A 56,062-nucleotide genomic window follows, 5' to 3' on the forward strand; every position below is an offset into this window, starting at 1 on the left:
ATTTTTTGCTTATCGTGGGTATTCCCACCCTTCAACCGAGACTAATCCCACAGTCACGCACTGCCCCCTTAGAAAATCCTACTTGAAACTGATTGAGTCGAGGGTCAATCAAACCCTGGAGGGTGACCCCAAAGAATTCATAACTTCGTGAGGGTACTTTCAAACACTTGACCAACCCTTCCTGAAGAGCTTATCAAGGTTCGGCTTGCCACTAGGCCAACCCCTTGAGGTTGCCCCCGGATTGCATATATGCGCCAAAAATCAAATAAAATCTTAATGGTAATCATTGAAAATCTAATCTAAATCCTACAAACCAAACTTGGGGTTTTCTTAAAGTATAGGATTCATTGAACCCTCAAGGTTAAAATTTGTAAATTCTTTTTTTTTTTTTTTTTGATGTGAGTTGTTCAAATCTTACACAATTGAGTACAACATGTTCTTCAAGTCTTTGCTATCTTCAAATCATCACACGATTCCACCGCAAGTTCAGAATAATTACGAAACAAAGCTACTCGTTGGAAGAGATCTTCTTCCTAATAACACTTTACAGGAGCACGTACATAAGAAAGTGGGACATTTTAGACCAATTTATGTATAATCCAAAGTGGCCTTTTTTTTTTTTTCTCCTCTTTTGTGTTTATTGGAATATAATTGTTGCCCAATATGCTAATCACGACTCAAAAAATTGTAAGTAAAGAGGTCAAAAAAATCACTTTGTGAGTTGGTCTCGTTCAGCTCTGATACCGAATTAACTCGGGCGATACGTCTCGGTCTCGGACGAGTTTAAAAACCATGGGTCAAACTCCTCGTATTACAATTGTTTGGTTGTTTATGGAAATTGAGAATTTTCCTTATCTTGTTTTTTTCAAATATGGAAAGTTTTATGACCAGACCCTACATTGCCGTCCAAACAGATGAGGGTGTTTTAGTAATTTACTTCATAGATTTCCAACAATGGCAGTGTTTTGGTGCCTATAATTGTTAAAATCTTCTATTCATAATCTTAAGAGCTAATTTAATCAGGGTTTTAGTATTAATAATCGATTCTTCTCTCTCTTACTATTCCCCCTTTTTTTTTTTTATTACTTTTTCCGGCATGACACAAGTAGGAAAAGAGCGTGATGTGGGTCAGATTCCGGCAACAGAAAGCAGTGAGAAAGATAAGTTTCCCGACGGAATGCGAGTTTTGGCCGTCGACGATAATACTGTTTGCCTGAGAATGCTTGAGGCTTTTCTTCTACACTGTCGTTATAAAGGTTCTTTTTTTTTTTTTTTTTGATTTTTGTGCAAAAAAACATTTTTTTTTTTAATGGAGATTTTCCAAACAGACCAAAACTCATAGTTGTACGAATAGCAATCTAAAGTCCAAATCATGGTTTTCAAACCCGGTATTTGTTATGAGTTGACTCGTCATATTCATCAAGTCTCGGATGAGTTAAGCCATTAAAATCGATTTATGTTTTTTTCTTTTAAATTTGCTCTTATATTTAAAATATAAATTATATATTTTTTTTCTATTATAAGGTGGATTAGCAGATGTTCAGTTACACAAATTTTTTTTTTTTTAGATCACAAACATTTAAATCATTAAGAATTGAATATTATACCTTATAAAACAGTTGACTCAGCCTAGATTTTTAAAATATCGGTAAAGTAATCTTGGATCTTGGAAAAGTAAATGTGATGGTCGATTTCACCATTACAAGGAAAACCCACCCGAATCATTTCGATTTGGACAAGTTTTAAAACCATGATTCAGACATTCTCTTAATGTGTTATTAAGTGAGTAATGTCCCGTTCTTATAGCAACATACAATGTTTTTTAATTGTAAATTAAACGCATAGTGCGTGTCATGTATAAATCAATGTATTTTAAACTCCAAACAAAATGTGGCACGTAGAAACCTTTCCTATTCTATAAGAATGGGACACTTTACTTGGTCCTAATTTTTTATTAGAGTTCTGAAACAGTGTTCCATTCCTATAGTTACAAATAGTGTCTATGTGACATATTTTGGTTGGACTTAAAACACAAAGGGCTACGTGGGCAGTTTGTTTAGGAGACCAATGTGTTTTAAGCAATAAGCAAAACTAGTCACATAGACACTGTTGATATTGTATAGGAACAGTGTCCCATTCATATTCTATACGAATGGGACAGTATGGCTTTGGATCCTGATTCTTTTTATTAAGCTCATAATTGACTATGAGAGGTGATAATGGAATTTGGTAAATTCTTTCATAATATATTATTTTAGAATGAAAATGAAGAAAATATAGTACTTTGGAAACAAAAACAAGTTGTCTTGGTACGTTAGGAATCATCATAAAATGTCATAATTACACCTTTTTATATATTATAGTTTGCTATTTGTGAGTGCTTAGTTGTCATACCATAAATTGAACGTGCACATAAATCATAAAATGTTCATCTCGTTCTTCCGAGTCTTTTAACTTTGTAAATAATCTTTCTTTAGTTGTAAGACGGGCTTTTATTGGAGACTGATTGAGTCTTCCAAATACCCGAGTTTTGTAATCCTTTTTTTAATATTATTGTTTGATTAGCAAATATATATATATATATATATATATCATAAAGTGAACCTACATGTAAATCATCAGAGTCTCGCAAGGAGATAGTAGGAAACTGATGAAATTCTGTGTGGGCAAAAAAAGGACCACTAGAGGTTGTGAAAAGGTCTCATTAACAAGAAGGAACCAAGAAAATGTTTAAAAGTTATCAACTAAAAATCAAAATATTTAGTTATTAAAATTAATTAATTTAGATAAAATTTAATTAATTAATAGTAGACATGCAATATCATAAATCTCAAAAAATTGGTGAGTGAGTGACCAAGAAAATGAATGATAAATTTCAAGCACGAAAATATTTAACTAATGAAACATTGAAGATAGTTTTTAGAAAAATGAAGCTGAAAGGTTCTTGATTATTTTCTCTCAATCAAAATTATGTTGAATTACAAATTAAAGTTTCATGGAGGGAAGAATTTATTTTCCTTTCTGTCTTTAATGGTTTGCAGTTACAGTAACCACAGAAGCAATCAATGCTCTAAAGTTATTGAGAGAGAACAAAAACTTTGATATCGTGATCACTGATGTTCACATGCCAGACATGGACGGTTTCAGACTTTTGGAGATCATTGGTCTTGAAATGGACGTACCCGTAATCAGTAAGTTAAACCTTTGTGCAATTTTAATTATTTTCTTGACTTCTCAATGTACTTAAACTAATTATATTGCTATTTAAATTGGAATATAGTGATGTCTTCGAATGATGATCGAAGTACAGTGATGAAAGGCATCAAACATGGAGCTTGCGACTACCTATTGAAACCCATTCGCTTGGAGGAGATTAAGAACATATGGCAACATGTGATTAGGAAAAATAAAATTGATACCAACGATTTAAATGTTGCTAAAAGAGCAAAAGATTTGACATTGAAGCCAAACAAAAGACACAAGATTCAAAGTAAGGAGAACGAAAATGAGACCGAACTTCACTCCGATGAACACTCTTCAGCTCAAAAGAAGCCAAGGGTTGCTTGGTCACTTGACTTGCATACGAAGTTTATTGCCGCTTTTAATGAATTAGGACCTGATCGTAAGTATCAATCATTGATATAGCTTAGTATTGCCAATTGTTTACATTAATAGCTTACAACTTACTTTGCTTTCGATCTTTAAACAGAGGCAGTTCCGTCAAAGATACTTAAACGAATGAACGTCCCAGGGCTAACTCGTGAAAAAATTGCTAGTCATTTACAGGTGATGTACGGTCTTACTTTGTTGACATTGTATTTTAGAAGTCAGTATATCATGAGTAGGCAGTATGGGATCTTCCATATTTACTCTCATTTTTTTTGTAACCGATAGTTTCTCCTTGAATATCTGAGTCGATTCTTTCGTCCAGTGATATTTTACTAAACATATTAATCCCATTATTTTGAATGTATTGTTTGAAATTTGTCCAATTTGAAAATTTTGTTCTATGCTCGTCTATTGAAGGACTCACATTGATGAGACGCCTCACTGATTAGATGATGAAGCATATATAGCTGTATTATTGTGAAATATAGTCTATTTTCATAGTTCAGTTCCTTATATTGAATTTTAACTAAACAATTTAAATCATTAATATTAACATAAATTAGTACTTGTTATGCTTGATAGATCATTAACAGTTATTTCATGAATTAACGATGATTGTATGAATTAAACTGACTAGCCATTTTTCTTTCTTTCTCCCTTTCCCTTCATGGTAGAAGTATAGAAATGCTCTGAGAAAGAACAGAAATCAAGAAAGCGACATTGGCATGGCTTCTAATGGAAGAGACGATACCATCATTCATCAACATCTACCAAATAACACCATTTTATCTTTTGAAGATCAAGGTCATAGTGGGGTAAATTGCTTTGATGGTTTTGCAAACAATAGTTATTGTGGCTCGGGAATGACTCAATTCAGCCATCATGTTCAGACTCCCCACAACTTCGGCATTTGTCGTGTTAACCCATCATCGATCTCACTCCCTCCTAACCAGCACGAAATTTTACCTCAACCATATCCGCCACAAGTTCTTGATATGGTGGATCAAACTCGTCAAAGGATACAAGTTGGTGGCCTTGGAAGCGTTTTCTCGAATTCAATAAATATGAATAATTTACATAATCAATTGTACCTTAATGGGCAAAAATATCAACCTTTTTCTTCGAGGAGCAGATTATGCAGCAGTTTTTATATTGCAAGCAGTGAACCCAATTCGAGTGCCTCTACATTACTTGAATTTGCACCCCATTCGCATCCTACTGGCGTCTCACAAGATTTGATCAGTCCTCAATGTCAGATGCCCAATGATGCTATTTCAACTATGTTGAGGTCAAATGTTCAAAATGATTCAGTATTCAGAGAGGTTCAAAATTTGCTTCCTGGTAATTTACTTATTGCCCTGAAACATTTACTGTACATATATTTTTTATTGTGCAATTAGTGTCGGGAAGGTGGACAGGAAGACCTACCTGCCTTGCTTGTGTTTTTCATTTGGAACGCGTATTGGATTGTTTGGATTCATAATTGTTGCATAAGAAATCTCATCGGCAGTCCCATTGAATACGTGTTACATGTGCCGCATAAGCATGAAGGACAAAGTCGTCCTGTCAACCTTGTTGCATAATCACAACTTATTAGACTTCAAATTGTTTTAATAAATAAATAAAAAATCATGGTAGATGTCGGTATTTTGGTACCATAGCATGATTGTTTCTATTATCACTAGCACAACATTTGGGGAGAAATCTTGCTCATTCAGACATGCAAAGTTCCAATGGGGAGCATTTTATGGGAACAGGAAGCAAAGGAAATCACTTGGAGACCGATAGCATTTTCCACCATAGCAGTTGTACCTCTACTGATGATGATCTTAATGCAGCAATCAATCAGGTATGACATCTCTTGATTTTATTTGTACTTCTCTTCTTATGTAGTAATCGTTCTCAGATTGATAAGCAGTCTTATTTCGGTCATGCAGTATTTGCTAGAGCTTAAGTGCTCGATCTCGACATATTCATTTGGAGCTTGAAATATATAAATTACTATGTTATGGAACTATTTAATATAATGTACATCATTTTACTACAATATTTGTATTATAAATATGGTGAAGGAAGATGTCTCCTATTTAACTCATTTTGTTGCTCTTTTAACTTGGTGGTCACTAATTTTGCAGTTTCAAGAATAATGGATCTAAAGCCATTATCGAGCCCTCATGTTTTACCTTGAAGCCAATTGTAAATGATTTCTCGAACTTGGCACAAAGCTCAAATAGAAGATAAATCCATCTATGTGCCATGCAAGTACTATAAACCCCTTAACCACAATTCATTTTTCTATCATTCTCCTCATGTCTTGTCACTTGCGTGATATTATAGCTTACCTCGACATTCGATTAATATCACTTAGTTGTTCCTGTTTTTTTTTTTTTTTTTTCTGCTCATAGGTAAGTGACGAACATATTTATTCATGGGTAGCTGATATTAATCTCATGGGACATAAAATGCAGCACTCGTTCCTATTATGGCATATGTTTTCCAGAAGCATTCAGTAGAATTTTTTTTAGTACCCACACCCTGTCTTAAGATTCTAAGTTTTCACAACTTTCTCTTTAGGATTTGTATGTATTTGAGTTATAAATGACCCGAGGAAGTGTTTTTTTCTAGCTCGATTTTGGACATATTCTTGGATTGCGTGACGATTCTTTTATTCTCAACATTGTGCAGATTAATCCCAAGTCTTAAGAGATGTCAATCCTTATGCTATGATGCTATTTCAATGACATTTTAGCCTGATGTATCTTCATCTTTTGTATCTGGTTCAAGGTATCTGATTTAGGACCTTTGTTTTGCATGAGATAACCCCCTGGGATCAGACTGGATGTGTTTAAAATTTTCATGTGGCTTCAGAATGTCTCGGCAGCAGAACTTTCTAGTTCCAGCCGATACCAGAAAAAAAAAAAAAAAATTTATTATGAAATATTGAATGTTTTTGATTGTATAAAAATATTTTAATTGATTTACTTCTATCAAAGTAAGATTTTAAAACTTGGGAGCCAACACCATGAAGCAAAAAATTTGTACCCCGAAAGGCTCCTACCAACCTCAAACTCAAATTGCACTAATTTCACAATATCTTCGAATGGGGCACATCGGGTGCGGATGTAAAGATACTTCTATCAGTCTCAGAGATTTGACCAAGAGAAAAGCAAGCTCATTATCAGCACCAAAGACTCATCCCAAAGATCTAGATCGGCTAATGAATCCTGTTCCTCCGTTCTCTTGGATTCTTGATAAGTAATAATGGTAATGGAAAAGAAATAACAGCCGATGAAACAATAATACTCAGAACCCAATCCTTTCAGGTATTTGAATTTTGAATTTTTAAAATGATTCTGAAACACTTGAATCCAAAGATTTTTAAACACGATCAATGGGGTCCACACCATACCATTACATTAAAATGACAATAATCAATGGCACCTGTGTAACAGTTGCCTTAGATTTACATATACTTGGCTAAACTATCACAAGGACCGAATCTGCAATTAAATGACTTTGTGGTGAAGGACTGAATGAAATATGCTATTCAACATCATCAAAGATCAGTTTCCTTTAGTTCTTCTTCGTTAAAAAAGGATTCCCTCCTCAGCAGCTAAGTTGACATTGCAACGAAACTTCGAGGGTGGTGGGTTCAAGCTTCAAGCCCTTCTAGCTCACCAACCAATGAAGAAAAATATATCTTAGAGACAATGACAAAGGGGAGCTCCACCGTAGTTACAACACTTGGCAACAAGAAAGAATCTCACACTGAGAATCATTCTATATCTGAACTTTCATCTTCGTCTTCCTCCAATATGTATACTAGGGCACGCTTTTGGGAAGCAAAGACACATGCCACACCTCTCGAAGCTATAAAAACAAGTTATACAAATACCAAATGTTAAATAACAGGGGGAAGTATGCATTAAATAAAATGGGAAGAAAAGGGTGGAACCTAAATGATCATTTTGGCACCAAGAACTGAGACAAATTATATATATGGATTTGAGTAAGGGGTGATTTTTGGTGAGGATGATTTAATACTCACTAACAATAAGCCGATTTCTCCCACCCTCAGGAGTCTGGGACCAGTAAGAGGTATTAGCTGGCCTTTTAGACTGATCTTAGGCCCCAATTCACCCTCTATGGGCAAACATTGTGCAGAAACCCCACCGTTTCTAGCTTAATTGAAAGTGATGGTTATCCATCTCATCCTTGATTTGTAGTTGTATTTAATAGAACTAGAAGTTCCTTGAAACAACTGATTTTTTGTGAGAATAATCTTTCATGGTGAGATCCTCATTGAAAATAAGCTCTTAACTCATCTCCACCATAAGCATGTGTCATCTAGTCATCTAGCGTGTTAACTTAGCCCAAACCTTATACATGCATATGTGGGAGTATGTGTTGCTTAAGTAATGGCATTGCAGGGTTCCCCCACCACTCCCGGCCCCCATCTTTTTTTTTTTTTGACTAATAGAGTGTTTCTAAAGGTTAAGATTTTTCAGACAAAAATAAATTTTTTTTACTGAAATGTTAAGTGGGTAGGTAGCAACTATCGTAACATCCAATAGGACTGAGTTTGGATTTGGATATTAGCTCAGTTCTATTGTATATAAACATCCAATAGCTGAGTTCGGAAGTACGATGCAAAACCTATCATAACATCCAATAGGACTGAAAAAGGGGATACTATGGAAATGAAATGTCCAACGTCAACTTATGCCTTTATTCTACATTGTGAAGGTTGCTTCCTAACCATCCAATTAATTGCTTAACTTTTAACAGTCAATAAGTTACAACAACCAGTTGATTAGTTTAATAATTTGGAGTATTCCATGGGTGCTATTGTCGCTTATGGCTCTAAATCATGTCCATCTATACAAGACTCTCATGTGATGACCTATAAGCAGATTTTATATATTGGCTCCAACGACAGTCCACTGTATTAAATGAAACAATGCTTAAGAAAGAAATACTTACCACTAACAGCAAATGGGGCATGTACAGAGTGGGGAATACATCTGACTCTCTCATTCTCAATGTGCAAGTCCATCACGGAGTCCTAGAAGTGAGAAATCCTTATAAGACATAATTATTCATCTACGATACTGTAAGAACTGCTAGCAATTATAAAAAATAGAAGTGTTATAATCTGTGGAGAATTAAGGGCCCACTTCTATTTCCATTTTTGCACAAAAGGTCATTTTTAGCTCTTGAAAAGACTTATTCTGGAGCAAAAATGGCAATCTAAATAGGTCCCAAGTTTTCCAAAAAGAGTATATGGTGGACAACTTTCTGGTCACACAAATATCAAACATACAGCTGAAGAAACTCAGCACGGAAGGAACTCCTAATCCCATGTAACAGCATGACAGCTTTAGCATTTATTTTGTTATGTCCGCACAACATGGATGTGAGTGTCGATGCATCCAAATCAAATGCATGTGTAATGATGTTTGAATTTTGGGTTCTTCAATGGAACCATGTCAGACACTTCGTTTCTGTATTGAACACCAACACTTGATTTATTTCGAACCATATGGATTGGTATTGAGTTTAAAAAAATAAGGAACTTGTTCTAGACTTATTTTTGGAATAAGAAGATTCTGTTTTTATACAAAATGATTAAATAAAAAATAGAGAATGTAAAAAAAGTAATAAACTGAACAAAGAAATACCTTACCTTCAACTCACGCAACGTCCAATTGATTGGATATGATGATCTTGTAACAGGTATGAATGGAAGTTCACTTGCTTGTTTAATCATAATCTGGGCACTCCCCCCGATTTCAGAAGTGGTTGTCGTTTCATTTAGTAAAAAAACAATCTGGCTTTCCTGTTTTAATGCAGATAAAACTATAAGACACGGGGAAAAAAAGAAAAAGAAAAAGAAAATAAACAGACGTGCGTATGGAATTTCTATACTCCATATGCTACCTTATATAGGGACAGATCCACACAATGGTAACCATCAGGGACACCCACCACTACAGCTTCCATAAAAGCGGAACTCTTCTCAATGCTACTTGAGTTATGCATAACTCCCCTTGCTATGCATATACTGTTTGGCATATCTGAGAAAGACTCATCAGGTATTCTGAAACAAATGTAGTCCACAAGTCTGTGACAACTTGAAGCACCGGGGAAGCCTTCCTATAGTGAAAGTGAACAAAACAATCAAAATGTGTCGTACAGAAGCAGCACGTAGGTATAATCCACAAAAATAATGATAAGAGGCCTAAGCCATAGACTAGAAATTAAAAGTGCACAAGTATTTGCACAGACAAGAACTGAGTCAAGATACGTCATTCACTGTAGGGGATGAATGGCATCATCAAAGGCTCATCTATGATTTTAGGCCATACGGCCCATACCTCAATCAGTTACATTCGACATTGTAACCATGATTTCATGGGTTCGGTCCCAACCTATGTGACCTGATTCTTGGGTTCGCTTAGTTCGAATTCGGGTTTGTGGTTTGTCACTCGAGAATGAACCCAGTTCGTAGGGGTAGACAGCGATGATGGCATTTGAAGGTTGACATAACGAGTAAAGTAAAAAAGGAGATTGAAAATGACAGATTAGTTTCTTTTATTTAAAATGAGGGTATTTGGTCATTTTTCAGTAGTCTATTAATAATAACGTCAAAGGGGCATGTTCAATTTAAAATGGGTGATATACAAATATTATCAACTTGTAGAGGATGATTTAAAAAATAAATAAAGTACAATACAATTCGCAAGATTTGCTACAATTCACAAACCTGCAGTGAACCATACTGTGAACTGGTTTGTGGTTTGGCAATTATATAACGAATTGGGTAACGCTGGTCCCAACTAGCAACCTCACCCCCCCCCCCCCCCCCCCCCCCAAAAAAAAAAAAAAAAAAAAAAAAAAAAAAAAGAAAAGAAAAAGAAAAAAGAAAAAGAAAAGAAAAGTAAAAGAAGGTTCACCTCAGAAGGAAGAAAATGATGCCCCTTAGTGATATGAAAATGCCATAATCTTTAAATAAATATTTTTGCTAGCCCCTTAATTCAATTCATAACAGAAATCCTTAAGTTTAAAGGGAAGTTGTAGTTACTACTTGATTTAACAACTTTCCGTTGCATCATTTGATTAAAAAACATGCATACAATGGAGATCAGGAAAAGAGCATGGAAAATGATCATCTAAAATACCTGGACACCGTATATGACTAAAGTACAAGTATCGATACAATACAATACAAATAAGGATACGGATGTATGTACATTGAGAGAGAGATATAGGTAGCATACAATCAAGTATTAGATTTTCAACAGTCCAACTGAATGAACAAAAGATCATGGAATCATAGTAACTAAATTTTTTTCAATATTAAAGCACAAGTTGAAAATGACAACCATACGCATGGAGGAAGGCTATTAAGTACCTTGTAGTATGATATTGATGTAGGAATTTTCAGCGAAGCAGATATTGGAGAAAATGGTACAGGAAACAACGGCATCAAGTCTTCACAATGAATCTTTTTGGAAATTGTAGTGAAGGGCACTAGGAAAGCCTTCTTGAAACTGAAATTATGAAGCCATTAAGAACAAGCATTCAGAATTTGAAGATTTGAATGGAAATTTATTCCATTTGGAAGTCATTAATGAAACCATGCTTCTAAATTTTAATGAAGATAATAAGCATCGAGGAACATGTAATTTTTTTTAACCAAGTTAATATGCTTCAAGGAACTTACTAACTCCAACATGACTTGGTATCAATTCAAGTAGTAAATGTAAAAGTATATCTCCTGGCTAGCTTAAAATAGGACCAAAGCAAAAGAACATTAGTAGGAAGAATGAATATAATATTCCTAATACACAGGATTTATTAGGTACCATCACCATTACAAAGAAATAAACCTGATGATGACGACATTATCACCATCATCATCATTATTATTATTGTTCTTGTCATTATTATTATCATTATTTTGATGGGTAAGCTGGACTTGAACCCACAACCTCAAAGATGCTTAGCAATGTGTCAAACCAACTAAGCTATGGGTTTAAGACCATTATTATTAAACAAGCAAGATTAGTGGTCGGTAATTAGTAAGTGAAGGAGCCGTGGTATCAACAGTGGCTTCAACCAACTTAACAAGCTGGCACCTTCAGCTGTTTATTTTATGCTTCCGTTTGTGGTAGTTGGAAAAAAAAAGCTACTTAAAACATGACATGGCAGCTAAGGTTCAAAGAAAATAAAAAATCTTCACTCTATAATGTTAAAAGCACTTATACCATCCTTGTAATTCAAGCATTAAAATTAACACTTGGTATCCTACAAGAAATATAATTAAGTAAACTAGAAATTAGAATTACCTATACTCCAGTTCTTCAAATCCCTTAGCTAATGTTTTCCGCAAGTACTCAGTATCTGAGAATCCGCCAAACTGAACTAGTTCTTGAACTCTTTGCAATGTGTCCCTGCACAATTGTACATTCCTTCATTTTAGGATTCAACAAGAATATTGCAAATGATCAACAATGAATATAGGTAGTTGTATAAGTGCAGCCATAATGCATCTGATTAAATGAATAGACCTAATTTTACACTAATTTCCATATTTTTCCATTGCATCAGATTGAATTGTATAAGTGCAGCCATAGAGCTCCTGACTTCATCTAAAATGCTCCTTCTCATTGGTGTTGTTTTTAGCTTTATTTTCACATGCCCAAACCATATCAAATGACTTTCCCTTATTTTATCTCCTATTGGGTCTATTCCAAAATTTCCTTGAATATACCAATTTATGATTTTGTCTCTCTTAGTCTTAAAAGTCAACCATCTCATCACAACTACTTGGGCTATCGCTAAAATAGAACAAATCATTTCCATAGCTATCTAATAACTTAATGGGCATAAGTATATTCATAAGAAGGAAAGCTATCAAACAATTGTTGTTGTTTCTAGGAACTTAAGGGAGTATGGAGGATGTAACACACTAGCCCTCTTTTAAAAATCATTAAAATAAAGGGTGGCACGTTTGTATGCATCAAGACGTGACAACACATGTACCATGTCGGTACATGTTGAAAGGGAGAAAAAAAAAAGCGCCGAGACGTTGTTAGCTAGGTCCAACTTTTATTTTGAGTATTATAAGGATCTTACCCCAATTTTTTAGGACCATGACGATGACCATTCACAAGCCCATAAGAAAAATTATTGAGTGGAAAAAGAAAGTTGACAAACAACTTTTGAGGACTATGGCAATGACCATTTACAAGCCCATATGAAAAATTATGGCAGTGGAAAAAGAAAGAGAACTCAATCAACCTTGAAATATTAAAAATTGATATGAAACAAGGCTCAATCTGATTCTAAAAGTATGAAAAAGAACTTACATATCAATTTCAATACTGTGATCTACTTCAGAGACCTCCAACAAAAGCCTGACAGGATCTTGGTCAAAAAGAAACTTCAAGAATGTAACAACAAGTTCACTGTTGATATCCCCAACAATAGTTAAGTATGTTATAAAGCAAAAAATTCAAAATAATAGTTAAGAGCATTGAAGGAACATTATACAGTCAGACCTATTGAACGAAGGAAGCTGGTCACTTGGTTCAGACATTAGTAGCTTTATACATTTTGAAAGCCAAGTAAAAAAATTCTGAAACTGAAACGAAGAAAGAATCAGAGTTCAGCCACAAGAATCCATTACTATAGCACAAGGTAATAATATAGATGCATAGCTCTAGGCACGTCTCCAGGCAAAGCAAATAAAGTGCACTACAGATGTATGCCTGAGTCCACTGAGGCATACCAATAAACAGTATTGGGAAATGCAGTGTAAGTGCCTTGAACTACTTTCCATGTGGTTTAAAGTTTCATATCGACTCCAAATGTTTTGACCGGGACATTCCAGTTTTGAGACGAAAACAAAACGTTAACCCCAAAATGTTGAGTCTTGATTTTTCTCCTAACCAGAGCATTGCAGACAAGATTTAAACCCTGGTTTTCTTTTCCACCTTTTATAACCCAATGATGAGTTATATTTAGAACAACGCCCAAGCAAAAGCTTCAAAGACATGAACTTATCACTTGAGCTGGAAAAAAGGTGGAAGCATTTAATTTTCAACAAATCACATATATCATCAACCTCCACAAGAAACCAAAGAAAGTAATGGGGTATGAACATTTTTCTTTAATATATATTTGTTGAATGGTAAGGATGTATTTTTATTAAAGAAAGTAGCAGATCCCAGAATGGTACAAAGATCAAAGGGGTTGAACGGAAGTAAACTGGTGGAGGATGGTAGATACAGAAACTAGCCTCTATCAGATACAACATGATCCCATCTGAAAACAATATCAACAAAACAAAGACCTATACAATCTTAAAAGATTGAAGACTATTTGTGCAAAATAACTTAGATATTTAGTATAATAACATACAACTCTGCTAATGTGCCTTCAAAAACATGCTTATTCCTTTCCTTCCACAATCCCCAACATACTGAACAGGGAAAGAGCCGCCAAAAGAACTGTCATTTGGGCACGATGGCAAATGAAAACCAACAAAGAAATGGTCCAATACATAATGAACAAGGTGAAGAAAGAGACTCCAATCTGCCTAGCAAGATCATGGCACAGAAGAAGATTTCCACAGATTCACCATTAGCCTGGTGCATGGCGCAATGGTTAACAATAATTCTTCATTTGACAAATTATTTGGCTGCTGGTTTTTGTTTTTTTTAAGATGGTTGGATCTTTTCTAGGCTGGCCATCCACACAAAAATGTGGCTTTAGAAGGCACCTTGGAACCTCACTAAACGTGCAAGGAAACAAGGGTGGGAAGACAAAACCAATGCTATATAGAAAGATCACATTGAGAATGAACCATCCTGAGCTCGTATCTGCAACCTTTATGAGGATAGAATGTTGATTGGTTTATGTATTGGAAAACCTTCACATGTGAAAAATAGTTTAATTCACCAATCTTAAAAGGAAGTTGCCACAACAATACCTGATAGATCACGATTGCCAGGATCCTGAGAAATCGTTCAACTTGTACAAGCAACATGCCGGCTTTTTCTGTTGCATCATCAATAAGTTTTTCATCCAGCCCAATACCCTGGTAGCGAGCCCGCCATCGTGAAAGGCCTCTTAGTTCTCCGATTCTAAAACCGATAATTTCTGCAGCAGGCTGCAAAACGGATTATTGAAAACATTTAATGTGACCCTAGGATTGCTTAGATGAGGATCACAACAGAATAAAATCAATTATATGCTTGATTTCTTTCCTCAGGAGTGCATTCTGTGGAGGCTCCTTTGCAATATCTAGGTCCAGTGGGAAGGAGCACAGTAGTTGCACTTTCGAGGATAAGGGAGGTTTCTATCGAATCAACCACTACAAAGGTTAAAGACATAATCTGCTTTAGACTTCCATCTTTCTAAAGTAAGGGGTACCAGATTTGAGGTTTTTACGTAGATGGAGGACCTTCTTATACTAATACTTAATTTCTGAGATGTATAGTATCCTTTTGTAGGCTAGTGAGATCATCCTTGCTAGTATACCTTTTTTCCTTTTGTACTTCACTTATTCCATTGCCTCAATCTGCAAGGAAGTTTTTACTAGACACTGGACATGCACAAACACATACATGTTTTCTTTGTGTGGTATAATGGTCAACAGGAAACTTGATAGGGCTTGGGTACAAAAAAATAGATAATCTGTAGAAGAATTTGCTTACCATCATCAGCCATGTAGCTGATTTGTAGGGTTCAAAAGGCTTTCATACAGAGCTTTTGTTCGGAATCTTAAGCAATGTTTGAAGTCTTAAGGCGGGATTTGGATTGAAGATATGTCATGCCATTTGGGTAAATAAATGAGGGTGGTCGGTTCTATTAACTTCTACAAAATATTTTTCCATTGCAGTAAAGTTGCTAGCAATCAATGAGAAAACATGTTTTCACATTGCTGAGTTTGTGCACAGAAATTGTGAATTGAACAGTTTCCAGACCATATTCTGTAACTATAAGTAAAAAAATTGATTTATAGATAAAATTACATTTAGACGACATCCAATTAAGAGATTAAATTTGGATGAAAGCAATAGAAGAAAATGACATAAATACATTGCAAACCCAAGATGCACCTGAAGATGCTCACGAACAATAACATGAAGCTCTTTTCCAGCACTATCAATAGCCTTTGATACACGCTTGAGTCCCTGACCAATAACAAACTCTCAGACTAAAAACAAACATCTTCGGTTTATCCCTGGCAAACATGATTCAAAGAATAGCTGTTACATCTTGATGTGGAGTATATAATACAGGTAACATTGAGTATAGAGAGCTGCATCACCAATATCTTTGTTGAATTACGCATTTGTTTGATATGCTCAAAGAGATATCAAAAAAAAGTTTCTTTGCATCATTACATGTCTATTCTTATCTTCTTTTTTTCAAAGATAGCCTCCTGCACACATTCCAGTAAAACCAAAATGCTATGAAACAAAGATTTTCTTTCATAAGACCTATTTAAAGCTATCGTAACAAGGACATTCCACTTTCTAAGAATTTGTTGTGCGGACAGCACTTATCTTGCTCCTTTTAAGTGGCTGCCCCGATTTATGGCGGGATGTGCCATTCTCTATCATAAATCTTTCAATTGCATTGCTACTACTTGTTTTGATCCCCAGTTTTGCCAAGGAATCATTAATGAACTCTAATATTTAGTTTCAAGCTTTTTACTTTTTGGCATATATGATTATTTTGTAATTACCCACATTTACATGAATTTGAAAGAAGGCTCTCATGAAAAGAAAATAAATCAGCTTTACGTGATAAAGCCTATTAAGCACTAAGTCATCACAGCATAATTTCATCTTCTGTACCGTCAGCTCCTGCACTTGCTTTCTCTCGGTCTCAAATTGGGTTCTTTATTGATGTGTTTCTGGTACTATTGTTCATAAGGGCATAGTTAGCAATTCGGTGGATGGGGAAAAAATGGTAAGGAAATAAATCAGGTACCATTCGGAATAGTGATACACCAGTTCGCTCGAAAATGTGGAAATTCGGAATACAATACAGAAATAGTTTGAGAATGATTTGGATCCAACAATTTTTAAAACTTTCAAAATTTTGGATATATATAACATATGATATGACCTAATAATTCTAATCTACTAATCAAATTATCAATATTTAAATTAAAAATATCTTAATTAAATAAATAAACAATCTACAATCACATTCATCCAATAAAATATATATTTGCAATAAAGATTTAGTTTTAATCCATCTAATAATCAATGTAAATGAAAAGTATCAAACATGATATACTAATTAATGCAAAAATCATCATGTCCCATGACCTAATTAAATTAAAAAAAAAAAAAAATTTGTCGTTTCTAAAAAGTTATTAATGCGAAGTAGACGGAAATTTCACCGGACAATGGACGACCAACGAGTAAACTTCACGGTGGGTCGATGGGGGCGATTTTCAACTTAGGGTTTTTTTTCCCTTCTTTTGAGTCTTGAGTTTTGAAGTGAGAACATGATAATACGACATATTTTTATAAAATACTAACGGAATATATGTACAAATCGTGATTTAGTCGTTGGGATTCAAAGATCCGCGAATTAATCTGAATCTTTGAATCCAACGGCAGTTCTGATAGGGAAGAGTAATATACGTCTAATTCACGAATCAATCGCGAATTTACTAACTATGCATAGGGGTTAAAAGTGAATCTAACAGATATTACCTAAATACTACAAAATAGGTTTTGTATATGTGCCGGATAGTTCAATTTTAAGGGTGAATGTCATAATTGTACAAGTAAGAACTGTATCCAGGTAACAATATCGAGCATTTTGTACCCATGTCAAAAACCTTTTGTGTCCATGTCATATATAAAGTAGTTTGTCATATACACAAAGCACTCTTGCTTGAGTTGTTAGTCTTTCTAGGCTTCCTCCATGACTTGGGCACATGAAAGTAATTGGGCAAAGTTCATTTACCAAGTACCATCAATTCTCATTATTATGGTTATATAAATATGGTAAACATTGTTTACTCCAACAATGTGGTAAATATTGTTTTATATACGAGGCTTTTGGGTTTTACTAAAAGGTCACAGTCTATGATTTTAGAAATAATGTATGAGGCTTTTGGTTCGTATATTCTATATTAATGTAGTTTCTTTCTGTAATATTTTATTTTTACTAAAAATAATATATTGATGTGCATCAATAATTTGCATATGTACCAAACAATATGTGGTGCATCACCAACATGTATAAACGCCTCTCAATATACCTAAAACCTCATTAATAAAGTTTACATGAAAGCTGATGATACCACTTCACCGAGAGAGTTCACTAGAAACTGATGAACCGGTGCACTTGTCCGAGCACCACCTAGAAGGCTTAGAAACTCCTCTTGTGGACATGAATCCAGCCCTATAAACAAATACAAGAAAAAATAGTGAATGTAAAAAAAAAAAAAAAAGCAAAAGGAGCAGTATAAAATATAGAATATGTTCCAGTTAAAAATTTTATGATGTTAAGGTCTGTAGCTACCATGGTCAACAATCAAAGAAGATAGTGTGTCGAACTTCTCATGAAATGTATGCATGGCATCAGACCATTGCTTACACATAACTGATAGTGAAGCCCTGACAACCTCGATTAAATCCTCAATGTTTGAAGCTTGTTGGGCCACCTGATGGAGCTCATTTTTCCTTCAAAAAGAAAAACAAGGACTTAAATGGTAAATATTTCAGGTAAAAACTGAAAAAAGGTCACCACATGAACTTATCTGAATAAAAGAATAAACAGCAACACTGATAAAGCATTACAGATTGAAATAAGAGAGTGATGAAGGAAAGTGGGACCAAAACATAACATGTAGATCAAGTAAAATTACCCTGAATGAATTTGGTGAACTTTACATCATCAGCAAAACCTTGTCCCAAAAAATTGGCATATAGAAATAAATTCTGCACTTAAGTAATTTAAAAACAATTCACTAGCGAGCAAAAACTTAACTTTCTACATGGAAGATGAATCTAGGGCGTTTAATGGATCAGAATGACCCAAAATTCAATATGTTAAAATCAGATTCAGACCATAATCAATTCTCGAATAATTTGTGGGTCGAATGAATTCAAAGGAAAACGTCAATGCAGCTGTTCAGTACAACAATTCACAAAAATTAGCAAACTAATGAACAATACACGAATAATTTCACGTAACAAATGAATTGAATGAATAAATAATTTGCAAAAGATCCAATGCTCTCACAACATTCATCAGTTTCCTTGTAGCCATGCATCATTTATCACCTCATCGATAAAAAAAAAAAAAAATTTTATCACCACATCGATAGTTCTTCAACAACAGTCCAGTACTAATGGGTTTGTCCATTGGTACTGGACCAAGGACAATCTAGTGGATCGGTCAACACATAGGCTGATCCCGTTGTGTATTTGAGGTGGAATGGTAAGAGGAGAATTATACATGGATTTTGTGGAATTGCTGACTTGAGTTGTTATAAAACATAATCTTTCATGCATTTGATATATGCATCCAAATTTCTTAACGTGAACCGAATTTTTATCAAATTCTTAAATGTCGAATCCGAACTGGAGCTACCCTTCATACCAATCTTTGCCAAATTCAAAATTTATCAACTGTAGTTTGGAACTCCTTATTGGTCTATCGAATTGACCAGTCCTTGATCCAATATATAATACTTCACAATATACATTATACAATTCTCAATTCATCCAATCTTAAAGAAACAGTGTGCTTCTTAGGTATTGTGGGTAATAAAACGCTTTCTTTTTTTCTTTTCTTTAAAAAAAAAAAAATCTTTGATATGGACTAAGATGAAAGCTAGTTTGATAAATTTTCTCTATTTACTGGATCAGGTTTGGAAATGCATCTCTCTTGCAGAACAAATCTCTTATCTGATCTACCAGACCAGTATATTTTCTTTTTGGATCGAGATCTGCAATGATTTGATGAGGCTTAATTGATGATGGTTTTATTCTTATTAAATTGAGTTAATTGTATGTGCAAAATATTGACTGACACCATTCAACAGTTTATACTAGTCAGCACAACAAACTGAGGTATTAAGAGCCTCTTAAACCCCTATCATAGGTTTTTTTTGCTGTTGTCATAATCAAGTTTACAGTGTAAAGAAAATGTACAAGGAAGAAGTCTCGTGTATTAAAATGAAAGATAAAGGTTATGTAAAATGATGAAAAATCATATATGACTTAACATAGAATAAACATGAATCCGCATTAACTAAATAATAAGAAGACATTTTATCAGTAATCCAAACTTGTAAGAAACATTGGAATAACACACCTCTCTCGGAAAATAGAAGTGTCGAGAAGCAAACAATGCAATCCAGCTAAACAAGCATGAGTGGACATCTGTAAATCTTTGTGTTCAATCCTGTCTTCAATCAGTTCCCCAAAGCTTATCACAATCAAATGACAAAGATCTTTTGACAAGGCCACCTGATCAAAACCCATCCATCACCAAAGTAATCTTCATATGGATTAAGTTAGCTTATGCAAGACCATTAGAAGAAAATAATACCAAGATTTAATATCTCAAGCTTGAGGTATGCATGGGTTGGGTGAAAACCGAGACAGCGAAATATTTTCGAGACATTGGAAAAATTGGTGAGACAAAATCAAGATAGTGAATTTGATCCATAACAAGCTAATAAATTATATGTATAAAGTGATTATCATTCCTATATTTCCAAATAGTCCAAATCTATGTTACCTGGTTCATCAGTTCAGAGTCAGGTTCGCGGTTCACCACTCTAGAAAACAAACCCAATTCACAGAGGTTGTTTTGTAGAGGGCATTTAAGTCATTTATATTAGTCTTAGAGAAGAACACTTAGGTCAAGAGGGCATGTCTATAAACAAGGGTGTTTTAACATTGACTTAAACGTGGTTCCAAAACAGGGTATCTCTAATATTGACCAAAACTTGAAGAGCATCTCCAAACGCTAATATTGACCAAAACATGGAGTCCATTGTTTTTTAAACAGGGGAACAGCTTCGCTGCTTTCCATGAACCCATTTCTAAATCAGTAACACTGGTCCAAATAGTCTAATCACAATAAGAGATGGAAATGGCAAAGACCTCAATCACACTACTCAGCATAGTCCAGCATAAACCGAGAAAAAAGAAAGAGCACCCTACAATCCGCAAGATAAAGTGAAAAGGAGTTAATTATCTACTGTCTCCCGGCTTCTGTTACATAAAACAATAGTTAACAACGATTTCTTTTTTAGGTGTAGTTGACTATGATCTTTTCTTATATAATAATGTAGATAAATTTTATCAAAAGAAAAGGAGGAAGAATACAAACAACCAAGGAGATCAAGGAGACTGACCAAGATAAACCAAAAAATGAACGATAATATCAACCTATCCTACCTCTTTATAATCATATCCCATTTAAGTATAAATAAAAAATAAAAAAAACCAACTTTGTAGTCCGTGGATAACTTGGACCACTGATGCAAAAGTACTTTGATATCCCATTTAATCAAAAGATGGAGAAACCTCCAAATCAGCTATCCTCTAGATGACAAAGATTTGGTGTACTAGGACTAAACTTGGTAGAATTCAACAAATCTCAGAATAAAATAAAAAAATAAAATAAAGTGTGATTTACATGATTCTCCAACTGTCCTGCACATAAAGCGAAAATTAAAAACTATTCACCTACTATTAATCAGATGATCAAAGTCAAGATTCTTCCAATGAGGTTGTCCAAAAATGTAATTTCACGGGAAACGAAGTGATCAATTGTCAGGATCTTAATCAAGCAAGTCATCCAAATGAAGCAAATGACTTTGTATGGAACATGAGAGCCCAAAAGAAGAAAGTGGGAAAGCTCCGAGGAAAGCTTTAGTAGATAGTTGAATAGAAGGATCAGACTGTGAAAATGGCCTTTTTCCCAAGTAAAAAAGAGGTGGAAATGGAAGGCTCGCTTATCCAAGGCAATATATAGTGGAATCCAATTCATAGCCATTTAAGTTCCTTCTAAAACTTAGATTCTAGGATAAGTTTTCCTTGCTCGTCTCCAAGTAATCCCTAACAAGGTAGCCCTTCTCATCTGACAACAAAAATAAGTATGTTACAGATGACTTCCACCATTGCTTGGGACTTTGAGCACCACTTTAAGTCATGCTTATATGTAGAACCAAATAATATGGCATTAGGCAATTATCCAGTAACTAAGGGCGAATGTTGGAAGAACCAATGCATACAAAGCTCCAATAGAGATGAAAAGACCATGATTTACCAATTGATATCTCCTTCATGTAACTTGACTACTCAACCCTATATAAAGTAATAATAAAATAATAAAAAATAAAGCAAACAAAGAGGCTTTAGTGGATAAATGTTACACAAATTGTGTACAGAACATAAAAGAACATATTCTCATCAAAAGAATAATTAGCTTTGAAACATTAATAGATGTCAATTCATGAGAAAAATATAAAATATTTTACGAATTCACGCTTCATGGAGTACAAAAAATCATACCTTGTATATTGAAGCATTTAGAAGTCGATAGCCAGCTTGATCGTCAAAATATGGAGTACAAAAGGTTAACGTGTGTATATTCTGGTACATGACCCTCAAGCACATTGTGGAGTTAGCACGGAAAAGAGCAATTGTAGTAACTTATCATAGTTAAACACCAGAATTAATCAACTAACGGATAAAATTTAATGAGCAGATAAATTAATACGGAAAGATATCAGTGTAGAAACAAAGTTAAATGTTCAAAAATACTGAATAAACAAGGAATGATACCAAGCATCGACATTTTATTGCCTTCAGTATGGTACCAACTTTTATACGATAATGAAGATATAAAAAGAGGATACTATGCCTATAGAAAATAAATAGCTCTAAAAAGTAAAGCTAACCCTCAAATGAAATGGAAGTTCCTTATGCAAGATATACCCTTTTCATGCCCTTCAGCGTCTAATTTCAAACAGCTCTTTTTATTTTTATTTTTATGCTTAAAACTCATATAGTTCACATAAAATCACGAATAGGAGGATATTCATTAAGATTCTATTTATAACCCAAAAGGTCAATTTCAGACCTCTTTCATGGAAAGTAAAAATGGCATCGCATAGTAGCTACAGCATAAAAGGGTTTCCAGATTTTTTTGTTCATTATTACCTTCAAGGATCTATGATCTAATAACATAAATATCCATGAATTGTAATCATCTTGAAAAGAAAAGAAAAAAAAGTAAAACAAAAATAAACATAGTCGATTAAATGACATGTGTATACATGGATTTATGTAGGTTACATAATGGCAGCCTGTTGATATGCTTAATTCTGAATCTCAATCTCTCAGTTACATGTGCCAGTGCATAAGATGGCTATTAGACATGTTTTACTAAATTCAAATTGGCATTTAAAGTTGTATTAGGACTTTAAGATACATTTACATGCTTGCTTCAACATCTTTTTCAACATTTGTCAGAATTATCGTGGATTTCCACTTGTATCGTATCAGAACATGGCTGATGCTATACCCAACCCCAACATTAAAAACTCTGAAACTTGAATATCCCCACATAACCAAAACTTGATTGAGCTGGAACTTCTATAAAGAATTTTTTATATCTAAGTATCAAACCTTTGTTGGAGGCACTGCAGCTACAGAGATAAGTTTGCTACAGTAATGATGGAAGGGTTTTACAAAACCCATCACACAAAAATAAAGAAATCTCATCAAATTTTCACCTCTTTATTTTGTTTCTCTTCCATTACAACCTTGATTTCGGTTTTCATAAATGAAAATGGAGGACTGAAGGAACCTCAAGCATTCCTTAAACCTCATAAGGGCAAACCAAGATAACAAGCTATTTATTTATTTTTATTTTTTTGATAGGTAAGATAACAAGCGATATGACAAAATGTCAAAGGACAAAAACAGTGAAACACATTTTAACAAACAGGTAGATGAAGATGAAATAAAGGGAAACAATTTCAAGAATTTATGTATACCAGCTATACAAGAACCAGAAATCAAACCAGCAACTTACAATCTTTCCTATTGGAAAATCCCAAATATACTGAAGCAAATTATTCCATCTTTGTCTCCACTGCATAGGATGTTAAAACGTTGATGTGAAGAATTTGATAGTTCTCGAAATGAATCTTCATTCTCATCCATGAACCCAATATCCCCAGATACCAGTCCAGGCATCCGAGGAACTCTTGGAGCAGAAGGGAAGAAACGTGAAGTACGGTCTTCGTAAGTTAAGATGTTACCACTGTCATCCTGAATGTAAATTTTAAAACATAAAAACACCCATCACATTATAAGAGGACAAACACAGAAATGAAATTTAAAGGCTTCTATTGTTAAGAAAATAAATGTGAGGTAGTAAATGGTTATCAAAAAGATACCATCTTCGAGAAATTGAAATATTCTTTTTTTCGAAAAATGAAACTAGAAGAGAGTATCTAGATGTTAGTCTTCATATCAATCTAATATTCTACTTTGTACCTGAGTAGATCCAACATGAGAGAGTCAGTTGAGGGGTGTTCAGTAGCCGAGGTAAGAATAAGACTTCAGAACCCAAAGAAAAAAAGAAAGAATAACAGGGATAAGATACTAGGACATTGCATTTAATCGTAACTTCTTTGCCACCTAATCCATTTCTCTCTAATATATATGACCCACGAGTTGCCATTATTTGTCAGGATTCCTCTCTCATCTGGGATTCGTCAAAGTCTAAACTTTACTATCCCTTCAACAAACTAACCAAACGGTAGAACTACTTCCCCAAGTCTTTACCTTTAATGGATCAAAGAGGTTGTGCAGATACAAACAGAACTCCTAGCTGGTTCATAACCTTAGTTCATCATCTAATAAAAATCTGTCTGCAATAGTAACTGATGGTTTAATGAACAATAACATATGCCACCAATAATTGTTCAAAGTATCCTCTCTAACCTTGATAAGAACAATTATGTCATCAGCATCATAAAAGCCTTCCTCAAAAATATGGGGTCAGCTGAACAAATCTTGTGCCTTCCATTTAACTTATCTAAAGTCTGTCCGAAAGGGCATACTTGTATTTTTCCTGAGTTGTGTAACTCTACACAAGTCTCCGAAAAAATCCTATTTCTCCTATTCCCCTTTTCTTCTTCTTTCTCACTTCTTCCTCATCTCTCTTTAAGCTTTGCTAGAGTTCAACTGGGTATCGAAGCTTAAAAACACTCAAGAAGTTTCAGACTACAAGAGATGAGGTTGTTGATGTCATCACCTTGCTGATATCATCAAACCGTACAGCTGGCATCAACAGCAGGGTATCCAACCCAGTTGAGGCAGGTACCACTGGATAGATCTTGTTTTATAGATTTTTTTTTTTTTTCTGATTTTTCTGTAAGATTTGTAGAAGTTTCAGCCCTACCCCTCGAAACCTAGCAAAACAAGTATTGTGTTTTCTGATTTCTGCAAAAATACAAAAGGATTTCAATGGGCTAAATGGTTATTGTTTAATCAATTTTGATTTCTTTTTATTAAACAAAACCAGTTAGAGAAGTTTGGATGACTATTGAAGGAGTTGTGTGGATTTTTCTTTACTATATTTGCCACCCTTAGCATATTTGGGCAATTTTGGCTGGGAAAAAATTCAGAAATAATTGGTATGCTGTTGTTTGGTGAATGAAAATCAAAATATTTTATTTTGGTACCTATTTTTATGGTTTTGGTGACTGCAAAGTCTATAAAAGTTTGCTAATGTGATCAAAAGTGGGTAGAAGAAGTGTTGTGTGGTTGGTTTGTGTAAATCAGAAATGAAGTGTGGCTAATTTGTTTAAAGCAACAATGCAGTGCAGTTGATTTGTGCTAATCTGTCTAAACCAGAGGTATAATGTGGCTGATTTGTGTATATCATGTGAAATGACATTGGTTCACAGTGATCAGACAAGTCCAGGGATAACAACAGAGATGAAGCTGGGAATACTTCCATATCCCACAGTAAGGCCTCTTTTATGACAGGTTAATTGGACAACCCTAGCCTTTACATTGTAACTATAAAGTTAAATGGCTCGTATTACTTAGAATGGTCCCTATCAGCACGCATGTTTATCAGAGGAGGAGTTATGTAACTCCACACAAGTCTTCTAAAATCCCTATTTCTCTAATTCCTCTTTTCCTTTTTTTCTCTATTCTTCCTCATCTCCCTTTAATGAAACTTAAAACCTAGCCCTAGCTAGATTTCAACTAAGTCGTGTCTTCAAATCTGCTCTCATTACCTCAACCCTCATTCTTTTCACAACTAATTGCTCTTTTAGTATCTTCAACTTGCAAGCTACTTCTAACCAAGGTTGTCATTAGTCTTTGTTGCATATGGTCAAACCATCAATCAACTTCCCCTTAATTATCACTTATTACGGCAACTAAATTTAGCAATTTCTAATTTTATCTTTCTTAGTCTTTCTACTCATCTGCCCCAGCATTCTCATCTTTAAACACCTATTTGTGGAAATTTAATCAACAGGAAGGGAGGATTTGAAAAGCCCTCTAAGTGAAGGCCTTTCCTCAAATCTCTTCCCAATTTACAATGAGTAAAGACATTCGAGGAGAGTTTCTTATCCTCAAAAAGTTAATAAACAAAATATTTAAAATACATAAAATAAAACATTTTTTGAAACTGTGGGTGTTTGGTTTAGGAATTTCTTCCACATTTGTAATTGACCCCCAGGGCAGTACCACACACTTGATACGAAAAATAAAATATTTTCTGACATTATGTGTGTTTGGTTAAGGTATTTCTACCATATTTGTATTGACCCCTGGTTAGTACCACACACTTGACACCTATTTCAGATGATGCATTGCTGCCTTGCCCACATTCACAACACTAACACATACTTGATACCCTTAGATAAAATAATGGTGAACTGCAGTCTTGAGAGGAAAAGGTAAGATAAAACAGGATGCATACACTTATCTCTTAGAATATTAAAATGGTGGAGAGCTTCCAGCACTTTTTAGACTTTAGAGAAAAAGAAAAAGAAAAAAAAAAAGGCACAAAACAAGGTATATATATAAATATATACATATTTATATATGACCCATGAAAGGAAGGTACTAGAAGAAGCAATTAGATCCCAATGGAACAAATTCACTAAATCATATACATTTCAAGAATTGAAAAGCTACTTGTGCATTTAGCAAGGCAATGATGATCACTGAGCATCAGATACAATATATATATATATAGCAAGTTAACTTCATACCCCTATTGGTTGTCCATCCTCTTCCCAGTTAAGGCATACAACAGCCACACTGTGGGACTTTACGCTTCTCAACAGTTTACCATTCTGCAGTTTGCCAATAAATCTGATTATTTTAATGATGCAATAGAATGAAAAGCGAAAGGAATCATGTGAAGTACAAACAACCAAAAGAAAGATATTCAATAGAATGAAAAGCAAGCACGAAGCTCAGAAATAGAGGTTAAGTATCACGAAGAACAATTACTTGTCTAACCTAATGGTAGTGCTAGCTAAGCTAAACTTGCACATCTTTTACTTTATTGTGTATCTCTGATAGCCTTGATGCTAGATAGTCGTAAACCACCAGCTCTTGCTTATGTTGGTCCTCCATAGTTGCAGCTTTAGATCAGAAGTAGACCAATGAAAAGGATAACACAATGATTTTATCATAAATAGAACCCCATTTAGTATGATCATAAGTTGTCTCCTAATTTGAAGATAATATATTGAAGGAGGTAAGAAGTCCAACATAGAAGGGAGACAAGGCCCCAAAAAGCCTCAAAACCAAGCCAACAACTATGAAAGTTCTATAAATTAAGGGTTCCTATCTAATCCAAAGTCACCAAAATGAGAATTCCTAAAGGCACCCAAGATAGAAGTCCATTCCATTCCATCCTAGACTTAAAAAAGGTACTTGGCACCATCCAAGAAATGTCAAACTAGTAATGTATGAGGAGGAGATCCTTTTTTCTCTTTCACCCTTTTTGTGCGTAAGGCACGCATATCGGATCTAAAAGCCCTAATGATAAGGTGGTCCATTCTGAAAATTTTGTCCAACATGGCAGTCCAAATGAAAAAGGCCACCTTGGAGGGTATTGGAAGTTCCCAAATTCAAACTATGTATTCCAAGTTTAATAATCAATAGCCTATTATACATCAAAGATGTTAAAAATGCACCCAAATTAAAACCCAATGCAATAAGCCATGTCAAAGTGGTTGAAAATGTGAAAATTACATGTAGATGCCATTTCAAGCCTCATCGAATGTGATTGAACTTCGTAAAGGAAAAAAAAAAACCAACAAATCACAAAGGAAAGAAAGGTCTGAATCATAATGAATTATCGTTACAGTTTGGTAAAGAATCACAACGTTACAGTTTGGTAAAGAATCACAATATCTTAGGTGCCAATTAAAGTTAATTGAAAATGTCTAAGAAATTGAATGTTTGAATCCTACTGACTTCAACATCATGCAATGAAATAGTGCCATCTTCGAGCCCAACAGCTATCGCTTTACCATCAGGGCGCCAACACAGAGAGGTTATGCATCTTCCTACAGATGATTGAGAATATGTCAGTAGGTCCACAATGAACAAAATTTAAAGGTAACAAAGGTTTAGAGATAATCAACATTCAGAGTAGAAATCATGGTTTTAAAACCATTTCATTATCAAATTGACTTTCGATATGAACAAAAGTAATGTAAAAACGCATGATTGGAATACAACCTAACTTGACCTTTGTCTCATTTTTAACTTGCACTAACTCACAACTGAACCATCATTGTCATTTGAGTTGACTCAATCCCAACATTGTATATTCAAACTTTGGGAGCGAGTTTTTTATTGAGTTTGGGTTGATCTTAATGTCGGTAAAGAAGAAATTCCCACATCTGATAAGAGTTTTAACCTGGGAAATAAAAGGGCCTGCTCCCACTCATGATTTAAAATATCAGAATGTATTGGAATGTATCAGTATCAACAGAGACTGATATGGAACATTGACCTTTTCGGAACTGTACCAAAATGTATCTGTTTTTACTGAATGTACTGGTCGATACAATATCATTTATTTTCATTAACCGAAACATTCAATTGATGAGACATTTTAAACCCTGCTCCCACTCCCCATCCATAAATAAATGTTGTGGGAGGTTGACAATGGAAAGTTACTGTTAATCAATTTGTTCTGTAAACTACAAGTGTTCATAGTTACCTCTCCACAAATTTGAAATCAAGTTGTGTTAGATACATGCTTTATATTATCCATAATTCTGCTAACAGATATACGATCACACATGATGTGGTATCAAGATTTTTAACTTGCTCGTACAAACTCAAGAGTTTTGTAGTAATCATAGAGTCAGAACTAAGTACTAGTAGGTTAAAGAATACCATCATTAATGATTTGGGCAAAGTCATTAACATGCTTCGAGTCTTCATGAACTTCCAAATCTTTTACAAAACCCCGAAGTCTTTATTCAAACATTTTAGAAGACCATTGTGAATGTGAATAAGAATATGAAATTTTGTTTAAAAAATATTTCAAAAATTAAGATATGGTCATTCTATTTCCCTAATTTTAGAAGCGGAAGAGAGATTCCAACAAAACCCTAAGATATCTGGAAGATCGAATAGGAAACATGAGACATTAACAAGATTTTAAAAACAGATAAAGAAGAAGCACCTGGAGATACGGTCCATAATCGCTGCCAATTGAAACGATGGAGAAGAATCTTAGAATCCTCTGTAACCATTGCTAACAAATCTTTCTCTGGATTCCACTCGGAGATTTTGATCTAATTAATGATGATTTAAATAGAGAAAAAAAAAAAAAAGTAAGCTCAAACAGATCAACAAGGCAAGCTCGAGCAGATGAAGAGACACTATTACTTGCTAAGTTTGAAAACGAACCTGAGCAGCGACAGGTTTGTCGAACTGAAGCTGAAAGGGAATAGTTCCTTGTGCGGCCTCTTCGGTTTCCATGGCCATAGAGAGAGAGTCTGCACTTTACAAATGAAATGCGGAGCGAAGAGAAAATGGTTCTTTGATGGCGGGAAGTTGGAGTAAAGTTGAACGTAGGAAGCTCAACCTAGAACTAGAAGAGTAAAGAGTTGGATTTTTTTTTTTTTTTTGGTTCACCTCCCTACCTATTTAGTCGAAATAATTGAACACCCGAATTAATTAGTTGAATTGATTAAACGCCCAAAACTTTAGTTTATGAATAGTGATTTTCTCACACCCCCACCACATAACCATAGATCTTTTGCATCGTGATATGCAGAATCATAAATCTTTTTCTTGTATATCCCGAGGAAAATTATCCACAATTCTTTGATGAGGGCTTATGCAAAAGGGAGTGTCGGATTCTTACGACTCTTAGTAGTTTATGGATAATGTTGAAGTAACATTAAAATGTACATTGTGAGGGACATTTCTGAGGTGGATGTGTCTCTAAACCATAGATGCTTTTATCATGATCTCACTTGTATCTTAATGAAAAGAATGTATGGTTCTAACGCACATCCATGTCAGAAATATCCCCCACAATATACATATCAATGTTACTCCAACATGACTCTTAGGGTCTGTTTGATTAGGCTTGGAAAATGGCATGGATTTCAATTTCCATGGAAAATTAGAATGTCAAGTGTTTGATTGTAACATTTTCCATGGAAATCTATTTTCCAACCCCATTAAAAATCCACCATTTGCTGGATTTTAAAATCCCACCTTCACCCCAAGGAAATGAGTTTCCATCCAAGATGGACTTCTTGTTTAATTAGATTACCCAACCCTCTTCACCAACAAAACCTTCTTCACCAACGAAACCCTCGTCACCAACGTCTGCAACTTCCATAAGTTCGTCACAGGTTTGTTCTTCTTCTTCTTCTTCTCTCTCTCTCTCTCTCTCTCTCTCTCTCTCTCTCCAAGTAACCTAATCTTTGTTTCTTTGTTCTTTTTTTTTTAAATTAAAAAGCTCTTTCAATCTGTTTTGTGACTCTCGTGCTCTCACCCCCGTTCATGGTTCTTCAATCGAACCATAAGAGAAACCTCTAATCGTTCTTCTCAGTGGATCTAGAAGAGAATCCTAACTCTAGAGAATCTCTTCCATATCACAAGGTAAGCTCTCTCTAATGTACATTTTGAATTCTTTGATGGAACCTCAAATCCATTTTTAGAATGAAAGGAATTTATTTGGTATTATATCAAAATCTGATTTGAGTTGTGGAAGGTTAGGATTCGAATTTGAAAAGGTTTATTTTGTTCATTTGTGAAAAAAATTTGAAGTATTTATGTATGTTAGATGTTTGAGAAATTGCCTAGTTGAAGTTGACATTTGGAAGAGTGTTATGGGAAACTTTGAAGGATTTAATATGTAGGATATTTTTTTGTTGAATTTTTGTTTGGAATTGTATGTGTTTGTTGTAGGATTTATTAATGTTTACTTTGTTCATTTGTGAAAAAATTTGAAGCATTTATGTAGGTTAGATGTTTGAGAAATTGCCTAGTTGAAGTTGACATTTGGAAGAGTGTTATGGGAAACTTTGAAGGATTTAATATGTAGGATATTTTTTTGTTGAATTTTTGTTTGGAATTGTATGTGTTTATTGTAGGATTTATTAATGTTTACTTTGTTCATTTGTGAAAAAATTTGAAGCATTTATGTAGATTAGATGTTTGAGAAATTGCCTAGTTGAAGTTGACATTTGGAAGAGTGTTAGTTATGGGAAACTTTGAAGGATTTATTTATGTAGAATATTTTTGGTTGAATTTTTGTTTGGAATTGTGTGTATTTGTTGTAAGATTTATTAATAGCAATTTTATTGCACCAATTTTAGTGAAGCATCCTTGTTGATTTCTATTATGGAATTGGTTGTATTTCACCCTTTTGTTCATAGTGATTTTATTACACCAATTTTAGTGAAGCATCCAAAGTGATTTCTATAAAGGAATTTGTGGATTGTAAACTCTATTGAAACCTAAGTTAGTTCAAATTTGATGGTTTGAACATCTTATCTAAAAAAAAAGACTTTTGTTTAGAGAATTTTATTTTTATTTTTTTAATCCTAACCGTGGGATTGATGGGTTTTAATCATAGCAAATGTGTATAAATCATGTAAAATATGTGTGCCTTCATGACTTATGTTGTTTTCTTTTATCTAGTGTCGGTTGGTTTGTTGGGAAAATATTTTCATGATTTTTTTTCTTGAGAAATTAACATTAATAAAATAGGTGAGAACAACGAATCATAATGGGTATTTTTTTCCAAACGTTATTTTAGCATACCAATTACAATGTTAATGGTTGTTATATATAGTTTTTTTTTCTTCTTTGCTATATAGAATCTTTTTAAATAAGTTGGATATTCAATTTAATGCATCAAAGAAATATTAGATGAAGGGGGGCGTTCAATGGCTAACTTTTTGGCAAAACATTTTTCAAAACATGAGTTAGAGGTTTTGGAATGGGCTGATTTTTGGTGAGGATGATCTCTACGGTGAGGAGATCATCATCACCTAAAATCAACCCATTCCAAAACTTCTAACCCCATCAAAAACAATTTACAAAAAATGGACAGTCCACAATTTTTCAGCTTGTAAACATGGGTTAGAAGTTTGGAATGGGCTGATTTTTGGCGAGGATGATCTCCTCACCATAGAGATCATCCTCACCAAAAATCAGCTCATTCCAAAACCTCTAACTCATGTTTTGAAAAATGTTTTGCCAAAAAGTTTGCTAAAAAGTTTGCCATTGAACGCTACCCTTAGATGAATATTCAATTTGTTTGTCATGACTGTTCTCTAAAACTTGAATAAGTTGGATATGGGTAGACCTGGTTTTGAATCTTATTCAACCCAAACAAACCTGTGATCCATATGGCATGAACCAAACTGATCTATGAACACATATATGGGTCAGCTTCACATGACTTTACAAAAGGGGCTACTTACCAATATAAGGGTCAGATCTGATCCAAGGCTCATGCATGGACCATATAGTCAACTAATCAAGTTTTGAAGTCGGCCCATGTTTGTGTCTTAATAATCCTAAGTCCCAAACCATATGTATTGGTGTTAGACATATGTAAGGGTGTTAATGTGTTGAGTTGGCATGGTGGGCTTCTAAATCTGGTAGATGTGGACCAATCTTTAATTTTAGCCCTATTAGATAGATGGGTTGTACTTGAAAATTGGAATGGAGTAGGCAAGGATTATAGCGAGATTCCTTAACTGTTCAAAATGAGTTCTGCAGGTGACATGCCATGGGTGGGATTTATAATTGATGCCAAAATTGGGATTTAGAAGGTGATTAGGTGAAAGTTTCTTGGTTTCTTACAGGAAATTCACACACAGGAAGTTTCTTTTTGGGCAAAAAGAAGTAAATGCCCAAAATGTACGATACAGGCTCAAGACACTTAGAAAGAGATATCTTAATGCAAAGGAGGTGATTTCACAAAGTGGTTTTGGATGGGACAAGGATACTCAATTAGTGACAGCAGATGATGAGGCGTGGAAAGAGTATATAGAGGTATGTTTTCAAAATATTAAATTTAAGGACATTTTTTTCTTCATACATTTATCATTCTAATTATTTTTTTGTCTTTTCTTATTAGAAACATCCAAAAAATGCAGAATACCGTCACAAGTGCATCCCATTTTATGATGATCTTGCCATTATTGTCGGTAATGATCAAGCAAGTAGAGAACGATGTACAACTGGAATAGAAACTGAACTTGAAATGTCTCCAATTGAAGAAATAGGTAAGAATTCTTCCTTGGTTTATGCAATTATTTTGAAAATTGCATACTTCATCTTTCAATGTATTTTTTAATTTTTTTTTGTACTAGATCTTGATGAAATAGACGATGAGGTACAAGAAGCAATTGGACAAGGTGACGTACCTACACAACAAACAGGATCTTCATCGGTGCCTTCTCGTGAAAATTCTTCGTCTAAGAGAAGGCGAAAGCGTAATTCTGAAGAATCTAATGATGCAACGATTTCCATACTTGCCTCTGCAGCCATGCGTATGGCAACGGCAATGGAGAGACCTAACATAGCCAAATTGCAAAAGGAACTCAATGAAGTTCCTGATATCTCTCGAGAAATCATGCTAGAAGCGATTGATTACTTGGGTGAGCGTCAAGAAGCAGCACACATATTCCTTGGCTTGGCAAGTGACATGAAGAGGGATTGGTTATTTAGGCGCTTAGGAAAGTCAGATGACACTTAGGATCTGTTAGATGTCATATTTTTTTTGGGAGATGTATTTATTATAATACAAAAAATCATACTGATTTGCAATGGTTATATGTTGTATTTTTTGGGGGATATGTCTTACATATATTTTTTGGGTATACTTATTTTGTATTAATCATGATGTATGACTAATTCATCATGCTTGTAAATTTTATACCACATCAATGTTATATATGGTAATTTTTGTAGTGAAAGTATGTTTTTTTAGATAGACTTTTATTGTATAGGATCCATTTTATTTAATAACTAAAATGATAATAAACAGTGAAATTGGAAAATATTTAAATTTTCCAACTTGCAATCAAACAATAGATTTGGAAAATGAATGCATTTTCCCATGTGCAATCAAACAGAGAGAAATTTTCTCTATGGAAATTCAAATTCCATACCATTTTTCCATGGATTTCAAATTCCATGGAAAATGAATTTCCATGTGCAATCAAACATACCCTTAGGGTATGTTTGATTGCACATGGAAAATATGGTGGAAAATCAATTTCCGTGGAAAATGACATTTTTCAAGTGTTTGATTGCACATGGAAATGGAAATTCATTTTCCACCTCATTCAAAAAGTCCACTAAATATGGGTGGAAAAATGAAATCCACGCATATTTTTCATCCTCAATTCTTCCCTACCACCACTACTACCACGACCACCACCACCATTACATTAACCTCGTCGTCGTCACCATCGCCGTTGCCGTTGCCGTCGACTCCGTCTCCGACCACCTTCTCTCTCCCTCTTCTTCTTTTTCTTTTTCTCCTTCTTCTCCATTCCTCACCTCCTCCACCACCACCACGTTCTCCCCCCATCTTCCTCACTTACCTCCGTCGTCGCCACATCCTCCCTCCTCCATCTTCCTCGTCATCTTCTTCTTCCTCTCCCCCTCCTCTCATCTTCTTCCTCCTTCTCCTCTTCTTTTTTTTTCTTATATTTTTCCATGATTTTATCAAAGTGAAATCAAACAATGGAATTTGATTTTCCAACCCTACCTATTTTCCACAACTAATTTTCCATGGATTTCAAATTCCATGGAAAGTGACTTTCCATGTAATCAAACATACCCTTAGTTTATTGGTATTTTTTACTTTAGAAGCGATCTACTTGCCCCCAACCAGTTAAACTCTTTGCACCTCCCTTACATCCCTTCAATCTCAAGGCACCCAACACCCCTACTAAACCTTTATTTCATGTACTCTTTGCACCCATCATTCCTATTGAACCTTGTCTTTTCTTCTTCCTCTCTTTTTTATCTCTCTTGCCTTCTTTTTTTCCACCTTGAGTTTCACGCTCTCAGTCTTCTTCTTATTTTTCTTTGAATAAAGTTTTAATAAGAATTTTGTGATACTAGAAACAATACCCTTAGATATTACAAAATAGACTACAAATGATAATGGAAACCTCAACTCTTGATTTAGAAGTTATTAGAAAATCTCGAGAAAAAGAAAAACAAACGAAATTTCGTTTGGTAGGTTGATACCGAATACTTTAACAAATATTTAGTATGCGCCTACCAAACAAGTTCAGAAAGATCTGATATCATACTTACCGTATTAAATTTGGTAGGATTATACTAAGTTATAATGAAAGTTTTGATAGAAAATAATTTCCTACCAAACAAAAAGTTTAGTCTTTTTTATTATTTTAGGTTAAGATCAATTTTGTCATTTCACCATTTATTTAGAGTCGTGGTTGGGGGGAGGAGGATTTGTTCTTCATTGCGATTCACATTGTGCTGGCGAGGAGGTGCACACATAACCATAGATGCTTTCTACTTGTATCTCGGGGAAACACATCTGTGGCCACCACATCAATGCAGTGTGAAACATAGTGAAAAATAAAGTCGCTCTAGGATTTTCCTTCTTTTTTTTTATTGTCTATTTAAGTGGGTGCATGAAATCTACACACTGAGCAAGTGGAACGCCTCTTTACTTCTATTTGGGTTAATATTTTTTTTATCAAAGATGTCCATGAACTTATCCTCCACATTGGTGATAGACATATTGATGCTTAACTGAAGTTGTATCATGGTTTTAGATACAAAGCCAATTAAGTACTATTTACAAATTCTCTTTCTAAAATTGAAATAATTCTCTACAAACCTAATTTTTTCCAACTTCGTTAAGAGTCTGTTTTGGATACACTTAAAAAGTAATTTTTTTTTTCTTTTTTACTTTTAAAAATTAAAAAATATAATTTTTTATTAATTATAAAAAATTACTTTTAAAAAGTAAAATAAAAAAAATGAAACCACTTTCTTCCATAATTAATACTTTCTATTGTGTATCCAAACACGACCAAAAACACTCCCTTAAACAAAATCAGTGGTCTTTGTATGACAATAGTACCCTTCATTTCCATTTCCATATGAGGGATAATTAGAGTCCATTACCATTAAAATATTACTTTTAATCTCCCATGGTTAAAAATATTATCTTTGTTAGTGCCCAACATCATTATAATATTATTTTTTTTAAACGACAAAAATACGCCCTCTACAGATGAGCTTCGCTTATTTCAAAGATGAAATACAAAAGGACAATTACATGGCCCAATTGGATATATAAATCGCCAAACATAATAAACATTGCTATCTATATATTAAAAGTATGAAAATCATTATAGATTCCCTTGATTTTTTTTTTCTTTATCTTTATTTTGTTTACACATTCGATCTCTAAAGCAACACAAAACGGAATATAAGTTATGCCTTCCCAAAATTTTCTTTTTTATATAATTAAGATATAAAATATATATATATATATATTGTGGAATTTCTACGATGAAAAATACAAAATTAAAGGGAAAAAGCTCCATAGGGCTCCCAAGACAGTATGAGTCAAGAAGATATATACTATCAGGTCATGGGATCCAAGAGACATGGTCGTGTTCATGGTTATGGATTGGACGTGTTTCTCATCCACCTTTGGGGTTCATCATCTGACAGTTCTTCTACTGTCTCGATAAGAAGCTCTTGAGTATAAGTAGGTCAGTTAACAAGAACACGACCGCACTATGATGCTCATCCAGAATTTTGTAATCCTCCTAAACAGTTTAAAATAAGTGTTTTAATCTAAAGTGGGATGTCCTTGAGGAACGCTATTACTCAATTCATCTGTTTCAAGTGTGGCTTGAAAGTAAATCTCTTTTAATTGATTAACGCGTGCCTTGAAAATATGACAAGCAAGACTTATCTTTAGTTCATAGTTTGGCCATATAATTTTTATATACTCATCCTATGTCCATATTGTGACAACATTTTTCTCTTATTATTGTTATGGCTTACCATTATTTATCGATAATAAATAGTTAATGAGAATTTAAAATTAAAATGTCTTTTATTTGAAGGTTTATAATATATTTTGTAGTTGTAAAAACGTTTTAGTTTTTATTTTTATTTTTTATATACTATTAAATTATTATAACCTTCTAAGTTTGTTAATCACCAATATTCCATCAGAAGAATTATTTTCAATTAGCAGATAAATATTGACTTAAGAAATAAAAAAAGTACTTAATATTATTAATAGAGAGATTCTTCATATTTCCAATATTTTAGGAGCGGATTCCAGTATTTTGAGAGCAGGGATGTTAGGGAATGATCAATTCCCAAGGCATTAGATTCAGGTTTGGGAGAGTGGGAATGGCACTCCTAATTATTTTCAAGGACATAACACATGTTTTACGCCATATAAGTTGGATTTCATTGAGTTAACTTGCCAAATTTTGAGGTGACTTTAAAGATTTAAAATAATACGAATGTTAATATCTCATAATGATAATGTAGAGTTCGAGAAACTTGACAATTACATTAACCATAACGAGTTCTGAACAAGAGAATTGGTTAAGCTATGCTTCCCAAAATATGAGTGCTTAATCAACTGCTTAAACACGGCTTGGGCTATGTCGTTGTTGCCATACAGCAACAAATGATCTGCAATATGCATTATAACTTGGGTCCATCAATGTGTTTCTTTCGTGTGGGATTGCTTAATCAATGTGTCACTAGCACCAGTTAAATTCTCTCACTTTTGCTTAAAAGTATCAAGTAAAGAGAAAAAAGAAGGAAAGGAGAAACATTATCTTGGGTAGGCGACTCGGATGCTTTTCCTAAAATAGATACTATAATCCCTACATTTATTATGGTGTGTGTTTTTCTTTTTTTTTTTACTAATGATACACTGACGCTCTTTTTTCAGAACCATAAATGTTTTTCTTGTATCCCAAAGCAAAAGATCGAATTATCACAACTTTTTTCTTTAAAATCTAATCTGTGAAACTTCGTGGAAAAAAAAAAAGTCATAATATCCTTTAGAGCCCACACCTAATAATATTTTAGTCAAGTAACTATGGCTTGTGTGGATACAGACTCTCCCTGCAAAAGCAGAAGTCCAACCTCTCCGCGCACCTCTCTGCACAAGAACGTGTTTTTGGAACTTTTTGCGGAAGAGTAAAAACCTCTTTGTGCAAGAGTCAAGAGACATATGCTTTAAGTATCCAACTGTTTGCTAGTTCCCCGCAAGAGTAGAAGTCGTCAAGGAGCTCTATCCAAACACAATTTATCCAATTTCCTATATGATGTTATGTACTCCATTAGTGATAAATTAACTAAAAAAAATACTCAATTGACACGTCATCTTACTGAATCATAGATTTTTCCTTGAGATACCTAAGGAGAAATCTATAGTTCTATGCATATTTGAGTATTTTCCGAGTCAATTCATTATTATTTCTTACAAGAATCAAAGATCAAATGGTTATTATCATCCTATTAAATGGAGCCTTGATCTAGCTAGTAAATTAATCTTCTTGATAGGTAACACATATTGGCTTGAAACGAGTACAATTTTTTCTTGATATCTAATTACCAATCAGGGAAGGGGCATCTGTATCAATTTGCCAGCAATTGAAAAATACACTTGTAACAATATTGTTCAATCATTACTTATTTTGACTTTATGTTAAATTCCAAAGTTAGGTAAGCTAAAAAGTAATTGCTCATCAATTAAACGAAAATAGATAAACAAATTTAAAACGTGTAAACTAGGGAAATAGTACGAAGTTTCCCACACTTAATTTCAATGAAAATTTATGGAAGGGGGAGGAGGGACACAACCCCATTTATAACCTTAGGTCAATTGGTCCCATATTATCATACAACTAAGAATACAAGAGAAAATATTCTCCACCAAAGTAAGAGGGGGTTGTTGTAGAGAAATCAATCTAAGTGCAGTAAGAAAATAAATAAATATGCAATCACATCACATTCAAAAACACATAAATTATTATATGGTTCCCTCAAGATAAAGGTATGTCGGATATCAAAAAAAAGAAAAAAAGAGAGAGATTGAGGTATATCCACAAATCACATTGATTCTACTATGAACATAAAATCCACAATTATAGATTACACCCTTTTGTCGAAAATAAATGTATATGCCCCCAAAAACCTAATTAAGGTGTAGACACCCCAATTTGCCAAAACCGAATCCGAGAGCTCGATCAAATTTAGTAAAGAAAGATGAACTCGAGAGAATTTCAATTGATCGAGTAGGAACTATTCTAAGCACAACCAAAATTCAGATGTTTTTAGCTTGCCTTTTATTGACCAACGCCCAAGCTTACCCATGCTTTGACCGTTAGTCACCTAGAGACTAGTTATTTTTGCATTAATTTTTACTCACCTACATGCAAATTACCTTTTGCATTGGCTTTGACACACCTATATGCAAGTTGCGCTTTTACTTTGACTTTTTTACTTAGTTAATGTTCATGTCATTTTTACTTTAGGCTTCACTCACCTAAATCCAATTCGTTAAACGGTTATAATGAGAATGTGAGCACATGTGTGCTCTAGATTTGCTTTAGGAAATGACCTCTTAAACTCTTCATTAGTGATTTATTCCTTAAGAAAATCTCCTAATTTTTCTTCTATGCCCTTGCATTAGACTTTACATGATTCCTCTACTTAGGTTTTCTAGTAATTCTTTAATTCTTCCAGCATTGGCGCATAGTCTCATTTGGTCCACACAAAGAGTCAATTATCCTTTAATCTCCAATTTGTTGAGACTCGATTAGAGAGATTGACACTTAAACTCATCCTTCCAATTCTTAATTCAAGGCCTTGCCTACACAATTATTTGTAAATTGATCAAGATCAAGAGGCCTTGACTATTTCGTATAATCATAAGAACTCTCTAAAACTTATGGACGATGACCCTTATATCTTTAAGCTCGTTGGAAACTCTTTTAAAACAAGTGACTTAAAAATTCAAAGTCTCACTCCAAAATTATATGTCATTGCTATTAAGTTATTTATAATTTGACAAGATTCAAGGAACTTTGACATTTTTATCCCTCGAGTAGAATTCTCTGGAACCTTTGAGCTTTAATACTTCTATCTTTTGATGAACATGATTGATAGGACTCAAAGAAATGCAAATACAATTATCGACAAGTCGATGGACGGTATTTGAAGTTATTCATTGAGTTATTCTTGAGAATATTTAAAAATTAAGCAAATTGGACAACTATATTCTTAAGGGTCTTATTGGAACATATAAATAGAGTACCCATCCAAGGAAAATGAGGGAGACAAGTCTAAGATCCAAAATTCTGTCATTTTTTCTTCTTGAAGTCTTCTACTATTCCAAAACTCTGTTGTCTCGCACATCATAGAATCTTAAACCAAGAAGAAGAAGAAAAAAGAGAAATGAGAAAAGACCAAGGTGGGATATAGATTTTAGTTTATGCTTTTATGTAATAATTCCCTTTAATTCTCCTTCATAACTCCCCTCGTTCTTTGATTTCAAGTACTTTTATCTTCTTGTAATGTAGTAGTTTATTTTCTTATTTTAAGTGACATAAAGAGGTAAAAAGTAAACCCTCACTTACGTGAGGTAATCTTCCCTTTCTAAATATATAATAAGCTTTTAGAGAGCATGTAGTACAATAAAAAAGGTTAATTTCTTTAAATTTCTTGTTTAACTTATTGCTTTCTAATAACTTGAGGAGGAGAGAGTAAACTTTCACAATGTGAAGTAATCCCCCATTTTTAAGTCTCTTCAATAAATTATTTTAGAACATTACATGCATACACACTTGGACACACCACTTCTTTTATTTTTCAAAATGGTTGTAAGTAAAAAGTGTAAATCAACCTAGATTTATCTTTAAACTCTAAACCAACAAAACCAATCCCTAGAGGGTACATTTTCATCTATAAGGTGTAAACTCCCATAAGGATTTGTCCAATTCATGGACATGTTTTTAGAGTTCCATGCCAACAACAAAACATTCCAAAGTGAGTACATAGTCATATGGATCTTGCTTGGGGTTCAAAGAATTGAAATCTACTTAGATTTCCATCAAAACCTCAAACACACAAAAAAATTTAGCAAACACAATTTTCTTTAGTTTGGTCGAACTATAATTCATGTAATTTTTAACTTCTCTCATTACCTCTAAGTTCAAAAAAATTCAAAATAAACTAGTTTTCTACTTCACTTTGGCTATATTTTAATAACTATTAATTTGTTGAAAAAGACAACGAAGGTATTAGACAAGGTACTTAATACCTTCTTTATTTTTCAACCAAACCTCTTTAACCTTTACCTTTATGTAAAGACCAGATTCTAGTCACTATTTCCTTGAAAAATATAATTTCAAAACTCTTTTTTATGTTGTCCATTCACACCTTAATTTTTTTGATTGTTGGCAACTCCTAAACCCATGTAGATGAGATTAAAATCATTTGAACCTTACATACCTACAAAGGATTTTACATAATACCAACAAAATTATGAAAAACCCTTAGAAAATTTATTTTGGGGCTTTACCCTCAAACACCGACATTCCAGGCAAGGGGATTGCAGCCCCCTAAACCCATGTAGGTGAGATAAAAAACATTTGAACCTCACATACTTACAAAAGATTTTACATAATACCCACAAAATTATGAAAATACCCTTAGAAATTTTATTTCGGGGCTTTGCCCTCAACCACCCACTTTCCAAACAAGGGGACTGCTGCCCCCTAAACCCATGTAGGTGAGATAAAAAACATTTGAACCTCACATACTTACAAAAGATTTTACATAATACCAACAAAATTATGAAAATACCCTTAGAAATTTTATTTCGGGGCTTTGCCCTCAAACACCCACTTTCCAAACAAGGGGACTGCTGCCCCGCTCCCCCGACGAGCTCTATGCTTAGTTCGATTTGTAGACACGCTACTTGATTAACAATACCTCCTTATTGACAAATGCCACCAAACTCCACAAACCATAACATTAGTCAAAGTGAAGTAGAAAACTAATTTTTTTGAAATTTTTTGTCCTATACATTAGTCCCATTGAGTCTAAATAAATTAAAAATATTCCATCAAAAGATGATGTGATCATGAGTAGCACAAGTGGGATGTCCTTAAGTGACGCTGACTCAAATTAAACTCGTCTGGATCAATAAAATAAATTGAAATTACTCATATATATAACTTATTTAACATCTAAACAATTGAAACCCCCCCCCCCCCTCCCCCCTCCCCCCTCTATTTTTGATATTTACAAGATTGCATTAATGTAACATACACAACTCCGGTCTTGGTTTCCAATCCTACTCGATCATGTTTCCAAGTCTAATATGTAGAATTACTCTTTTATCAAGTTGACTTAGTCAAGTTTTGAGGCGATCACTCGTCAAGATTTAAAATTACTTGGACATTAAGATCACACAACGATGACGTATAGGGTGAAACTTGACAATTATATTCATTGTGGTAATTGGATATTTTTACCACACATATAATCATACATACCTTTAAAGAATTGTACAAAATGAGAGGGTAAATAAATCACACTTTCTTGAAAATGAGATGCTTAATAAACACGGCTTGCGCTAAGTCATCCACATGATTGGCTTCGCCGCAGCTATGCATCACAACCTTCAATCCTTACACGAATTTCTTACGTGTGGGATTGCATATTCAATGTGTCATTAGCACCGAGTTAATTGTTCTATCACTTTTATTAAGTATTATAAATTAAGAGAAATCCAAAGGAGGAACATTATCTTGGTTGGTGGCTCAAGTGCTTTTCCTAAAATAGACATTATAGTCCTTGCATGAATCTTTGAAACTTCTTACAAAAACTTCACCCACAATGTACCCGTGTACATTAGGTCACCCATTGGTGAGCCTACACGGAAGCGGATCCTCTGTAGCTCTTTTTTCTTGTAGCGCTTTTGGATGGTTAACAAAGTGCCATGTCAACCATAAGCTAAAACTACACCACTGAAATTGGAGGTTCAGTGATCATCCATTCTAAAAGTCTTGGATCATGTAAATTATTATTTATTTATTTTTATGAATCAGATCCATGCCCTTAACACAAGGGGCCGGGATGTGGTGTTGTTTTCCCCTGATGTGGCTCTCTTTATTAGACTGTCGATAGAACGTGCTGTAGGAAAAAGGAGCTACATATAGAACGCTATGCATTCTATGATTGATTTCTTCTAGTCATTGAATTCAAGTACCCTTTTGTTTTTTTGTTTTAATTTTAATCATGGACCTTACGAGCTGGATTCTAAATCCACGGACAAGAAAGTTCTTCAATCCAATGGTTAGAAACATCAACCAGCCTGAATTTTGGTGTGTAAATCCATCGTAAAGTTAATTTACCAATTATTTATTTACCCAATGAACTTAAAGGAGTATGCCATGTGGCATATATAGGTGTACATATGAAGTCAAGTAGCTATCCAAATTTATTTTATGATGTGTGTATATATATATATATATAATGTCAATCAATCCAATTAAATTAAATTAGGGGCCATCCCGTGATCTACCAATTTGACAAACTTTTGGTTCAATCGTTGGTTTGATTTAAAAAAAAAAAAATATTTGACATGAACAAGTCTTTTATTCTTCTCTATGACCATTCCTACGGTCAAGTTCAATCTTATAATAATTAAAGCCTCTTTCCCTTCTCTCCATCTTTGGTGTCTTTCTCACTAAACCAATCTAGGGTTTTTTTCGTACCTATATTCAAGTACTCTCTCACCCTCTTCTGCAACTCACGAATGTCTTCTCATTGAATCCATTGAGCGCATGTTCGCGCACACACACACACACAGAGTAACGTGGCATTCAGAGTACTGGTAGCTATCCAACTCCTTAAAAAAAAAAGTAACTTCCATACATAATTGATATTTGATAATTTTCATTTCCATCACGTACATAAATATAAAATCTCACGATAAAAGGCAGAAACTTTTCATTTTAATTATTTTTTACATCTCTCCAAAGTCAAAATTAACCAAGAACGTCAGATTTCAGATAATGAAAAGAAATAAAAGCAGTAATTTAGAGCTTGAGAGACAAATCCAGCTGGTTGAAGTCCTCCTTCTGTAGATTCTCCCGCCTATAACTTGTGTCCCAAGATCTTTGTCCTTCGTTCAAACCATAACCCATCTCTCTCCTTTCATAACTCATCTCACCAACAAATCTACCAACGTGTTGCTGCTGATAATCAAATCCGATGATCCGTGTTTGGCCTTGTCCATTGTGGTCCGAGCCACCAACATCAGACCTGATAGAGATAAGTACTTTTTCTTTTGATTAGTAAGCCAATTTTTAGTGAGATCAATAACTTGGTGATGGCGGGAATTCCACCTATACGCATATGTATCGTATCGTCAAAAGCATTGGTCCTTATTCTTATAGTTGTAGCTATGTTTTACCAAATGGAAAAGACATTAAAAATAGGGAACTACATGACAAGAGAACTTCCAAGGAGGTCACTCATCCTACTATTGTTCTCAATTACACTAATTTAACTGCAAAGTTCTAATGGGATCTGGTACATTAGTATTGATATGACCGCACCTCTGATAGAGATAAGTTAAATGCATTATAGTAATATGTAGCACATCTTATAACCTATATTAAGGATTTTGAATTATTACCTATGGATCGATCCCGCATGTGGACGAACAGTTGAACTCAAGTCCCGACTTTTCTTTGCCAAGCTGCGCTCGAGCTTGTGAGCGTTTTGATGACCACCTAGAGCTTGTGAGGTGTGAAACTTTCTCTTGCAATAATTGCAAGAGAAAATTCGAGGCTCGGTTAGGGTTAAAGATGATGAAGACGACGAAGATGATGGCTCAAGGACTAGTTCGAGGTTGAGATCTTGGTTAGATAAGCTGAGATCAAGAGAGGTATCTGGTTGGAATTCCATTGAGAAAGAAATGGAGAGCTACAAATCAAGAAGTGTAAGAGAAATTTAGTTGAGAGAGAAAATAGAGATATGTGCTTCTATAAATATAAGGGCAAGCAAGGGCGATCAAGAGTGTAAGAGATGGGGTTAGAGAGTTAACAAATAAATGACAATAAGGAAAGAAGAAGAGATGGGAGATGGGTTGGGGTAGTAATAGAGAGAGAGAGAGAGAGAGAGAGAGAGAGAGAGAGAGAGAGAGAGAGAGAGAGAGAGGGTTGTCTTACATTATATGAGAGGCGACGATATAGTGTTCCTGCAACCACAAATAGAAGAGAAAGAGATGATGGGTTTGTGAGAAGTTAGTGAAAGAGAGACAGAGACCTGCAAAAATCAGTAGGGAATCCAAGCTTTGTCTCCTCCATTTATGGTCCTTGTCGGTCCAAGGTAAAATTCGAATAGGTTTTACGTAATTTCATAACTCAACATCACATATAGACACAGTGGCGTCGAACTAACAGTTGAGAAAGAAACTCGGGTATATATCCTAGAGAGAGATATCCGTACATGACTTTTCGCTAATAAAAAGGTAAATTACACTTTGATCCCTGTTGTTTGGTATAATTCCATGTTGACCCCTAACATTTTGATAATTGCACTTAACTCTCTTTCACTAAGGGTGTCGAAATTTACCTGATATTTTACTATTTTAACCTCTAATTTAATTTTATTTTTATTACAGAAAAATAAAATTTAAAACAATAAAAATGTCCCTGTCTAAGCATCTACTTGGATAGATCTAAATAATTTTTGTATTTTTGTATTTTTTTTTTTTTTGTAAAACACTTTCTTTACTAATGTAATAAGATTTTGAGTCTTGCTAAGGGTTGTTTTGCTCAAATGGATTAGCACATCAAAAATCCAACGCTATAACCCTATAAGCTTCATTTAAAAAATTAGATAAAAAAATAAAATTCAAAATTTTCTTTTCTTTTGAGCTAGATCCAATGTTTTGAAAAGCCACCAAAACTTTCACATAACTCCCAAACTAAAAAAAATGAAATTCAATAGTAAAAATAATTTTTTTCATTATTTTTTTTTTCAAAATTCATAGAATTCCTTCCTCTACAATTATGAAGCTTCGGGTCGTGTTTTTGGTTGCCAAAAGGTGAGCTCACGTACCCTTAGTAAGGTTGAAAAACTCAGTAAGGCTAGGCGGACTCTTTTTTTTTTTTTTCCTTCCCCAATATACACCTAACTTTTAGAGAAGAATGAAACTATGGATAACCGAAACACCAAATTGTATCCAGCAATGGTTGTCTAGTTGGACACTTGGACTTGGACCTTGATTTTTGTTGAATTGGGTCCAATCATGGACGGTCTATATTAATGGATCAGGATTCATGGTGGAAGAGGGTGCATCAAGCTCGATGCCCCACTATCGCATCGGATATTCGTCAAAGGAATGAAATTCGATGAAGGAGAATATATATGGTCCCCGGGCCCACATTAATGCAGTAGAGACGAACCGACCATCAGGTGTGTACCACGTGGGTTATCACTTTCAAGAAAAATGAAGTGATTCTCGACTGACCCGACCCGACCCAACCCATCTATGACCCATGCATGTGTGCCACGTCTTTTCCCATGATATTATCAGACATTCAAATATTTAGTGATATAGAAATTAAGTTTGGACGAGAATCATTATGAAAAGGCTAATGATTTTGGACTCGCGTATTTTCACTCCCTCTGGCATGGCAAAGGCCCATGTACTATTGACTTTTTTCTTTTATTTCCTAAAAAATCCTGATGAAAATGATCAATAGTTCTGTGCCCTTGTCACATCAGATCAAGTGAAAACACTCGAGTCAAAAAATCACGACTCCTAGGAAAACTCTTTCATCAGTTTCCAAAGCCATTGGACAGAAGGTATAATTGATATGATTTCTAGGCATGGGTTTGAGAAGTTTCGACTTTACTAATGAGGCCAGTGGATGAGATTGAAGCCCATGATAAAATGCTTGAATCCAAATGATAATATGAGTATAAAAAATTTACCTTTTGAGAGTAAGCGACAATCCTAATACCAATAGCTTGCCCTGAGATGTCACAAGTGCTAAGCATGAGATCTCATCCAAATATATTTCAAGACTGCGATATTTACCTCATTTCAAGAGATTTGTGTGGTAGGTCACAAATTCATACATGCACACTGATAAAGTGGTTAACTAGATCTAACAATAGACACCTTTAATAAAGTGATAAATTGATAAAGTGATCGAATAGTTGAGGTAGGCAACATGAAAGGAAGATGCGATGTTATCTCCATAATCATCATATGGGTATTGGATGACAAACTTAGTGGGATATTGACACGTTTTTATTAAATCATGTGTCAGTTCATGAAACGATGAGATTGACCAAGAAAATCATAGTACTCCCAAATACAACAAATTTTATAAATAAGAACTCATTTTAAGGTAAAAATATGTAATTTCTTTCTCTTGAAACCTATATTCTATTGACTTGATTATTCAAAGTATTTTTACAGATAATCACCATTGAAATAAGGAGAAACTAATTTTACTTCAAATCAAGAAGAGTTGCATGTTTAAAGGCAAAACCAAAATTTGTTATTGATAGTGTTGTAGTAATTAGATAAGATACGCTATAATAAGGTTAGAATTTGATCATACATTTACAATTTGTTTTCAATTAAACGAATTATTTTACTTCTTTTTCATAAGAACCCTATCGGCTGGTTCTTGTAAATCATTGAAGAGTTGGCTAGAATTTTCTTTTTCATTGGTAGTTCGGTAGGATGTGTGACACATGGCAAAAAATTATAGGGTGGTGTTGGGCAATGTAATCCACATCAGGGGTAGGAGATCAGCATTCATGGTACAATCAGATCCTACGTACAGTCCTGTAAATAATTTATCTATCATTTATGGTGGGCTTCATGAACAGGCCTGGGGTGGGCTTTCAACCCATGATGAAAAATGTCTAGTTTACGGCTAGATTTTCCAATCTGCCTATTTTTAGACAGTGAGCCGGAAATAGTATGCCACGTGGCAAAATAGAAGACGTAGTGTTAGATAACATCACTCAACTCCCTGCACTAGAGGATATATATATCTCTCTTTCTCACACACCCACACACCACATTGTTTTACCGATATGGTTGTGTTAAAGCTTATTACACAACCATGGAAGGTTGCAGAGTCGAGTACATGGGATGCTTTCTTTAACCCCCCCCAAAAAGACAAATCTAACCCTTCACACCCAATAGAACTTGCAGAGAATGGGTTTTCCATTAAACAAATAATAAACAGAGATTATAGCGAGATTTTAGTCTAAAAGATCGGCTATTATTGCGGAAAGTTCTGTCTCATCCATCACAGACACTACACAGACGTGGAAACTGCAACTGTTTCAGTGTATGTGGTCACAAGATTCCATGACTACAACATTAATTCCTTTGTAAAACCTTATCATAAACTAACACTCATGAATTGTCTCCCTTTCTGCCTAAAAATCACACAAAAACTAAATTTTTTTATATTGGAACGGTGATTTCTTATAAATTTGACAAAACCCATTTCTAATTTAAACAAATAATGGATACGCATTTGTTAAATGTAAACAAAAATGCATGAGAGAGAGAGCGAGAGAGAGACTCACAGGTTTACATAGCTGTGTGCCTTGAGAGTTGAAACCGGTGGTTTATCCTTATTTTTGTTTGGAGATGAGATTTTAAGATTTCAAAAGAAGAGGAGGAAATGAAATGGAGGCAGTGACATGTGTTTTGTGTTTGTTTGTCTTAGTTTGTAAGCATTTTATAAGGATAAAGTGCCGACTGTTGGTTATGTCTTTAGGCTACACGTGGATAATGACTACTACTGTTCTATGGTCATCTAGACATGTTCATCGTCCCCTCCTACCTCTCTTATATCCACTCCATATTCTTCTTTTTTCCTTTAATTCCAACTTGTTGAGAGGAAACCATGTGTTTGTCATATGTACCTATATCCTGTATTCTTTCTTACTCATCCAAAATAGTATTATTACATGGAGCATTATTCTGGATAACTGTTTCTAAGAATGTTTGGTGAACCCTCCACCCCAAAAAAGGTGATCGTTAGCGAAAAGGTGATTTGACCATATTTCATTGTCATCAAAGCTTGAAATTCAAATATCTTATATATTAGATTGATGATCAACCATAAATTCTTTTGTTGGTGTTTCTGTAAGAAAAAGATCTATGATTCCATGTGCTTACCACGTCAGCTGAGCATTGACCGACAAGTGAAAGATTTTGAGTCAGAAAATCATGGCTCCATACATTATGTGTAAGTGAAATTCAAAAAGATTGCTTGGGAACACACTCCCAGGATACAACGAAGTCTAGTCACTCTATTTCCTCTTACCATACGTTTTTTTACTAATGGAAAGAGAGCCAAGCACTAAGTTTATAAGCCTAATCAAGAAGATAATTAAAATATTTTTTAATCTAAAAATAAAGAAAATCTAGTTTTTGTGTTGAAAAAGATTTCTAAATTAATCTGGTTATATAGAGTTAAGTTAATGTGCCTGTCCAAACAATACATCATCGTGATTGTTGGTTCAATGGCCGTGATATAGATCATCCAGATTGATTGGATGGCTAAGCGTTTAGTTTGTCTCATAAACACCTAAGTGCACATGTGTAATTACAATGACTTTGCCATCTTGCACACACATCAAAGTCTAGAACCTTTTTAGCAATCTCCTGTTTAATTCATGAAAAATTCACGAATTTTTCGTTTTTTTCAATGAAAGTATATTATTCTTCGGATTATTGCACTATTCTGAATAACACATGCATTTTAAGTTTAAAAAGAATAAAACACTATTTTTACGAATTTTAATAAGCTTGGTGAAAAGAAATGCTACTATGACTTGTTGTATGTTGCAAAGTGTAAACTTGTAAGTTGTAACGCGTAACCCAAGTTGATTTTGAAGTGATCATGTTTCAAAATTTTGGAGGAATACACATTTTTACGACAAATATTCATTTTATTTATATAAAAAAAAAATGACATGACTCTCTACATTTATGAGATTACCCCTTAAATTTTTAAACTGATGATTTGTCCATTGACTTTGATCTTTCTTATAAGCTAATGAAACAATAACCTCAATGCCCTCATTATCACCACCATCACTATTACCATCACTAATATATCATTACCTTCACCATTACCATTAACATCACTATTAATGTCACTATCAAATTACAGAATTTTTGAAATGAAATGGATAATACATGTATGAAGCATATGCCACATATTTTTTATTTATCGAATTTAATACTGAATTTTAGATTGGATTTTTGCAATCCAAAATTGAATAAAACTCAAATTTTTGTTGTATTCCGAATTGCTAATTAGGGATCTAGAGCAACAAATTAGATCCATGAAAGATCATTTATTAGGGTTATTCCACATGGACTAAACTTTTAGGTAAAAATTAAATCTCCACATATTTTAAAGAAAAAATTTTCAAAATGCAATCAATTTTTGGGGAAATTTTTCATTCCGGCTCATTGTTTATTTTTATTACCAAAACATGAAAAGCGAGATCGTAGTTTTTTCCAAGGGTGAATCTCCATATCATGCATTGACTATGACAAAATTCCGATTTCGGTACACTGCTCATTTTAATTCCCAAAATCATGCATGCGTCATTTTTATAACTTACGAACTTGTGAGTTCGTCACTCTTAATATCTACTAATTTGTAGATATACCAACGAATTCATTAATCATAAAAGTGATGAATTCACTCGAAATGCATGTTTTGGGAATTAAAATGAACAGTGTACCGAAAATTGTATTTGGACATAAGTTGCAAAATTTTGGGAAAAATCCTTTTTTTTTTTTTTTTTTTTAAGTGACGACCTCGCTCATACAAAGCAGCAAGATCACTGATATTTATTTGAAAAATGACAATCTCGTTGGGTATAAAAGTGACAATCTCACAGATTCGTTACTTTTTAGAGAGATGCCACTTTATAAACTAACGAGATTCACTTTGAAAAAACTGCGATCTCACTTCTCAATTTTTGAGAATTAAAATGAAAAGTGAGTTAAAATCAGAATTTTGTCATATTCAACTCACGAAATAGTTATTTACCCTGTTTTAAAAGACTTATAAGGGACTTCATTTCTCTCAAAAGATTTGGTTTACATTTTACAAAATATTTTTAAGCTACAAGTTAACTAGAAAGATAATGTTTATTATCAAATAAAAATCAACTATTTTTTAAATAATTCAAAAAACACTCCTAGGAACATTCATAATTATTTTAGAAAATAATTGAGATTGTAAAGTTGATTGGTAAGTTAAAGAAGTGTTTCTTGGGATTTAGAGGAGCTATTGGAATTTTGAGATCAAATAATTTTTAATTGGATACTTGATAATTTTACTAAATCATGAATTTTAAAGAGAACTGCTATTAGCACCCCAACTTTACTAATACACACCAACTAAAAATAAATAAAATAAGTAAATGGTTAACAATAAGTAAAAGTTGGGGTTCCAAAAATTCTCTCCCATTTTTTTTTTCTCTAAACATATATTTTTTGGGTTTAAGATTTTATATGAACCTAATCATAAATTGTAAACACCCGTTGAAAATGTTTGAATGAGTGTTATAATATTTTGTAACGCTTAGATAATAATTTAAGCCAAACCTTTGTAATGTTTGAATGTTGTGTTTTAATCTTTAATTGGGGTGTGATAAATAATTTGTGAAATTAGGGTATAATAAGTAAAAGTTGGGGTGCCAGTAACAACTCTCATCTTAGAACCTAAATCCGAATAACATTCTTGAAGTATTTTAGTCCTTAATTAAAGAGTCACTATCGAGAATGGTGCCCACATGGCAGTTTTTGATTGGAGATCAAACATGTTGGTCAGCGTGCCATGTAGAATTAGGAGCCCAATACGTTTTAAAGTCCTACCAAAGGTGCAACTTAGGCATTATTCTCGATCCTGATTCTTTGGCCAATATTATTGTTAATAAGTGGTGGAATTATTATGGCGCATGGCAATATTTGGTATGAGCATTATGGACATAGGTATAAGGGGAGAGGTGTTTGTTGCCAAGAACAAATTCCCTTTATTAAACTGTGTGCGCGCGCGTGTGTGGTTGTAATAACATGTGCATGGTAGAATGGATAGGATAGGATAGGATTAGAAAGCTTCTCCAGGTGGCTGAATGTGCCATATCTGCAGCCAACTTGGCTCAACCCGTCCTTTCCTAGGACATTTCCCATTTGGGCTATAATTAAGAGGGGAGCGAGCAGATCCTCTATGGTATTTCTTTCCTGAAGTTCTATGTAGTAGTTTTAAGCGGTTAAGATATGGGACAAGTCAACACAACTAAATACATGAGTTGTATATTTAAGAGTTCAAGGACTGCTAATTTTCAAAACCTTTGACCATGGGTTTGAAAAGTTTCTTTTAAATTTTTATTTTCCAAATATGATCTATCCTTATAAAATAAGAGGATTTGGGTGTTATTGATTTTTAAAAGTGATCAATCAAGACTGTGACAAATCACTATAGGGAACTATTGGAAAGTAGTACCACAGAGGATCTACTCCCAATTAAGATTAGTCGTTCTAAATTGATGCACTCATGGCAGCCTTCCCAGAACCATAGATTTTTTTCGTTGAGATACAAGGAGAAAAATCTATGGTTTTTAGAGACACTGCCATGTCAGCATTGTGTCAAGCAGAGTTAATTCAACATTTTCCTCTAAAACCAATTGATTTTTTTTGTATCTCAAAGACAAAGATCTATGATTCTGTGCACATTGCCACATCAACTGAGTGTTAAGAGCAGTGTGTGGGGAATCAATTTAGAACGACTCATTAATGGGAGCGGATCCTCTGTAGCCCATTGTCCTTGTAGCCCTCTATAGCTCTTGTTCTACTATCCATGCAACATTGCATTGAAGAAAACAATAGGTCAATGCTCTTCTACTCATGGTTTAGATAAAACTTGATTTAAAAAAAAAATATTATTTATTTATTTAATCAAGTGCTTTAAAATGGATAGTCATTGAACCCTTAAATTTAAACGATTGGATTTAACTATCTTGATGATGTGGCACACCTTCAACCGTTGATAATAGTTGAGCGATAGTCCCACATCACCCAGGTATCATGTCCTTGTGAGGATGAGTTAGGCCCATGGGCTTCTACATGATATCAGAGAGGGTAACCACATGCACGTAGGAGATAAGTTACACATGAGGAGGGGTGTGAGTGATAGTCACATATCACCTAGGTATCATGACCTTGGGCTATATATAAATCTAGGGCAATCCTCATCTTACAAACCGGTTTTGTGAGGATGAGTTAGGTCCATGGGCTTTTACAATTACTACATGAAAATCTTGCTACAAAGGATCTGATCCCCTCATTAATTAGCAATAGTTCAGATCACTGGCTTCCCTAGACATTGCGATCAACATTGTGTTGACGTGGCAGTCTGCAGAGCATCATAGATTGTTTTTTCATTAAACATAGTGTCCAAGGTAGTCAATTCGGCCTTTTCCTTCACCAAATGATCGAATTAGAAATGTCAAATATAATTAAAATTAAAAAATAGTTAAAAATTAATATTAAAATGAGTACATTTACAAATTCACATATATACTTTTATATAATTAGTACATTGTAAATTTAACAAAGTTTTTTTTAATATCGGTAAGCTGGGGGTTGAAGGCACCCCACCCTTTTTATTAATTATGCTTTCAAATGAGGTTATAACTTAAATTTAACTAAGTTGCTTTTCTAAACTTACAAAAATACTCTTTTAGTTGTGTTGGAGTGACGTTGAAATTGACATTATTTCACACATTACCACTGTGGATATGTGGATTTGTGTACTGATTCATAAATGCTTTTCATAGGATGAGAAGCGAGAAGCATTTATGGTTCAATACACATCCACATCAACAATGTGTGAAATGATGTGAATTTTAATGTCACTCCACTCCAGCATTTTCCATACTCTTTTATTATGTTATATGCTTCAAGATGAATTTGGAGGGATAAATCTATACAAAGGAGTGGTGGGTGTCCCTCCTATTACTGCCATACACACTTCTAGTTCCCAAACACTGGTTAAAAGCTCCTGATCAACTTTCCTAAGTGAAAAAACAAAAAAACATTGACTAAAACGTAAGAGAGGAGACTTTAATCTAATGGTTGAGAATGCATCGAGGGGTATGTGCTTTCAAAGTAAGGGTTGGAATTAGTTGACCCATAAGAAACGACTCCATGAAAAAATGCAAGATTAATCCCGAATATATCAAAATAAAAACTACATCTCAAGGATATCATACATAGCGCGAAGATAACTTTTTAACGGTTGGGATTTCATATCTGTACTATTCATCAGATCCCAACCCTTAAAATAAAGACTTGATATCTTGCAATGTTATAAAACTTAAAATCAACAAATATAGATAAGCAGTCATGGTTTTTTGAATTTACCATTCCCAATCTTTAAATTATTATTATTTCTTAAAAACCTGTTTATTGCATGATCCATGGTGTTGAAATACGTCAAACCACTGATAAAGTGATTCCCAATGCAAGTAAGGGGATGTTTCCTTAAAGTAAAACAAGAAGCAGGAGGATCTTAGGCTTAACTTTTATATATTAATGAAATGGGAAACATTCATTGGTTGGCCAACTCGTACTTCCAGTTCAGAAGTTTTTGAAGTGGACCATCATCATCTTGCAAAATGTGGGACCAGTTGCATCCTTAATATTCAAACTCCAATGATCATGAGGTGCATGTCAACTTGCGTGTACCGTCGAGCAACTTATGAGGATCTAATGTCTTTTTAGAGGAATTTGCTTCAAACTAATGAATGCGTGAAGTGTTATGGCGTGTGGAATCACATAAAATCTCCGTGTTTTCTGTTTGATTATATATTTAATTTATTTTTTTAATATTATTCTTTGATGAATTTCTCTAATTTACAACGTTAAATTATGAATGGTAGAAATTTAAATTTTTATTGAGAAATTCTTAGATGATCATTATAAAAGTCCAAATAAAATATTTATAGATATTACATCAACCAAGTTATATGAAAACTACCTAATATAAATATTCTAGAATATCCTCCATCACAATCTTCTATTTGTAATGAGAAACACTAACAATTATACAGTGTATCTTCTGCATCTTAACAAAAATAGATATTCGATATAGTTAACTGATGAAAAAAAAAATGAAATTCCATATGATTAAGTGTTTCATGTGGATATCATTTTTGTCACACAACATGATTCAAACCCATGCCACAAAGAAACGAAAGGGAGCCCAGTTAAAGTTACGAGACAGTTTTTAAATCTAGTTAGTAAATAAAAAGATACTGAGTTCTACGCCTTGAGCTGAGTGCATTATAATAAAGAAGAGAATAGAAATTCATTTTCTTGCCACTACCCTTTGAGTGAGACTAATCCCAAGGTCATACCACAATGTGAAAAAAATCCAAATTTAATGGTCCAAGGCCATCAAATTTCATAAAATTTAACGGACCAAGGAGTTGAATTGACGTCAAAATTTTCATCATCAATTTTTTTTTTTTTTCAATGGGCTAAAACTGACAAATTATTAATGAAGGATGAGAGAAATTCGATGGCTCTAAGCCACCAAAGCTGAGAATATCAAGAATTTCGACGGTCCTAGACCGTTAAAATTCAGTTTCTAAAATTTGTGGATCTTGAACTGTCAAATTTTTTTGTCGAATTTTCCAATTTTCACTTAGTGTACGCACACATCACCCCCTTAGAAAGTCCTACGTGCAACTAGTTGAATCGA

The 56,062-nt window shown here is 34.0% G+C and overlaps 3 protein-coding genes and 1 long non-coding RNA gene across 6 annotated transcripts; 2 read left to right on the forward strand and 2 right to left on the reverse strand.

The window, feature by feature from the left end:
• The first annotated feature begins 1,090 nt into the window (after positions 1–1,090).
• On the forward strand, positions 1,091–5,597 carry LOC147397459 (uncharacterized). The gene is made up of 7 exons (XM_086450202.1): positions 1,091–1,256; positions 3,042–3,191; positions 3,281–3,622; positions 3,710–3,786; positions 4,284–4,950; positions 5,295–5,458; positions 5,547–5,597. The coding sequence occupies exons 1-7, from the start codon at positions 1,097–1,099 to the stop codon at positions 5,595–5,597; spliced, it is 1,611 nt and encodes a 536-aa protein (XP_086306328.1). The 5' UTR covers positions 1,091–1,096.
• A 1,318-nt stretch (positions 5,598–6,915) lies between these two features.
• Positions 6,916–29,767, reverse strand: APC4 (Transducin/WD40 repeat-like superfamily protein). The gene is given in 19 exon segments (XM_086449146.1): positions 6,916–7,479; positions 8,593–8,674; positions 9,296–9,448; positions 9,550–9,765; positions 11,024–11,162; positions 11,961–12,065; positions 12,984–13,082; positions 13,176–13,258; positions 14,609–14,788; positions 15,741–15,815; positions 17,954–18,054; positions 18,175–18,335; positions 19,975–20,129; positions 22,188–22,268; positions 23,712–23,954; positions 26,927–27,010; positions 28,146–28,237; positions 29,371–29,482; positions 29,598–29,767. Coding segments are annotated over 19 exon segments (2,334 nt in total). The 5' UTR covers positions 29,676–29,767; the 3' UTR covers positions 6,916–7,384.
• A 565-nt stretch (positions 29,768–30,332) lies between these two features.
• Positions 30,333–34,135, forward strand: LOC147397461 (uncharacterized). 3 transcript variants are annotated; one of them, XM_086449148.1, is made up of 5 exons: positions 30,333–30,556; positions 30,664–30,806; positions 32,940–33,215; positions 33,301–33,448; positions 33,536–34,135. In XM_086449148.1, the coding sequence occupies exons 4-5, from the start codon at positions 33,427–33,429 to the stop codon at positions 33,919–33,921; spliced, it is 408 nt and encodes a 135-aa protein (XP_086305274.1). In that variant the 5' UTR covers positions 30,333–30,556; positions 30,664–30,806; positions 32,940–33,215; positions 33,301–33,426; the 3' UTR covers positions 33,922–34,135. The 3 variants fall into 3 exon arrangements, with proteins under 3 accessions (XP_086305274.1, XP_086305273.1, XP_086305275.1); XM_086449147.1 differs by having other exon boundaries at positions 33,026–33,215; XM_086449149.1 differs by having other exon boundaries at positions 33,092–33,215.
• Positions 34,136–44,132: 9,997 nt separating this feature from the next.
• On the reverse strand, positions 44,133–45,445 carry LOC147397462 (uncharacterized). The gene is made up of 2 exons (XR_015180244.1): positions 44,917–45,445; positions 44,133–44,540 (listed from the first exon to the last, which is right to left on the reverse strand). It is a non-coding gene; the product is annotated as an uncharacterized LOC147397462 (long non-coding RNA).
• Between the last annotated feature and the right edge of the window lie 10,617 nt (positions 45,446–56,062).

Source organism: Akebia trifoliata, chromosome 8, assembly GCF_017979445.1.
Source record: "Akebia trifoliata isolate Shusen 1 chromosome 8, ASM1797944v1, whole genome shotgun sequence".
NCBI classification, from domain to species: Eukaryota; Viridiplantae; Streptophyta; class Magnoliopsida; order Ranunculales; family Lardizabalaceae; genus Akebia; species Akebia trifoliata.

Excerpts from the sequence above, each read along its gene's own strand:
- LOC147397459 (XM_086450202.1), top strand. The coding sequence starts at position 1,097 with ATGACACAAGTAGGAAAAGAGCGTGATGTGGGTCAGATTCCGGCAACA. Across the intron at positions 3,623-3,709 it reads TAATGAATTAGGACCTGATC|AGGCAGTTCCGTCAAAGATA; the intron begins GTAAGTATCAAT and ends ATCTTTAAACAG. Across the intron at positions 3,787-4,283 it reads AAATTGCTAGTCATTTACAG|AAGTATAGAAATGCTCTGAG; the intron begins GTGATGTACGGT and ends CCTTCATGGTAG.
- LOC147397461 (XM_086449148.1), top strand. The coding sequence starts at position 33,427 with ATGTCTCCAATTGAAGAAATAG. Across the intron at positions 33,449-33,535 it reads GTCTCCAATTGAAGAAATAG|ATCTTGATGAAATAGACGAT; the intron begins GTAAGAATTCTT and ends TTTTTGTACTAG.